General features: G+C 34.3%; 5 protein-coding genes and 2 pseudogenes across 6 annotated transcripts; 4 read left to right on the top strand and 3 right to left on the bottom strand.

Moving 5' to 3' along the window:
• Positions 1-16659: 16659 nt before the first annotated feature.
• LOC120131457 (dnaJ homolog subfamily B member 13-like) lies at positions 16660-18859 on the bottom strand. Its single transcript, XM_039148449.1, has 3 exons — positions 18379-18859; positions 17687-18108; positions 16660-17293 (listed from the first exon to the last, which is right to left on the bottom strand). The coding sequence occupies exons 1-3, from the start codon at positions 18541-18543 to the stop codon at positions 16843-16845; spliced, it is 1038 nt and encodes a 345-aa protein (XP_039004380.1). The 5' UTR covers positions 18544-18859; the 3' UTR covers positions 16660-16842.
• A 13780-nt stretch (positions 18860-32639) lies between these two features.
• Positions 32640-44832, top strand: LOC120131802 (annotated as a pseudogene).
• A 3475-nt stretch (positions 44833-48307) lies between these two features.
• On the top strand, positions 48308-48876 carry LOC120131485. The gene has a single exon (XM_039148472.1). It carries the CDS (start codon positions 48381-48383, stop codon positions 48846-48848), a length of 468 nt encoding a protein of 155 aa, XP_039004403.1. The 5' UTR covers positions 48308-48380; the 3' UTR covers positions 48849-48876.
• Positions 48877-53724: 4848 nt separating this feature from the next.
• Positions 53725-54553, top strand: LOC120131315 (protein E6-like). 2 transcript variants are annotated; one of them, XM_039148326.1, is made up of 2 exons: positions 53725-54141; positions 54238-54553. In XM_039148326.1, the coding sequence occupies exons 1-2, from the start codon at positions 53772-53774 to the stop codon at positions 54465-54467; spliced, it is 600 nt and encodes a 199-aa protein (XP_039004257.1). In that variant the 5' UTR covers positions 53725-53771; the 3' UTR covers positions 54468-54553. The 2 variants fall into 2 exon arrangements, with proteins under 2 accessions (XP_039004257.1, XP_039004256.1); XM_039148325.1 differs by having other exon boundaries at positions 53725-54551.
• Positions 54554-58656: 4103 nt separating this feature from the next.
• On the top strand, positions 58657-60324 carry LOC120131468. Its single transcript, XM_039148456.1, has 3 exons — positions 58657-58800; positions 59682-59846; positions 59918-60324. Exons 1-3 carry the CDS (start codon positions 58789-58791, stop codon positions 60182-60184), a joined length of 444 nt encoding a protein of 147 aa, XP_039004387.1. The 5' UTR covers positions 58657-58788; the 3' UTR covers positions 60185-60324.
• A 1411-nt stretch (positions 60325-61735) lies between these two features.
• On the bottom strand, positions 61736-64837 carry LOC120131400 (MACPF domain-containing protein NSL1-like). Its single transcript, XM_039148402.1, has 7 exons — positions 64552-64837; positions 63985-64223; positions 63674-63860; positions 63459-63545; positions 63169-63352; positions 62753-62919; positions 61736-62440 (listed from the first exon to the last, which is right to left on the bottom strand). Exons 1-7 carry the CDS (start codon positions 64819-64821, stop codon positions 61751-61753), a joined length of 1824 nt encoding a protein of 607 aa, XP_039004333.1. The 5' UTR covers positions 64822-64837; the 3' UTR covers positions 61736-61750.
• A 1329-nt stretch (positions 64838-66166) lies between these two features.
• Positions 66167-69017, bottom strand: LOC120131655 (annotated as a pseudogene).
• Positions 69018-72089: the final 3072 nt, after the last annotated feature.

The raw sequence follows: 72089 nt of genomic DNA, 5'->3' as shown, positions 1-72089 counted from the left end.
TTATAAATGAAATGCCCATGTTATGTGATATGAAGCTAGGGGTATAGTTGGCATGCCAAGAGTCGAGGGTTTACCTATGTTCTAAGGAACATATGGACAGTTTACCTAGGTTCTTCGGGACCTATGGACAGTTACCGAGGATCTTTATGACCTCTGGATAGTTACTAAGGATTTTTATGACCTCTGGATAGTTACCGAGGATCTTTATGACCTCTGGATAGGTCCTTCGGGACATTTATACGAGCTGTGGTGACAGCATAGTGGTGCACAACCTCAATAGACTCACGTATCTACAGTTCTCACATGTGTACCATGGGCTAATAAAGATAATATTATAAACTGGATATGATGATATGTTTGTTTCCTTATGAAATGTTATGTGTGATATATGATGGTACAAATGGTAATTATAAGATTATATGATAAAAAGAATCAATGATAGTGATAAGAATGAAGATGATGATATAGTTGCTTGTGTGTTTGATTTACGATAGGATATATATTTTACATGACATGATATATATATGGTATATGGTATACGTGAGTACCTGTTAAGGTATATGTGAATGAGTATAATTGATTTACATATGATATATAACAAGTCTATCAGATATTAATATGGACATAAAAGATCATAGGAACGGATATAAGAGATAGATGATAATGATGTATGTATGTATGTATTTGTTACATATAACAATATATGAGTTGTAAGAAATGATTACTAGTAAATGTTTGCATTATATGTTTATTGTCTCACTAAGTCATAGACTTAGCGTGTGATTGTTTCACACGTAGGTTACAGAAGTGAGAAGAGTAAAGAGCAATGTGGAGCAAGACAAGTCAGTTCTCCTTACCGAAGGTCAGATCAGAAGAAACATGAATAATATGTATGTTAACAACTAAAGTTTTAGTTGACATGTATTCAAAATAATGTATTGTATAAGCTCTGAATAGTTGTGTAAACGTTTTAAATAGGTTATATGTTATAAAAGTTTTAAATTATTCACTAATTTTGTACAAGCAAAAGTTTTGAAAAGTCAATGTGATACCTCGGACTCGGATTCGGGTCGGATTCGGGTTGGGGGTGTTACAATCAACCTCCATATACCTTTGTGATCGCTTGATTTCTTTTTTAGGTCTATTTTATGTAATAGACAGCGACAAATCATACTACTGTAGAGGAGTTCTATTCTCTGTGACTGTGTCAAATGTGAACCTTGTTTCAAATTGAATCTCCACATTCTTCTTTGCAATCTCTTATTCATGTGAATTTTTGGTAGTTTCATTAAGGGGTGATCCTTATAACATAGTAGATTAATCAAATATCACATTTATGCTAATAACTATCTTTATAGATTTGGGACATCGTAATTTATAGCCATTTACTCTCCATTTATATCCTATAAAGATACACCTTATGGATCTAAGTTCTAATTTATCATTGTTTACGTAAGCATACGCAGAACAACCAAATATCTTTAAATCAGAATAATTCGCAGGATTACCATACCACACCTTTTGTGGAGTCTCTTGTCAATGGCCATGGATAAAGACATGTTAATCAGAAAACATGCTAGCAAAGCTGCTTCAGCCCATAATGACTTCGATAGACCAACATTGGAGAGTATGCAATGAACCTTCTCCATTACTATTCTATTTATCCGCTCAGCAATGGCAATTTTTTTTGTGGCATATGATGAACCGTCAAGTGTCTCACAATCCCTTCTTTCCTGCACAGCTCATTAAATTCTTCAGAAAAAAAGTCCAAAACCATTATCAGTACGTAGATGTTTAACTTGTCTTATAGTCTGTTTCTCGATCATTGTCTTCTAATTCTTGAATATGGTCATTGCACCACTTTTCTACTTCAAAAAGAATGACCAAAACTTTCTAGAATAGTCAGCAATGATTGTCAACGTGTAGTTTTCATCTCCATGAGAGGATACTTTAGACGATACCCACAGATTAAAATGAACGTAGTCTAAAGTACATTTTGTATTGTGAATCCCTTTTGTAAAGCAAGTTCTCTTATATTTTCCAAACATGCAGTGTTCACAAAATTCTAACTTACAAATTTCTTGACCATCATGGAGACCTCTTCAACTCAACTCTAACAGGACAAGTTCGCTCATATGCCCCAGGCGTATATGCCAAAGCTTGATTACATCTTCTTCTACTAGTGCGGATGATGAAATAACAACATCATCCATAACCATAAACCCTCAAGAGAACGTATAACCTTTCATTCTTTTTCTCTGCCTTCATCACAACAAGTGAACCCTTGCTAACCTTCAAAACTCAACCTTCAGCAAAGTATTTATACCTTTTGTGTCGAGAGTACTTATTGAGATCAAATTATGCTTTAAATTTGAAACATGACGATCATCACTCAAGGTCCTGACAATACCATAATGCATCTTAACTTTGATTGTTAATTCATATAATCTTATCGATGCATTATTATCCATCAATACAATATCTGTTGACACAAGTTCATAAGTTACAGAGCAATCACGATTGGGACTATAATGCCCCATACAAGATCGAGGAGTCCAAGCCGGATAGCTAAGCGTACATTAGGTTTCAATCATATTAGATGGATCAGGATCCATATTACACACATTTCGCAGAAGCAAACAAATTAAAATCTCTTATTATTCTTTACACAATGTTTCTAATGTACAACATGCAATTGACTCAATTAAACATGCAAACATTACATTTAATATTAAGGTATTTTGGTTATTTCACATCGTATAATAAATCTATAAGTCAAGTCACCCAATTAATGTTCAACATGTAAACATTGTTATAAGGAAGCATCACAAAAATTTCATACTAATAGGACATCAGACAATCACTCAATCGATCATAAAAGATTATGGACCTTGGCATTACTTCTCGACAACCTCTAACCCACAACAACTTGAATTGAAACACCACAACCCCAGAATCAACACTTACAATTCAGAAATTTATTTCAAATAACTTCCAAGTTAACCCCGAAAACACATCAGAAAACACAACCCAAGCATGCCTCAAAAAAAGTACACAATTCCAAAAATCCTTGAACAACATAAACGACTCTCAAGATGAACAACACCATATAATGTCCCAAAACAATCATATATACCTTATAAACCTCTATATGTCAACAACTCATCCGTAAATTAGTCTTCAATAACACCTAAGATTCCCAAACCAAATCAACTAATTCTCGACCAGGTTGCCGATTCATAAACCTGACTTACTCTGTTTACAATAATCAACACACATGTGCATCACATTACTTCCCTCCTTAACCCGTAACAAGAATACCTCATACCAAAACAAGATATACCATACCTCCATGCATACAACCCTAAATGACACTTAACCCAATTCATAACCCAACGAAACTTACAATCTGAACTGAAATCCTTCCAACTCAGTTTACATCTCAGTCGAACAACAACAGATACCAGAACCATAACATTGCTCTTCAAGTGAAATTTAACCCCTTTAGTCGAAGAAAACAAACAAACTCTTCTGGAACCATTTACTGAAATCTCTTGACAATCCAAACGTCTTGTACAAGATATTTATTAACAACCAAACCAACAACCACGAAACCAAGATCAATCGAAGACCAACGTAATAACCCAAAATTCAAACGTATCAAACGATCACACCTCTGTCTACACATGAAACTATTCCATACCCCAGAAGATGATTCAAATAACCAATCAAAACTTAACACTCAAGAGCGTCTATATACACCTTACACTCTTTAACAACTAAACACCCATACCAAGACACTGACACGACTATAGTGGTGTTACCAGACTCAACTGAACCATTAAAGTAAATAATTAACACTTCTATACCACGAATATGAATTAAACCAAACCAATCAATTCAATCCGCATATATGACAAATCATATTGAACTATAATTTACATACCCAATTAGAATCCAGAAAATAGAGAATTACACATTTCAATGGAAGTAATAAGGGATTCACTCATCATATCACAAATCCAATAGCCCATCAATATTCAATTATAATCAAATTCAATGTGCAGAGTTTCATATGTGACAATCAGATCATATACATAATCAGAATCTCGAGTACGAGGAATTCAGGCACTCCACATACTAGAAATGTATAAATTCAAGGAAATACCTCAATTAAATCTTTCAAACATGTTTGCAAAAGGATTCAAGGTACAATTTATCAAAATTAATAGTCGAAGTGTGCATATAACCAAACCAGGAGTGAGAGGGCACTGAGTGATCAAGGGAAGACTTGTAGAAATATTTCAAAATATGTGGAAATGTGATTCCCGCTTTCTACCCAAACACACAATCACATACAAATCAATAACCAACACAAAATTTTTATAACTTGACTCTGATAGCAACAAATGTAACGCCCCATACCCAGTCCAAGAGCCTGAGCCGGATACCTGAGCGTACATTAGGTTCCAATCATGTTGGACAGATTAAGATCCACATTATGCATATTTCACGAAAGGAAACAAATTAAAATATCTTACTATTCTTCACACACAATATTTAATGTAACTAACATGCAATTGAATCTCAATAAATCATGCAAACATTACATTTAAACATTTAAGGGTATTTTGTTCATTTTACATCATATAATAAATCTACAAGTCAAATCACCCAATTAAGGTTACCACATGTTAAAATTGTCATAAGGAAACAGCGCGCAAAATTTTATACCAATCGGACATCAGACAATTACTCAATCGATCATACAAGATTAGGGACCTAAACTTACATATGCAAAACTTATGAACTAAACATTAACATGCAATTGAGGGTTCCATTATGTAATTAAGTGTGTTTAAGAAGTGATCACTCAAATCTCATCAAATTTCCAATTTAAGAGTTTAAGTAATTAAACAAATCAATTTCTAGGTTAAATTGAACGCACATAATCATTTAGGGATCAAATGAGAATTTAAGAACACTTCAGACATTTAATGAATACAATTTCATCTTTTTCCATTGAGAAAAACAGCGAAGGGGTCGATCATTTCTTGAAAGGGATTGATCATTTTTCATGAGGGATCATCCATTTTAAAAGGGATAGATCTCTTGCAAAACAAAACCTTTGGATCGATCCTTTATCCTAAATGATCTAACATGTATAAAATCGCCAAGATTCTAACATCTGACCTTGCTTAAGGATTTAGTACCTTGTCCCACTAAATCAATTGGTTGTTGGTAATATCACAATTTAAAAAAAAAGGTGGGGAGCTATTAGACAAGATTTGAGTGCTTTTACAATCTTTGAGGCATCCCATCAATTAATTTTATACACAATACAATCACATGAGATAGATCAAACAACATAAAAATAATTAAATATTACACATTAAGAAACAATATAAAATTAATTTGTGGTAACATTATAAACTTACAATACGTGGGAGGGGTGTGGGTTTGAACAGTAAACATAAGGGTGCAACACCAAATAACTTAACTACTACATTAAATATTCTTTCCCTTTAATCTAAGTGAAACAATAGTTTTTATACTAACAATATTCTGCACACCCTAGGACAGTCTACCATTCATCCATTTCCAATATTTTTTTTCTTCTTTTGGTTTTTATTTCATTATCAAGATGTTGATGACGCTCTATTTCTTTACAGATCATCAGAAAGTGATATATAGACAATTGTATTTTCTATGCAAATTGTTGCTGGATGATCTCACTGTCTATGCCATTTTTTTGTAATTACTCGTCTAAATAAAGTATTACTAAGGCGAAATAAAGAATTTGACATTGAAAGACTATAATTAAATTATAGAATCTTAATTTAACAACATTACAAAGAGCTTGCATCATCATAACTATTAGAGTCGTGGCAACCATGCATTAAAATAAAAATTTGTAGTGGTTAAATGAATGGGCCAATCTAATTTAAGTTCGATTTTGGTCTGATTAACTATGTCTGACAAGAGGTCATTGCCTTTTGTTGGAAAATAGTCAAAATTAGTGGGCATTTTTTCGGTGGATTTTGCTGGTAGAAGAAATGGGGGACACATGTGCATGGGTTTTTCAACAAAGGGGTATTTTATTAAAATTGAAAATGGGTTAATTACATTTTAGCCACTACACACTTTAGGATATTTACAAGATCAATCCTTAAACTTCAACTATAAATACCCTAGCCCATTTAGCTTCAAAATCATCCTAAAATCACTTCTTTCTCTCAATACTAGAGAGTTTCTTGTGAGTAGTGAGTGTTTAGTAAACAGCTATAAATTTTCTTTCTCAGTAAAAGATCTGCAGCAGTCCGGAGACGTAAGCACAATTGGGTGAACTTCGTTATCAATTTCGGGTATTATTTTTCAGCTTTTATTTCGTATTCTCACTAATCTGGTTATAGGGAAATTACTCGTACTCGGTTTATTTCCCAACAACTGGTAATCAGAGCTTTTGGTTTTGAATTTTGTCAATTTTTTTTGCGAGGTTACTATTTATGTGAATAGTGAATTTCATGAATAGTGAATTTTTGTCGGCGATATGAATTTGTCGACGGAGGTGTTCTAATACACGGTGGTTCGTAAGAATTATCAGAAACAATCCAAACGAAGCCAGATTCGAGTGGGAGCGATGGCTGCAGACGAAGGGAATGTGAAAATTGAAAAATTCAATGGTGCGGAATTTGGCTTTTGGAAGATGCAGATTGAAGTTTTTCTGTATCAAAAAAATTTATATCAACATCTCTCAGGAAAGCAACCAGAGGGCATGAAGAATGAAGACTGAGTTCTTCTCGACAGACAAGCCCTCAGAGTTATCCGACTGACGTTATCCCGCAATGTTGCTTTTAACATAGCAAAGGAAAAGACCACGGCGGGTCTTATGGCGGCTCTCTCTGTAACATCCCAAAATACGGGTTAGTGACTAAATTGTAAAACTTCAGATTTTGGTGATTTAAATTGGATATTTGAATAGTTCAATGATTGGTTCAGAAATATTTCCTAAAAGTTTATAGTAATTATCCAAAGAATTAAAGGGCAAAATGGTCATTTAGCATGAAAGATATTTTTCCCCCAATTATATGAATGAATCACGTGGGATGGGGGAAAGAGTTATCTGAAAACTCTTTCTTCTTCCTTTCTTCTTCTCCCAACCGTGGAAGCTAGGCAAAGGTAAGGGTTTTCTGATTTGTTGGTTATTTGTTAAATTAAAGGTTAGGTTTTGATCATTAGATGATAACTAAGCTTAAGGAAAGCTTAAGTTGTCTTATAATCAAAAGATGAAGAAGTTATAAGAGATTTAAGAAAACGAGTTTTTATATGAAATCATGGAAAATAGTTGATAAGTTGAATTTGAAGTTAAATTTGACTTGTCATCATGATAATTAAGGAATATGAAGTGTTAGAATTGTATTTAGAACATATTGAAATTTGAGTATGATTCTTGAATTTCATATGAAGGATAGGATTTTGAAGTTATAGATGATTTTCATGGATATAAGTTGGTTTAAGTAATGGTAGTTGAGTTTAATGACATGATAGGGGTTTAAAATAGAAGAATTAAGTGAAGAATTGATGATTTTCGGGGTTAAAGTACAATTTCTGGGTAGAGGGAACCGATACCCTATGAATGGGAATCGATTCCCCTCTTGGACGAAAATTTCCAGAATGTCCAGGGGGTATCGATTCCCCCTGGGGGGTATCGATTCCCCCTAAATGAAAAATGAAATTTGGTTCTTTAATCTGGCTTAAGTTGTTAACATCAAGTTTAAGGTTTAGGATTCTGATAGTTGTTTTGAAATGTTATATTTATGTAGATATTGAGTCTAAACAAGTTCCGGAATAATCAAAGGATTAGGATCAAATCAAAGAAAACAAGGCTAAGGTGAGTGCAATTTTAATTGTACTTATATTATTGAACAGACATTGATTTGCGATGAGCCAGTGATGGAGTTACTATGGTAAGAAGTGACTCCTAAAATGTTATTTAATTTGTGATTCTTATATGTGCATGAATACATGAAATGAGTATAGGTTATTATATATGTTACATGATATGCATAAATATAAGAGCATAAAACATAAGATATATGATATGATATACATGATTATATGCATATGTGATATATGCTATGAGATATGACCAATGTGAAATGAGATAAGTTATGTGAATATATGAAATGATATATGAATATGCAATACGTGATACATGCGATATGATATGAAATACATAGTTACACATACACGTGGTATGTGACAGAAAAGAAAGAACAAGTGATGAGAAAAGTATTCATCGTAAATGCCCATAGTATATGATACGAGAGCTATAAGTATAGTTGGCATGCCAAGAGTCGAGGGTATTGTAGTCCTTCGGGATGTAGTGGTCCTACGGGACATATATAGCAGTCCTTCGGGACGAATACTGAACAAATGTTCGGTGCCCCATGAGGGAATTTATACGAGCTGTGGTGACAACATTGGTGCACAACCTCAATGTACTCACATACCTCTATTCTCAATAATATACATGGGCAATACAATTGAAAGATAAATTAAAGTGAAAGTGATACAAGAAGGTAAGTTCCATGTGTGCATGACATGATTATATATATGTCATGAAATATATATATATATATATGCATATTGAAATGTCATGATCAAATGGTAAGAATGCATATTTATGAATCTATTGTTACATGTTTATTTATTGTCTCACTAAGTCTATGACTTAGCGTGTAAGTGATTTACACGTAGGTACCAAGAAACAAGAAGAGCAGTAATAGAAGTGGCAACGACAGTATCACTACTAGAAGATCAGATCAGAAGTAATCGACAAAGTATGTATTTTGTTGTGTATAGAGTGTTGGCATGTAATAAGTCGTTAATTATGAGCACTCTGATCGAGTTTGTATTTTGTAGTCTCTTCTATGTAAATTAAAGTATTTTGTTTTAAACAAAGTTTTTTTTTAAATTCCCAGGGATTTTCTTTAAGTGTCAAGGTTTTAAAAGTCAATGTGACACCTCGGACTCGTATTCGGGTTGGGTACGGGTTGGGGTGTTACACTCTCCAGTATGTATGAGAAGCCATTGGCCTCAAACAAAGTTCACTTGATGAGGCGATTATTCAATTTGCGGATGGCGGAAGGGGCATCAGTGGCTCAACACCTAAATAAACTCAACACAATCACAACCCAGTTGAGTTCAGTGCAAATTGAATTCGATGATGAAGTTGGAGCTTTAATTCTCTTATCATCTTTACCAGACAGTTGGAATGCTACTGTTACAATAGTCAGCAGCTCGTCGGAAAACATCAAATTAAAATTCGACGATGTTCGGGATCTGGTATTGAGAAAAGAAATTCGACGGAGAGAATCGGGTGAAGCATCAACCTCCTCAGCCTTGCACACGGAGTCTAGAGGGAGAACTTCAGAAAGAAATTCAATTTGTGGAAGATCGAAATCCAGAACGGAAAAGAAATATTATACCTGTTATAATTGTGGCAAGAAGAGTCACTTTAAAAGAGATTGCAGAGCACTGAAGAAAGATACTGGCGCACAGGAATCTGCCAACATTACAGAGGAAATAGGTGATGACATGATTTTAAGCGTCAACAGTCCAATTGAATCATGTATCTTGGATTCAGGGGCATCTTTCCACTCCACCCCATGCCAAGAAATCATGGAGAACTATGTCAGTGGTGATTTTGGGAAGGTTCATCTACCTGATGATGAAACCTTGAAGATCATCGGAAAAGGAGACATCCGACTAAAGCTGCCAAACCAGACCACCTGGAGGCTGACAGGAGTGAGACATATTCCTGGTCTCAAAAGAAATTTGATTTCTGTAGGACAGCTTGATGGAGAATGATATAGTATAACCTTTTCAGGTTGTGAATGGAAGATTAATAAATGAGCACTCGTCATTGCTCGTGGTAAGAAGCCTGGTACTTTCTATATAACCTCAAATTTAGAGAATATCATTGCAGCCGCAGATGCTGATGGAAAATCAAACCTATGGCACCAAAGGCTTGGCCATATGAGCGAGAAAGGGATGAAGAAACTTTTGTCAAAAGGGAAGCTGCCGGATCTAAAGAATGTAGATGTCGGACTATGTGAAATTGCATCTTTGGCAAATAAAAGAAAGTCAGTTTTACAAAGATTGGCAAGACTCCCAAGGCAGAAAAGTCAGAGTTGGTTCCTATTGATGTATGGGGATCATCTCCAGTTCCATCTCTTGCAGGCTCATTATATTATGTCACCTTCATCGATGATTCAACAAGAAAGGTGTGGGTTTATTTTCTGAAGAAGAAATCAGAAGTCTTTGATACATTCAGAAAATGGAAGGCCATGGTGGAAAATGAGACTGGTTTGAAAGTCAAGCAGTTGAGGTCTGACAATGGAGGAGAGTACAAAAACAGTAGATTCAGAGATTTCTGCGCAAACAATGGGATCAAGATGGAGACAACAATTCTCATGACACCGCAGCAGAATGACGTAGCAGAGTGCATGAACATAACTCTGAATAAATTTGCCAGAAGCATAAGGATACATGTCGGATTACCCAAATTGCTATGGCTGAAGATATCAATACTGCAGCTTACCTGATCAACCGTAGGCCCTCAGTTCCCTTGGATGGTGGAATACCGAAGGAAGCTTGGAGCAAGAAAGAAATAAACCTTTCACACTTAAGAGTGTTTGGTTGTATTTCTTATGTACACATAAATTCTGCTGAAAGAAGTAAAATTGATGTCAAGTCCAACAAATGTATTTTTGTTGGTTATGGTGGTGATGAGTTCAGTTACCGGTTTTGGGATTACGAAAATCGAAAGATCATCAGAATCAGAGATATCATTTTCAATGAAAATGTGATGTACAAAGACAAGGCAACCATAGAATCAAGTAGCTCCAATATCGAAGCTGAAACAAAGGAATTTGATGAGTTCGAGGAGATTTCTGGAAATAATGTTCAAATCAGTCCTGAAGCAGTTCAAGAAGAACCAAGTACACCGAAACTAAGACGCTCCTCAGAATTCATAAACCAACCCAGCGTTATTCGCCTTTTTTGCACTACTTGTTGCTGACTCACAATGGTGAACCAGAGTGCTATGATGAAGCAATGCAGGTGGAGGATTCAGTCAAGTGGGAGTCTTCCATGAAAGATGAGATGGAGTAGATTTTTTTATCGGATTAAAAATCGAAACCGGTTACACCAGTTACACCATCCGACCCTCCAAACCGGTTAGAATACGAACCGGTTTTTTTAAAATCCAGTTTTTTGGCTAGGTGAAAAAACCAGATCAGTTTTTATCCGATCCGAATCGGATTTAAATATGACTTTGTGCATCCCTAGTTGTAGCTGTAGAGCATCTACATCTTGAGCAGTTAGATGTGAAGACATCTTTCCTTCACGGTGATTTGGATGAAGAAATCTATATGAGGCAGTCAGAAGGCTTCATAGAGGCAAGCAAGAAAAACCTGGTATGCAGGTTGAAGAAGAGCTTGTATGGTTTAAAACAAGCTCCTAGACAGTGGTACAAGAAGTTCGATAGCTTCATGAGTAGCAGTGGTACCAGATGCCAATGAGATCATTGTTGCTACCTCAAGAGGTTCGACAACAGCTTCATTATTTTATTATTGTACATTAATGACATACTCGTTGCAGGCTCAGACATGCAAGAGATTATACACTTGATGCAAAAATTGTCAAAACAGTTTGCTATGAAGGATCTGGGAGTTGCAAAGCAAATTCTTGGGATGAGGATTAAGAGAGACACAAATTCGGGGACTTTGATGTTATCACAGGCTGAGTACATCAACAAAGTACTCTCGAGATTCAACATGCAAGATGCTAAACCAGTAAGTACACATTTAGGTGTTCATTTAAGACTCTTCAAAGAACAATCACCAAAGATGGAGGAAGAACGTGCACACATAGTGAAGGTGTCATATGCCTCAACAATTGGAAATCTGATGTATGCCATGGTTTGTACCATACCAGATATTTCTCAAGCAGTGGGAGCTATTAGTAGGTATATGAATAATCCGGGCAAAGTACACTGGGAAGCTGTCAAATGGATCCTTAGATATCTGTGGGGTACTACAAACAAAGCACTTTGTTTCAAAAGTGGAGATACGATACTGACAGGCTATGTAGATGTTGACTTAGCTGGAAATGTTGACATCAGAAGGAGCACTATTGGGTATGTCTATACTCTAGGAGGTACTGTACTGAGTTGGGTTTCTCAACTACAGAAGATAGTTGCTCTCTCCACAACTGAAGCAGAATATGTCGCTGTTATGGAAGCCAGCAAGGAGATGGTTTGGCTCCAAAGTTTCTTGGAAGAGTTAGGCAAGAAACAATAAAACAATGTCTTGTATTGCGACAGTCAAAGTGTTATTCATCTAGCAAAGAATCCGTCTTTTCATTCCAGGACGAAGCACATACAATTGAGATATCATTTTATCCGATCTCTTCTGGAAGATGGGATTTTGAAGCTTGAAAAGATTAGTGGAGCTCAAAATCCAGAGCTTCAAAATCCAGTAGACATGTTGACAAAGACGGTGGCCACAGACAAACTGAAGTTGTGTTCTGCTTCAGTTGGCATGCTAGAATAACAAGACTAGAAATGCTGCTGCATTGATCGAGGTGTGAAGACAAATTAAAATCAGTCTTCAAGTGGAAGATTGTTGGAAAATAGTCAAAATTAGTGGGCATTTTTTCGGTGGGTTTTGCTGACAGAAGAAATGGGGGGCACATGTGCATGGGTTTTTTAACAAAGGGGGGCATCGAATTCGGTGCCCCAATATTTTATTAAAATTAAAAATAGGTTAATTATATTTTAGCCACTGCACACTTTAGGGTATTTATAATATTAGTCCTTAAACTTCAACTATAAATACCCTAGCTTATTTAGCTTCAAAATCATCCCAAAATCATTTCTTTCTCTCAATACTAGAGAGTTTCTTGTGAGTAGTGAGTGTTTTGTAAACACCTGTAAATTTTCTCTCTTAGTAAAAGATCTGTAGCAATTCGGAGACGTAAGCACAATTGGCTGAACTCCGTTATCAATTTCGGATATTATTTTTCCGCTTTTATTTCGTATTCTCACTAATCTGATTATATGGAAATTACTCGTACTCGGTTTATTTCCCAACACCTTTGTCATCATCGAGTCTTTTAACAAGTAGATCACCAGAATTTGAGGGGAAAAGTTGAGGCAGCTAATCAATTTGGTACCAGAAAATTGCAGAAACCAGAGACGGAATCCCATTTCAAGGAAAAAAGGTTCATGCTTTCAATTATTAGATGCACACTTAGTTGTTTGCAAACAGGGTCAACTTAAGAAAGTTCGGCATAAAAAGACTAACTACTGAAGCCTTTTAAGCTTTCCCTCATCTCTCTCATGGTTGACTTAATTGTGAAGCAAAACCTTGTGTGTTACAAATAGACAGAATATTTCAGTTATAACCACAAACTTGTTTTTGCTTTAATTTTTTTCTTAATGAAGCAATAATCATGCATTAGCGAAAACAACAACACAGGATTAGACATTAATGTCTTCTCAAGTGGCTTTTTTTTTTCTTCATGAAATTTAGATGGAAACAGAAGTTAGAATGTAGGGACCATTTTGATTGCGTTATTATTTGTGCATCTTGATCACATAATTAGAAGCAACAGCCATTGTTGGGAATCATGATGTTTAACCCCCCTAGCTACAAACCAAAATATAAAGAATAAGAATCAAATTTCTTTTATAAATATGAATTCCAGTCATCTCGGAAATTAAAATCTAGTAATTTTAAAGTTCAAATCTCAATATCTGTAACTCTTATCGTTATAGTTTAAATATAACTTTGTGATAAAATAAAATAAAACTTAACATTATCTACCAAAAGGAAAATTAGGATATGAGGTGAAACCCCGAGGTTTTCTTACTGGCATGCTCATGTGAAGTAGGCGTGCATGGCATCTTCAGCTCATCATGTTATCAAAAGAGCCAAATGATCACATCATAAGCAAAGTATATTTGAGGTGGCAAGTGTGGCCTGGAGGTTGCTAAGTTAATGGTAACTATAATCTCAAAATTAGAGCTAAACTAAAGATAAGAATGATTACCAAATGGCCCGCACCAAAAGAGAAAAGCTTTTATTGATTTAATGGTAGTAATGATTAGACTAATTAATCCCGAATTCCCTGATTATAAAACATTATATGCAACTTCCAAGCTTTTGCTAGAAAGAAAAAGGCTTGCAGACAGCTACCTAACCATTTTGGACCAGATTCTGCATTTTAATCTCTCGAGGATTCCCCTTCTTAAAAGTATTCAATAACTTTGGCTGGGAATGGATAAATAAACATTAAAATATGAATGATATTTTAACAATTTGTAAACAAAATTGTTGGGACTAATTAGCTTCTCGGCCAACATTTTTTTTTTTTTTAAAAATCAATATATATATATATATATTGTTATCATTTCACATACCAACAGTAAAAATATGTTTTTATAATAATATCTATTTAAATGTCATTTAATATTTTTAAATGATTATAAATCTTAACTTTTAATCTATAAATTTTAAATATTAAATCTAAATCATAAATCTCAAATAAAATATATAATAATTTATATGTGAATTTTTTTTTCTCCATCACAACGTAATATAATTTTCCAGGTATACATCAGTATTCAGCCTTACATTGTACATTTCACTGTCAATCATTTTCAATTACATATAGTACTGGAAGAGCTAAAAAAAAATTAATCACGTTTTTTTAAAGCTTGTGATAGCAACATTGTAGATATCCAGTTATACACCCAAAATTGCTGGTATTTTTTTACCAAATTATTTAGGGTTTTATTCTTTAAAATAACTCACTAAAGTGAACAAGTTTGCACCTTTCCCTCTCATCCCTCATAGGATTAAGTTCAACACCCACACTACGTGTCGAACCAATCATGATACAACTCGATAGTCTGGTCACGAATTGTGTTGCGTTTAACTTTATATAAGGTTGTTGATCAAACTCTTCTTACCATGATCAAATTTATAAGTTTATATGTATTATATAACAAGTATCAATATTATAAGGAACCCAAGGCATGGCTTATTGTGGACTACATTTAGTGCAAAAACCAAAGACAAACATCTGGTAGTCCACTACATTTTTTTTAACTAGTACAAACAAAGTTGTAATAATCAAGATTGGATAAATAAATGAATAAACTAATACCCTTGTCTACTTAATCTTGACTAATACCGTATCCTCTGAAATCTAAAGCTGTAATTTTGAAGTTTCAAGGATCTTTCTTTTTACCATTAAATTAAACGATTAAAGACGTTGAAAAGTTTGTTCCAAACTAGGAGTTGGATAAACTTAATAAATTTGTAGTCAATCTTGAGCGCATCATCTAAACCTGACCTAATAGCCTAATCGAACAAACCTTACCTACTAATTACTTGTATGGCGTTCATCTACTTGCTTAGTGATAATAATTATAATGATGATGATCTGTGTGCTCTTTTGGTGCTTCTGTCCTCACCAAAAGAAGGGGATATTTTCTTTTTCTTTTTTTGAAATTAAGGGAATCTTAATTCTTAGCCAAGGTATATTGGGCTCGAACATAACTTTTCGGTCTCTAATGCAGCCTAATATGTCAAATGCTATTTAATTGGTCTTTCTTAGGATCATTTCAACTACAAATAGATAATTTTGTAAAACTTCTAGTTGGGCTTTATGGGTGGATGCTAGAAGACCTCACACATTCACCAATAATCATCAGAAAGTTATCAAGTACAAGACATGGCTCTATTATTCAATCTTAATCTCCCTTTTTTGTGCACACAGAGAGCGAGAGGCTAATGCATCATCTGAAAATAATATTAAAACAAACTAATTGGCAAATGGGAAAGTTCCGAGCAGACTTGTCTCTTTGGAATCATGATGAACCACAACACATACAACCCTGCATCTGGTTGGAGATGATGAAGTTTCATGCTTTCATGAATCTCTACAGCTTGTTGAAGCCATTCCTTTTAACGTAGTTCATGTAATAAGGTACTATAAGTTATCATGTTTGGGTTCACAACGTTTGCTAACCGTTGTCTCCAATAGTTCCATGGCTTCTGAAGAACGCCCATCCGCCATCCATTAAGGAATTGCAAGTAAACACATTTGGCTCCATATCGTTGTTTTTCATCTCTTCAAGCAGTTCCATAGTGATGACTATTTATTTATTATCTTTAAAATAGTTATGACCATAATTATATATTGACAACGAATAAAACGAAACCACACATTGAAAGATTAACCATTTGTACTGTTTTAAAGAAAATGCAATGAGATGCTAACTTCTTTTTAATGTGTGATGTATTATCAAATGGATAAATATGTTTACTCCCTCCATCAAGATCTCATCCTACCTACCATAACCACATTTGTTCTCCCTCTCAGTAGGGATGGAGTTGCGATATTCTCATGCTCTTCCACCATCACAGGCCTGCTGAAACTTTCGATTTTGCAAGTACAGGAACATTATTTATATGGTCCATGGGGGAAGGACTTTTAACAGATTTCTTTATTCTAATACGCTGCATGATTAAAATCCATAGTAGACAACATTATCGATAACATAGGTCATGAACACTTTGATTTCTCTTTTCAGCAATACAAAATTGACCAAATGCTTTATTCTTTTGAATCACAAAATGCATTACTTCAGAAATCACAAACTAATGGTAAATATTACAAATTACGTATCATAAGTAGTGGTGGAATGATCAGAAGCAGATATTCACAAGTTTCCACTGATTTCTTTTTCCGAAATGATGATCATCAGAGTCCACCCGACGGCCCCAATAACTTCTTGATTCCAGATTTCTGCTCGGCAGTTAACCTGGTTGGGAATTTAATATTGAACTTGATTCTCAGGTTACCTCTTTTCGAGGGGTCTTTTGGAATCGGCATGCCTTCATTTGGAACAACCTCCTCATAGTTTGGATGAATAACGGTGGTGATGGGGATGACCAAGCTTCTTCCATCAAGTGTTGTAAGGTGAACAGTGTAGCCGGTCAATGCTTCAGCCAATGATATCTTTTGGTTGACAACCAGGTCATTGCCGTCGCGTGTGAATGTAGTATGAGGTTTTTCATCAATTATGAATACAAGATCTGCAGGTATTGTATTCGGTTGTTCATTTCCTTTCTCAGGGAAGGTAATCTTTGTTCCCTTTTTCCAACCAGGCTTGATATCAATCGTCAGGATTTCCTGCACCGGCAATGTCTTCCTGCAACAATTAGCAAACATCAGCACCCATGAAGGTAGTAGTTGGCATTATTAAGCATGTTTAGATCATTCCTCCGTCTTGTATGGTCTAAGTAACCGAGTACTACTGGCATGGTTGAAAATGGATTCATTATCACATACCAAATGATCAGGTCAAACTCTTTCAGCTCCATTTTACTGCTTAATTATAGACTAAACCAGATAAATTAAGAGTAACTACATTTCAATACATCATTGAAGTTACCAATAGTTACTGAAAATATATATGGTTCTGTAAATAGATACTTCGTATTGCTTTAGAAGGACATGAACCAAAATCAATGAACATTCAGCCGTAAACTAATGAGAAGACCACGAAAAAAGATAAAAGCAGAAGTATAAAATGGAGACATACCCGCTTGCATCTGCAATTTCTCTAGAAATTTTCATCTTCTTTGTGGTTCCTTTATATAAATCTTCAAGGCTACAAGGCAACGTATTTTCGATAGGAGGAGCTTTACGAGGATTCTGACTCATTGACCTTCCTTCACCAAATGAACTGAATATGTCATCACCAAACATGCTGCTACCAAATGCTCTTGACCTACCTCTCATCCCACTGCCGCCCATCCCCCCAAAGGGGCTAGAAGACCCAAAAAACTCGGCAAAGATATCATTAGCATTTCTGGGGTTGAATCTGAACACATTTGGACCGTCTCCGGTTTGGAAAAATGTTGCTCCACCAGGTCCACCCGCATCTGGAGGTGGTACTTGGCCTTTTAAGCCTTCTTCACCATACTGATCATATATAGCTCTCTTCTGTGGGTCACTCAGAACCTGCAAACATAAAGGTTGGTCATTTTTTCTCCCATAGATTTAGACTTCTATACATGTAAAGATCAAAATTTGAATTGTTGGGCATTCTTATAATTTGAATTGAGTATATCCTATGTGCTTTTGGTACAGAGCCTCAGTAACCAAAGAGAAAGAACCAAACTTGATTGATGATCATCCTGATTATAAATAAAGCAACTCAATTTTTGGTTTGAGTTACGAGAATCGACATAATTAAAAAAAGAAGGGGGGGGGGTAAAGAGAGAAGCAAACCTCATATGCTTCAGAGATTTGCTTGAATTTGGCCTCAGCTTCCTTTTTGTTACTAGGGTTCTTATCAGGGTGCCACTTCATGGCAAGCTTCCTGTAAGCCTTCTTCAAATCCTCATCTTTTGCATTCTTGTCAACTTGCAGAATCTTATAATAATCAACACCCATCTTCTTCTTCTTCTTCTTCTTTCTCTACCTTTTACTTTTTTTCACAGATCTTCCTTCTTCTTTGCTCTAGTTTTGCCGCAATTTATTTTGTAAAAAAAATGAAAGAACGTTTGATCACATACAAGAAAGAGTCGGTGTTTGGAGGAGTTTAGGGCTGATTTTGAGGGGAAAAAGAAGAGAGGTCTGGAAGGCAAATGAAAATGAGGGGAAGAGTGTGGAAGTTTCCAGATAATGAGCCCAAGTAGCTACACGATTTCTCCCGATTTTGTGTTACTAATTTCTAAAGCAAACAAAACTTACCTCCCATCTCATTAGTTAGTTTTTACAGTTACTTACCAATAGTTGGACCTTTTCTTGGCCCTCCGCCATCGGCTAGTAAAAATTTGAAGGGTAAACTACTAATTTGGTCATCTTTCTATCTATTATTTATTTATTTTTGTTATGGTTAGTGAATTATTATTTTTTTAAATCATACATAATCAGGGGCGGACCCAGGGGGTTGCCAGGGGTAGCACGGGCAACCCCTCAAATTGTGAGGAACATTGACCAAATGTTATTATTTTAATATTTTTATATATATTTTTTATGATTTTTAGATAGAATCCTTATATTTCAGTTAAATTCTTATAGAAAAAAAATATACAACAAAATTGTCTACTTAGTGTTAATATTTTCTAATTTTTTTTTAATTAATACAAGTTCCACCTTTAATAATGTGCAACCCCTAAAAAAATTTATAAGAATTTTTTTGTGTAACCCCTGAATTTTTTGTCCTGGGTCCGCCCCTATACATAATATTATGTTTTGATAGTGTTTTGATTACTCGTCATTAAAAAAATTAACATTATTGCTAACATGATATTTTTAATTATTTTTAGTATTGACTTGATATTATCTTATGATAACATGTCAGTATTATCATTATTTTTAATAACTAAAATATAATATTATATATGATTTTTAAAAGTCAATGAGTGTTGGCACAAGTGGTTGAGATTTAAGAATTTGAGCTTGTAAGGCCAAGTTTGAATCCCACCACCGTCACTCTTGGTGGGTAATCTGTAAAGTCTTATGTAAATCCCAATTGAGTCTTAGGTATGCCCTGGCCTGGACTGGGGAGCCACCTAAACTTTTGTATATCAATATATATATATATATATGATTTTTAAAAACATAATAATTAGATGACCAAAACATAAACTACGTAAAAGGTAGGTGACAAAACATGGAGCTTGCTCAATTGAAAATCAATAGATAGTAATTTTAGGGTAAATTGTACAAATAGTTACTAAACTATTTTAAAATTATAAAATAATCGTTAAATTAATTTAACTATTATAAAATAATCATTGCATGTTATAAAATAATTATAAATCTCGATAAGTTTAAAAATAACTTCTTAACAATTCAATAAATTTAAAGGGTAAAGTACTAAAATGGTCTCCTGACTATGGGGCACTATTTTATTAAATTCATCGACTATTAAAAGTTACAAAATGATCACTTGACTAATAATTATAATTCACATTCATCCTTTCCTGTTAAAAAATTGGCAGTTGTCTAAGTTGGAAGTTAACATAGTGAGTGGGATATGATAGTCGTTTGAGATTTGGGGGGACATAATTTTTCATATCAGTCAGTAGATTAACGTTCAATTCAAAATGATGTCAATTTTTTAATAGAAAAGGACAAGTTTGGCACATATGAATAGACGAGTGACCATTTTGCAACTTTTAATAGTCGATGGACTCAACAAAGCAACAATCTATAGTCAAAAGACCGTTTTAGAACTTTTAATAGTTGAGGGACTTAATAAAGTAATACCCTATAGTCGAGGGACTCTTTGTGTACTTTACCCTAAATTTAATGATAATTTTATTATAATTTAATAAAATTTAATGATTATCTTATAACAGATTAAGAATCTAATGATAATTTTATAATTTATTAAATTTAAATAATAAAAATTAATTTCAACATAATTTAATAATTATTTATCTATTTAAGCATATTTTTTTAACAATGACAATGAATTTTATTAGTAAGGGAATGAATTAAATTGCAATGCATTAGAAAAAAAGAGATAAATTTAGAGATAATAGTCACCAAAATACTCGTACAAAAGTAAAAAATAAACCTAAAAATATGAAGAAAATCAAAAGCTTCAATTGATAATGATGACCAATATCAAAACCTAATAACCTTCATACAAACTCATTGTTTCTGTCGAATGAGACGCTTGACGAAGTGAAAAAGGAGTGGAGAGCGAACCAAATAATCTGACAGGCTACTTTGCTATACAATTCTGATTACATCAGTAAAAAAAGAGGGGATCTGAATATACGTTACCACCGACTAACCAATTAGAAAATAAATGTTGTGATAGTTTTTGTGCGAGAACCAAAACGACAACAAAAGTAAGCGAAAAGATATACCGAAAACCATGAGGATTGTGCCACAAGAACAGAGGAAACATGTGTCACAAGAAATAGAGAAAAATCATATCACAATGACAGAGATTCATATTTAAAATTAAAAAGATTCAAGAAAAAAAAACATAAAATAAATAAAATAAAAAATAAGAGAATTAATATTCTCTAGCGGTCGGCAATCAACATTAAAATTGGTGTTGTTGTCGGTTAAAAAAAGATAAAAAAGAAAGAAAAAGACGGTATACAAATATTAAAAGAAAATTAGGTTGAGAGAAAAGGAGAGCCTGAGGAAATAAGTTTTGACAAGAAATAGATGGAATTCAAACATACTTTTAATTTCTAAAATGATTTTTATCTATACAAAAATAATTTTTAAAATAAAATATAAACTACCAAAAATATCAATGTAACATAAAACTAGTTGATTAATCAAAATTTAAATATATAATTAATATATTTTTAATTTTAAGTTTAAATCTCAACTAATTAATTTTTACAAGATATTATCTATTTAGATTTTTCTTAACCTATAATAATGTATATGATCCTCTGACTATAGAGTGTTGCTTTGTTGAGTTTCTTGATTATTAAAAGTTACAAAATGGTTATTCGACTATTTATTATGTTTCAAACTCGTCTTTTCCTGTTAAAAAATTAGCGGTTATCTAAATTGGACTTAACATGATGAGTGACATATGATAGTCGTTTGAGATTTAGAATTATATTTTATCATATTACAGTTAATACATTAATGTTCAACTCAGATTGTCGTCAATTTTTTAAACAGAAAAAAGACGAGTTTGGAATATATGAATAGTCGAGTGACCATTTTATAACCTTTATTAATCGAGAAACTCAACAAAGCAACACTCTATAGTCGGAGAACCATTTTGTAACTTTAATAGTCAACGGACTTAATAAAAATAATACCCTATAGTCGATGAACCATTTGTGTACTATATCCTAAATTTAATGACCATTTTATCACAATTTAATAAAATTTAATGGTTATCTTATAACGTTAAGAATCTAATGATAATTTTATAATTTATTAAATTTCAATAATAAAAATTTATTTCAACATAATTTAATAATTATTTATATATTTAAGCATACTTTAATTTCTAACATGATTTTCATCCATACAAAAATAATTTTAAAGTAAAATATAAATTACCAAAAATATCAATGTAACATAAAATTTTGATTAATTAGTTGATTAATCAAAATTTTAATATATAATTACTATATTTTCAAGTTTAAGTTTAATTCTCACTATTTTTTACAAGATGTTATCTATTTAGATGTTATCTATTTAGATTTTCTCTTAACCTATAGTAATGTATACATATTGTGCAAACACAATTATTCAAATTCAATTTTTTTAAAAAAATAATATTTCATTTACACTAAATTTATCTAATGAATTCTATTTTTTAATATACATAGATGTAAAATTTCAAAAATATTTTGATTTTTGATTTTATTGTTTCAATTAAAAAATTTCAATTAATTGAAAATCTATCAAAATTATTACATATCTCGCTCTAATAAATATTGTACGAAGAGAAAATCGCCTCAGTGACCAAAAATGCCTTATAATATACGATTTTAACCAACTTTTTTTGGATTTGCCAAAATGACCAACAAAATCGCAATGCGAAATAAAAATCGCAACGCGATCTCCAGAATCGCAAATCAGTTCCCAGAATCGCAATGCGATAGTACAAATTCGCATTGCGATTTTCCAGAATCGCAACGCGAATATGAAAATCGCAACGCGAACATATAAATCGCAACGCGATTCTGACTATCGCAACGAGTATCCGTAAAATCGTAACGCGTATCCGTAAACCGCAACGAGAATACGTAAAATCGCAACGCGTATCCGTAAATCGCAACGAGAATACGTAAATCGCAACGCGTATCTTTAAATCGCAACGAGAATACGTAAATCACAATGCGTATCCGTAAATCGCAACGACAATACGTAAAATCGCAACGCGATTTTTAAAGCGCCATTAGAATCGCTACGCGTATTTTATTTTCAAATTCCAAACACGAATATTAATTATCGGAACACTGAACCGTCCACAGTATATCCCGTAATCGCAACTCATAACCTAAAACCTAAAATCACAACTCAGTCTCATCTCCATCTCTCACTCTCTACGGCGAAATCCATCCCCATCTCCGAAGATTTCCATCCCCATCTCCGGCGAGATCCCTCACAACCATTCACGGTCAGAAATCCCTCACAATCATTCAGAAATGGAAAATCAACCTCCGAGGTTTAGTTTTTTTTAATTATTTTTATTTTGAAATTTTTGCATTATTTTAGGTTTTTCATATTGAAATTGATGATAAGTTTACTGGTAATTTCAATAATAGATTAACCATTTCACTTAGATTTCTTATTAAATTCATTCGATTGCTGCCAATACTGCTAAACTGTTTAGTCTTTAACCCTGTGAAGTTAGTATTTGTCTTTGTTTTATCTTTTGGTTGAAGTAATGCAATCCATTAAAGTTTCAATTTGCAGAAGAAGAATAGTTTCTAAACTTAAAATCGCAACATGAAAATGAAAATCGCAACACGAAAATGACTATCGCAACGAGAGAAATGAAAATCGCAACGAGAATTGCGATTTTCATTTTGCGTTGCGATTCTCTCGTTGCGATTTTAATTTCGCGTTGCGATTCTCTCGTTGCGATAGTCATTTCCGCATTGCGATAGTCATTCTCTCGTTGCGATTTTCATTTCAACCAAAAGACAAAACAGTGTTGCAAATTTTAGTTTCAAGAATAAACTACTACTCTTTATGTTTATTGTTTTTGGTATATCTTCACAGTGTAGTTTTTGGTATATCTAACTTGGTATGTTTATTGTTTTTGTAGAAATTTTTTTCGGCTTCATTGACATTAAGGAATAAAGTTAGCCTAGCCACTACAATTGTTTCGAAGCTTTCATCTGCACAAAGAAAATTGTTTGAGGAAACCTGCTTCGGGCCATGGCTGAGAGTACAGCATCTGGGTGGAGATGCTAATTTGACCCATTTGTGGCTTCAGACCATGACTAGCGATCTACCCGACAGTATACAACGTGGTGAGGAAGAGATATGGTTTCATTTTCCACCGGCGTATACTTGTTTTGGGCGGAAGGAGTTCTGCTTAATCACTGGTCTACGATTCGGACATGATGATGTAGGCCGGTACACTCGTCATATCACCCGCCCATCATGGTTATCCCGGGTTTTTTCTGATGAGTCAATAGAGAAGCCGAACTTACACGTCGACGACCTGAAGAAATTGTTTAATAAGAAAGATGGGTTTACTCGGATGAATGACGTCGATGTTGTCCGAGTATGCCTTCTAGTACTTTTGTATGCCGGCTTTTTAGGCAGAGAGGCCAGACAACCTATTTCTCAGGAGCTAATATTATTGGTAGAGGACCTAAATGCATGGAATCTGTTTTCATGGGGTTCGTATATATGGAAAGCTACCTGGACTAAGTTGTCGTATGCCTTTGATGACCGCAAAAGTTTGCGTGGCGATGGGTCGAAATACACTTTATCAGGCTTTGTTTGGGCCTTTAAGGTAAGAATTTCTATATAATGTTTTCAAAATTATAATTAATTATTTAACAATTACTAATGTTTGTTATTATATTGTTTGTAGATTTGGATATTCGAGGCTTTACCCAGCATGCGGACATATGCATTAAAAACTTCAAATGATATTCCTAGGGCTATTTCCAGGAAGAGGAAACGTCTGTTGGATTGGGAAGACTTAATACCATATACGACAATAAATAATGTAAGTTAACACAAATACTATCATATATAAACAAGTTATTAATAGTAGACGTTTAACTTTGTTTGAGTTTTTATATTTTTAGGAGGCCAACACTCCATTACAGAGACTGACACCCACGGAGGCTGAGCTTGCCACTGATTGGTGGCAAGCTAGTCAACATTTTTTTGATGGCACGAATGATAAGCAGCCTCCACTTCCTCCACTTCGAGAGCATCACCTCACCCAGAGCAATCACCTGATCGACCCGACTATACACCTCTACAACGAGAGCCATCACCTATTCCGTCACATCATCGAGCCTCTTCTCCACCATCACCTCATGATAGGCGACCGACAAAGATGCCACGACTTCTATCTCCCTGTTCTCCACCTCCACGGGATGAGTCAAAGGAGTTACGTGATGAGGTCAATGCCTTACGTGAGGAGATTGGTACTCTACGCGATAACGATGGTGTATAGCATGTGGAGGTGTCTACTTTACGTGGTGAGGTTGCCGCTCTACGTGAGATGGTAGTATTGTTGCAGAATGAGGTGATTTGTCTTTGTTTTGTCTTTTGGTTGAAAGTAAATTTGTTCTGTTGCTGCCAATTCTGCTAAACTGTGTATTCTTTAACACTGTGAAGTTAGTATTTGTCTTTGGTTTGTCTTTTTGTTGAAAGTAAATTTGTTCGGTTGCTGCCAATTCTGCTAAACTGTGTATTCTTTAATACTCTGAAGTTAGTATTTGTCTTTGTTTTGTCTTTTGGTTGAAGTAATGCAATCCATTCAAGTTTCAATTTGCATAAGAAGAAATAGTTTACTTTCGCAACACGAAACTTAAAATCGCAACGTGAAAAATGACTATCGCAACGCGAAATGAATCGCAACGAGAGAATCGTAACGAGAAATGAAAATCGCAACGCAAAACCAAAATCGCAACGACAAAATCGCAACGTGAAACCAAAATCGCAACGCGAAACTATAATCGCGTTGTGATTTTCATTTCGCATTGTGATTCTCTCTTGCGATAGTCAAATTCGTATTGCGATAGTCAAATTCGCATTGCGATAGTCATTTTCGCATTGCGATAGTCATTTTCGTATTGCGATAGTCATTTTCGCGTTGCGATTTTAAGTTTCAGATTCTATTCTTCTTCTGCAAATTGAAACTTGAATGAATTGCATTACTTCAACCAAAAGACAAATACTAACTTCACAGTGTTGAAAATTTAAGTTTCAAAAATAAACTACTACTCTTTATGTTGTCATTGAACCTGCACTAAACCTATATGTTGTCCTTTTAAATGTTTATATAAGTGCTTACTTCTGGAATGTTATCTGATGCATTTTGTGAACAATGATATAATAATGACTTTGGTGAATACCGTGCAAGTTTGAAATATATTTGTCTTTGTTCTCACTATTTAATATCATGTCTGTTTATTTACTGATTTATGTATTAATTTATTTTTAGCGGCCCGCTAAGGTGGATGCTCTACGTCGAGTTTTTCTTGCAAGACGGAGTTCACGCATCAGACGGCGTGCATGTGCCATTACGTCTCTGTTCACCCCAATAGTGCGAAGAATCCGTAAGAAAAAGCCCGACTCACCTGTCATCGTTCAAGAGGCCTCCCCTATCGTTCAAGAGGCCCCTATCATCCCTCAAGAGTCCCCTCCCACCGTTCAAGATGCCACTGTCATCGTTGAAGAGGTCCCTCCCAACATTCTAGAGCCCGATTCACACGGCGTAATATATCGAATTATTGAGAAGCCCCCTCACGTGCCGGACATGATGGATGACTGTTGGCTTTCGTATAAGTTACCGGCCAGTACCATTCCGGCAGATGAAGTGGAGAGGAAACAACTACCGGAAACAATTCTGGATAATACCCTTTGGGCTAAGACCGCAGTTGATTTTTATCTACATGAGCGGAGCCAAGGGTGTTACGCTGACATATACAAACTCAACGATGATATGCATTTGTTGATTGAACGGTCTTGGTGGGGTGTATTATTAGGGGTTGAAGACAACGACTATTTCGATGGGGGGTAAGTCTTATATTTCTTATATTTCAGTTTGATTAATTTTTTTTTAAATTTATGTAATTCACTAATATATGTCTTTTTTTGTAAAACAACATATTGATGCATGGGTGAAACGTCTTCTAATTGTAAGGAAATTGAAGAAAAATATTAAAAAACCGCGATATACAATTATGCCGACGTCTTTTCACGTAGTTCACTTGAAGAATCAACGACAGGAATCATATGTGTTGGCTAATAGACAAGCTAAACTTTATCCTACATGGTGGGAGGTCGATAAGGTTAGTGTATTTGTTTAAATATTTTAAAGGTGTTCATAAATAAGTGCGCAATTTGAATTATTACATTTCGATACAGGTGTTTATCCTTGTTTTGGACCGTACTCATTGGCTTCTCGTCGAGTTTCAGCTCCCATCCCTAAAGACAATAGTATATGACAGCATGATAAATTACATATCATTGTCTGATTTGAGAGATATGATTAAGGGATGGAGCTCTCATTTGGCTAAATTCTTGGATGCAATTGATTATTGGACTAAGTCTGGAAACAAGAAGCCAAAGAAGTTCAATGTTACAGTTATCATAGACGAGACCGCACCACAACAAACGAAGGAAGCCAGAGGGGATTGTGGTCCTCTCGTATGCATGTGCTTGGAGCGTTTGACGACAGGAAATACACATTTTCTACCTTCCACCGATAGAGATAGAGGTGTAGTAGGCTTGTGGTTTCGGCATTTTATGGCTAGAGCGATATATGTGAGACGCTGCCTACCTGCATCCGCGTTATGAAAGTGTCCATAAATAATTTGTAAGTCAAATGCAAGTGTTGTTAAACATATTTACTCTTTTTGGTTTGAAAATGTTTGGTTAAGTAGCTAGAATTCAATAATTTGCTATTTGTAGGTTTTAGATGTGTAGAAAGTGTTGTTGATTCAATGTTTGGTTTCTGCAGGTTAATCCTGAAGTGAGCTGCGTGAAATGGATGTATGGGTGCAAAAGTTGATTTCATTATTATTTTTTGATTGTTTAATTGATTTGTAAAAGATGATTTGTAAATGTTGATTTGTTTAATTGATGTGTACATAATATTTGTGCTTGTTTAATTGATTGAAATGTAATAGTTGATTTGTTGATTTCAATCTGCATTATGTTGAATGCAAAATAGACTATCGCAACGCGGAAATGACTATCGCAACGAGAGAATCGCAATTTCGCGTTACGATTTTCATTTTCGCATTACGATTCACTCGTTGCGGTTTTCATTTCGCATTGCGATTCTCTCGTTGCGATAGTCATTTCCGTGTTGCGATAGTCAATTCCGCATTGCGATAGTCATTTTCGTGTTGCGATAGTCATATTCGCGTTGCGATTTCCGCGTTACGATAGTCAAATGAATGTCTAATAAGTGATAACAACTGAACTTATCATAGCAATGTTCAAACTCAAGTTACTAATACATGCCTAACTGAAAATGTTAAAAGTTCACACATAATATACACATAATACAACGTTTGCATTTAAAAATCACCTAAGTTAACAGTCCCAAAAGGTGAAGCCGGTTGTGATTGGGATTTTGATCGCAACGAGAGAATCGCAATGCGAAATGAAAATCGCAACGAGTGAATCGCAATGTGAAAATGAAAATTCTGTGTTGCGATAGTCATATTCGCGTTGCGATTTCCGCTTTGCGATAGTCAAATGAATGTCTAATAAGTGATAACAACTGAACTTATCATAGCAATGTTCAAACTCAAGTTACTAATACATGCCTAACTGAAAATGTTAAAAGTTCACACATAATATACACATAATACAGCGTTTGCATTTAAAAATCACCTAAGTTAACAGTCCCAAAAGGTGAAGCCAGTTGTGATTGGGATTTTGATGAGGATTCATATTTTGGTAGAGGAAAAGATGATTGTGATGGCACTGGTGATCCACATGTCAACCTTGTATAACCACTTTCCTTGCACCGACTACATGTCGATCTCTTCTTCTCTTCACCCTTAGACGGTATACGATCATGACTTTTTGGTCGGCCAGGTAGCCTTCTGTCCATGGCTGGTGGCAAAACTGTTTGTAAGTCATCTGGTATGTCTCACTCAGAAGGATGTGGAATAGCGTATGCGCTTGAATCATCTTGGTTTAGATGAAGAGAAACATTTATAACATGGCCACACGGATAACCAGATGTTTGTCATTTCATACAACTACACGTCTTTGCATTTAGATTGACAATCCCATTTAAGTTATTATCCAGTACTTCATACAAAGTGTTTGAACATGGTTCAACTCTCCATGATGTTGACTTCACAACACGTTTCGTTATCTTTTTTTCTGTCCATGGTGTAACACGATGTTCCAATGTTCCTGTAAATTTAAATAAATAATACTTAGTAAAATATATGATAAGTTACGAATTTAAAGAAATAATACCTGCATGGTTTCTTTTCTTGTAGTACCACTGTTGAATAGAGGCTCAAAAAAACTCCATTAACATAGTAATGGGTAATTTCCGGGAATGACGACTTAGAGCGTTGATTGATTCTGCACTATTATACGTCATGAAACCATATCTTGCTCCAAGTTGATGTACTCTTGACCATCTTTCAAACCCGACATCTTCTAGTGTTTGAGCACACTGAGGCAAAACACGTCTTAAACAGTTTATATGCTTATTAAAATCCACTTCCCGATAAGCTTTTACAGCCTTCCAATATGTCCATTTGTGATTTTTTATACCAGCAGACCTTGATTTTAGATTTCTATACAAATGAACACCACAAAGTCCATGAAAAGTATATGGGAAACACCTTCTAACAGCGTTGTCAATTGAGTTTGCCCTATCGGATATGATTGTCAGATTGCTAATAGGACCTATGCAATCCCTAAGATGCCCCATAAACCATGTCCATGAATCAGAGGTTTCAGATTTGCCAACCCCGTAAGCTATTGGCAGTATCCCATTGTTAGCATCCATGGCTACTGCTAATAAGTTTACTCCAAGATATCGACCTTTTAAATGTGCTCCATCAACTATAATAACTGGGCGCATGCAATTAATAAATGAACGAATCTACAAAATCATATACACAAGAAATATAATCATTTAAATGTGAAATGCATGTAACTAACAAAAATGAGTCAACAAAATTATATTGATTTACTAACCGCAGCACCAATGGCGATAAACAGCAACTCAAAGCGTCCATCTTTATCTGTTTTGATATGAGTTACCGACCCATGATTTTTCAGCTTTAAATTGTGACAATAAGCCGGCAGTTAGGCAAACGATGCTTCTGGCGACCCCCTCAACAATTCCAAGGCATAACATTTGGCTCTCCAAGCTTGAGAATATGAGATACTAATCTTGAACCGAGCATTCATGTCAGTCATAATTTCATGTCCCCGATATACCTTACCATTAAAAAACATTAACTCAGCCAGAAAACCAACCAACACCTTTTTGTTTGCCTGTCTATGGTGAGGAAAAACTTGGGTTCTTGAACATGTATGTTTATCAATAAAAGTCCTAACTTGAAACATTTCACAATCTTTTATCCTCTTTGCAATCATACGCCACATACAGTTTTTGTCAATCATACACCTTGTTTCGAAACGATCTTTGCTTGATTTGTTACCTTTTAGTTGATAGCCATCTTCCATACATTTCGTATACAAAGCTATCTTCAAGTCTTCCTTTGTATCAAAACAATCATCTTTCTTGATACGAATAATTTTTCTGTAACAATCAACTGCTATCTTTACCAACTCTTCTCCCGATATCTGAAGTAATTCTAGCATATTCCAGTTATACTCCCGTGGCATTTTCTTCGGGGACTTTTCTTTGGGGATTTCTTCTTATTCTTATTCTTCTTCAGTGTTATATAAATTACAGAATGGATGTTCAACATGTTCATTTACAGTCGTAACTTCCTCCTCATTATCATCAACAACATCTTCCTCGGCAACGGCTGTTTCATCATCAAAATTCGGGTATTGACCAATATCAAAATCATTACACGCAGGGTCTGTTTCTTCTTCTGAAAAATCATCAAAATCCGAGTATTGACCAAGATCAGTCCGGGTATTGACCAAGATCAAATTTCGAATACTGACTAGTACTCACAATTTTTTCTGTTGGCTCATCATCGTCTAACTGGTCAATACGAAAACCGGAATTTGGTGCTGAAAGTTGATTGGGATTTGGATTAGGGAAAGGTTGTGGGTTTTGAGATTGTGTTTGGTATTGGAAATGTGGTGAAATAATATTTGCTTGGTGATGAAATTGTGGTGGAACCATTAAATTTTGAGCATCATAAACTGGGGTTGAAAAACTTAGTTGATTACTACCCGCTACTGACCCAACTTCACTACTTCTAGGTTCAACAACATACAATGTAACATCATCACTTGAAACACTAATGTAAGCAATGAATCGTTCAACATCTTCATTGTCGGTTAACAAATAAACTTTACCATTTCTCTGATAAGATAACCTAAATCCACTTAGGGGCTCTAAATTCAATTTATTTGCAACACGTAACATTAGAGTTTCATAAGTTAACTTTTTTAATGACAGTTTTAGTTGAAGATTCATGGGTAAAGGCATATATTGTAAAACACCATGAACATTCTCCCATGACCCTCCAAAACACAAATCTATCCAAACATGATCAACATTAGATGATTTTATTATTGTAAATTAATTTACTAAACAAACGAGCTGCGAAACTAAAACCTGTTGTCGGATGGGAAAGATGTCGTTGGATATAGAAACGGATGTCGCCGGAGAGAGTGATAGATGGAGATGGAATGAGTTGCGATTTATGGATTCAGGTTATGAGTTGTTGCTGCTACGTAGTTATATACCCAAAACATTTGTGTTGCGAAATTAAAACCTGTTGCGAATTCAGAAATCGAGTTGCGAATTTGAAATTCAGTATTGCGATAGTCAGAATCTTGTTGCGATTTACAGATTCGCATTGCGATTTACGTAATCGCATTGCGAATCTGGAAACTGATTTGCGATACCGGAGATCGCGTTGCGAATTATCGATCGCGTTGCGATTTACGGATTGTCGTTGCGATTTTACGTATTGTCGTTGCGATTTACGGATACGCATTGCGATTTACGTATTCTCGTTGCGATTTACAGATACGCGTTGTGATTTACGTATTCTCGTTGCGATTTACGGATACGCGTTGCGATTTTACGTATTGTCGTTGCGATTTACGGATACGTGTTGCGATTTTACGGATATTCGTTGCGATAGTCAGAATCGCGTTGCGATTTATATGTTCGCGTTGCGATTTTCATATTCGTGTTGCGATTCTGGAAAATCGCAATGCGAATTTGTACTATCGTATTGCGATTCTTCATAATCGCGTTGCGATTCTGGGAACTGATTTACGATTCTGGAGATCGCGTTGCGATTTTTATTTCGCATTGCGATTTTATTGGTCATTTTGACAAATCCAAAAAAAATTGGTTAAAATCGTATATTATAAGACATTTTTGATCACTGAGACGATTTTCTCTTGTACAAATGATAGCCATTTTATGACATGGATCAACAAAATTTTGATAAAAAATGGAAAAGTGATCCGCAGTAGACGTGATATTTCCGATCCCGGCGACAGTTTGACTGGCCTAGCCACTTAAATTGGCACAAATTTAAAATAGATGTCACAGTTATTAACCCACCTCGATCTCGCTCGCTTCTTACCATCTGACTACATTTTACGAACCTCCTAATAAAATCCACATTTTTTTTGTTAATCTTCTTCGGTAAATGTAAACCTGCAAAATCTCAGTTGTCAGTCCAATGGCTACCCTCTCCTGGATTTCTTCTACCCTCCTTCCGAACATATTATTTTCTTTCTTTCCATGTCCGTTCCCTTCTCAAAACGTATCTTCCCTCCCAGTTCTCCATTTTCTTCCTAATCGAAACACTCTTTCACTCACTTTCTCCGCCGCTAGACACCCTCCCTCCACATCTGAAACCAATTCATCCACTTCAGTAACTGTCGAAACTTTCGCGCCTGAAAATAACGACAATTCAACCGCTTTCGTCATTCGCGCGCGTAACAGAATCGGTCTCCTCCAAGTCATCACGCGCGTCTTCAATGTCCTCGATCTACGCATCGACAAAGCCGCCGTAGATTTCGAAGGAGACTATTTTATCAAAACGTTCTTCGTAACTGATTCTCGCGGCAACGAGATCCACGATCAGAAGGGCTTGGAGAGTATCAAGAAGGCCTCGGCCGAGGCACTCGACGTTGAAGTTGACGATGACGCCGCTGTTTCTGTTGATCCGGCTGCTAGAGGGATCATGGCTAGGAAGCCTCGGTTGGAATTTGGGAATGGGAAAGGCAAAGCTGGGAGGATGTTTGGATTGATGGATGTCTTTTTGCAGAACGACCCGGTAACTTTACAAAAAGAAATTTTAGATCATGTACACGGTGGCTAAATTGCGATTTAGTTTCGATGATTTTGAAGCTTATCAAGTAAGATTAAAAGCTTCGTTGGTGGGTTGAGAACGAATTTTGACTTTTTTTTTTTTTTGGCGGGGATGTATGGTATAACTTGATTTTGATTGTTTAACAGCCTTTAGCTCATAGTGTAAGAGATCGGCTGATTGAACGTTGGCATGATACTCAGATACATTTCTACAGAAAGAACCCGAAAAGACTATACTTTCTTTCGCTCGAATTTCTTATGGGTATATTTTCCTACCTTTATGAGCTTTATAATTTTATCGTATTTAAAGTTATCGATAAGTTTAAGAGCTCTCTAAAAGTTTGGTTATGGATTCTATTACTCTCCTTGTAACTATAATTTATCAAATCTAGAGGGTCAAACTGCGGTTCCTATTACAACTAGAACCAATTCTTGAATGCATATTCTATACTGGATTGTCTTCATTGCTTTAAATATCATTCATGCTAAACAACTTGCATGCAATTTATAATTTCAGGCCGTTCGTTGTCAAATAGTGACATCAACCTTGGAATTCGTGATCAATTTGCCAATGCTTTAAACCAGCTTGGTTTTGAGTTTGAAGTTTTAGCTGAACAGGTTAACTTGACATTTGATTTTTTGTACTCCTTTATTGTCCTAATCTTAGATTATTATTACTCAGCGGATCATGACAAGGAAAAGTAATTTTTCAATTGCGAGTAGAATCGAACACGTAAGGTATTTATATCGGAGATCATGTTGTGTGGTAATGGAAGATTTGAAATTAGGCAAATCCAATGGTTGGCCATATTCTATGGAGGGAGTACCCATGTAAGACATTTATCACGAGTACCCATGTCCGACACTTGGATAAGAAGATATATAGAAAGAAGCTAGAGAAATATGTGTCGGCTTTAATGAGTGACCTAAAAGTAAATTCTTAATCAAGTGGGAAGGATTTTTTTTCTTATGTTGGTGTGTATATATATTTGTATACTCAGATAATTTTGCATTTACACTATAGCTTATTCATCCTGATATTCTAAGGAAGGAGATGCTTGCCTGGGTAATGGAGACCTTGCTCGTCTTTCAGCATGCCAAATGGATTCTCTAGCAACTTTGGACTATCCTACTGTAGGGTGTGTGTGCCTTCATTCTATATTTTGCTTGTAAGATTTTGGAGGTATTTCAAGTTAGAAGTAATACATCTGAGCCTTCAATTAAGTAAGCTGTACTGAATAATTATCCATACTGGATTTGGAACCAAATGGTTTATGGGCTGTGAAGCTGACTTGCATATCTTCTAACTAGTATTAGCTTTTACAATAATCTATGCTAGTTTTCCTTTCCCAAGATCAATTAAGGAATTCTTGCATCAATTGAGCGTTTGCTTTTACCATAATCTAACTCTACGGAATTATGCATCTTCTTTTTGCAGCTATGGATTACGCTACCAGTATGGGTTGTTCCGTCAAGTCATATTGGATTGCTTTCAACATGAGCAACCTGATTATTGGTTGAATTTTGGAAATCCTTGGGAGATAGAGCGGGTTCATATAACTTATCCAGTAAAGGTTTGTATATACTCGGATGATTTTAATTATATAGAGTAATATTGGATGTTTGACATTATCTTTATGTTCTTTTTCTATTCTGTTTTGTTTGATAAACTTCTTTCCACTATGTTTTTGGATGGAAAAGTTCTATGGGACTGTCACAGACGAAGTTTTGAATAAGGAGAAAATTAAAGTTTGGGTTCCTGGAGAAATGGTAAGGCAATAATTCTTTTTTACAAATTGAAGCCTACACTTTTGCATAAAATTCTTTATCTTTTGGTTGTACTAATGGGTGGTGCATAGTTTAAATGAGTGATCAACGGGATTCCTTTGGTTAAGTGAACATGTCGGTATTCTTTTAGCTTAGAAATATGTCTTCATGGTCGTAGGTTGAAGCTGTGGCATATGACAATCCAATACCTGGTTATGGAACAAGGAATACCATTGTTTTTCGCCTTTGGGCTGCCAAACCAAGTGATCAACATAATATGGTAATTTTGAAAAGGTCCATTTAGTAGTTGTATGCATGAATTCTATGTCTATGTTTGCTTCCATTTAGATGGGATTACCTAAGGTCATAAACTATGAATATCTGGCCATAAACTCTATTTATTTTCTTTAGGTTTACTGGAAATGCTATAGTTGGAAAGACCTTACAAGTGCCATTTAGTTGCTTAAAACATAGTCATATGCTCAACGACGTGGTTTTTCCTGTTTGAATTCTCTTCTATACCCCGCCCATTAAGCTCTGCTCAATAAGCCTCTTCCCCCCCCCCCCCCCGATTTGGCCCAAGTGTTTTGAAACATGCTTAATCCAACTGAAGTGATATCAGTTATTTTCCGATTCAGCTTACTTATTATTTTATTTTCTCTAGACTTTTAGATTTCACTATTTTCATTTTGGAGAATTAGCTTTTGGTGAGAGCTCTCGCTTATGTCAGTAAGATTTTAGCATCCATCCTTTTTCTTTTATAGCCTTTGACGTGGGTATTTGATTACAGTTCTAGAAAAAATTGTTGGTTAAGAATTTTGTATATTTCAGATATTGTGTCTTTTAGTTTTGGAGACTTCAATTTTGTAAGGGGTTGTATTGGAAATTATTAAGATTTCTGATTTTTAGTTTTGTATGATTTTCTTTCCCGTATATGCTTGTGGATTCTTGTGAGTATGTGGCCTTCTTATGTCTTAAATCCTCGGATTTGGAGCATGGCTGCAGGATTCTTATAATACTGGGGATTATGTTGATGCTGTGGTCAATAGACAGAAAGCAGAAAGTATTAGTAGCATACTGTACCCCGATGATCGTTCTTATCAGGTTTGCTTGCTTTTGCATAAATTTATCAGTTACATCAAGATTAGATTCTATCTTTTCTATCAAACTTTTCATGCCACATCTTCTAAAGCTTTAACTGCAATTGTTTGATTTATGGGAAATTAGAGGTACTTAGTTGGAGATTATTCATGTTGCTTTCATTGAAAACTTGGTTGAAATGTCAAGTGGTTGAGTGGTTGACTGAATATGTTTCTTTATCGTCTTTATGTAGAGCTACATTCATACTGCTTTGTGGTGGCTTCTTTCAGGGTAAAGAATTGCGGTTGAAACAGCAATATTTCTTTGTCTCTGCATCAGTACAAGACATCATCAGAAGATTCAAAGATACTCATAGAAATTTCGATCCGTTTCCAGAGAAGGTTCTTAGCTGCATGATTCATGTATCTATTAGTGCATAAGCAAATGTAGGAACACCTCAAATAGGATAAGTTGCTACTGGTCTGATCACGTGGTGAGATGACATGGTCCAGTTTTACCCTCCTGAATCTTGACTAATGTAGCTATTCTCAAGGTTTACATAGGTTCTCAATGTCATTTACTTAATAAATGGTTGTGCTTTGAGATGATGGAACTATTGAGAGTTGAGTGTGGAAGCTTTCTATATACTGAGAAGATTTTTCTTTTCACTTCAATATTCATCATTAGTCAAGTGCTGCGCTGATGCTTGACTCCTTTTCTGTCAACTTCAATTGCATTTTATATAGGTTGCATTGCAGCTGAATGACACTCATCTATCTCTCGCAATAGCTGAGGTAATGAGAGTGCTTTTGGATGAAGAGCATTTAGGCTGGAAAAGAGCATGGGACATCATATGCAAAATATTTTCATTCACAACTCATACCACATCACCTGAAGCACCGGGGAAAATCCCTGTGGATCTACTGGGCAGTTTTCTTTCTCGACATTTGCAGGTGTATTTTGCTTGAATTTTGCAATGTACTTCTGCTTAAATAAAACTAACCTTTTTCGTTGAAAAACTTTATGTGGTTGAAAGCCTAATTAGTTCTAAGAGACAAGCTTCGTTAAATAATTCTTTCATATATATCTGATGTCATATGGTACAACTTCAACTTAATAATTTTCTTAATTATGACATCATGCATCCAATGTACAAAAGCATGCATGTGGTTCGTTGTTATTTTCAACACAACATTTCCTATATTATCCACTTATTTAGTTTGTAATATATTTAATTTGACTGGATGTCAAATTGTTTCTACCGTTTTACAAAATTGCTCTTTTCAGATTATATATGACATAAACTTCCAATTTGTGGAAGAGTTAAAGAAGATGATTGGTTTAGATTATGATCGGCTGACCAGGATGTCAATTGTTGAGGAAGGTGCTGTGAAGGTATATCTTAAATTTTATAGATTTAGTTTCTGTTGTGTTGGTGGATTGCTAGAATGTATGAAAATTGAACTTCATAACCATCCCTTTTTTTCAGAATATTCGGATGGCAAACCTATCAATTATTTGTTCTCATATTGTGAATGGTGTCTCTAGATTTCATTCCGAGTTGTTAAGAACAAAATTATTCAAGGTAAAACTTAAATTTGTTCTTACCTGCTTAAACATTGCCTTGCCTTGGATTGTAATAAGTTTGAAATAGAACTCAAGAACATCTTTAATTAGTTGGTCTAATTGTTGTCTGTTAAATCTTTGCAGGATTTCTATGAGCTGTGGCCACAAAAGTTTCACTACAAGACAAATGGAGTAACCCAGGTTAAATTAAGTGCAGTCTTCTGTACATTATTTATTGATGGGCCAAGTTGCTTACCTACCATAATTAAATTCTAGAATTGTTGCTTTGTTTCTATGGTGCATGTTGCCCTTATAACTTGAAGTACATGAATAATTTAAATTCATCTGCTGTGTAGTGATTTTGATCTGTTAACATTTGATTTCTCAGCGTCGCTGGATTATTGTCAGCAATCCTAGTTTATGTGCTCTTATATCAAAATGGCTTGGAACAGAAGCTTGGATTCGTGATATTGACCTTTTAATAGGCTTGAGAGACTATGCAACTGATGCTGAATTGCATCTTGAATGGAAGATGGTACTTTCTTAGTTAACATTCTTCAGCTTTCGAAGGAAAAAACACATCGTTGGCCAAACCAATCGTTTAATGCTAATTATTATCTCATAGGTTAAAAAGGTCAACAAAATAAGGGCTGCTGAGTACATTGAAGCAATGAGTGGATTGAAGGTTGTGAAGAAAGCTATTGTCTGTCCCTAAATTTCTTTTTCACGTCTTTAAGGAGCTCTATAATGGTCTAACGTTGGTGTGTGCATTATCGGCAATGGGCAGGTCAGCTTGGATGCAATGTTTGATGTGCAGGCAAAGCGGATGCATGAATATAAGCGGCAGTTGCTTAATATACTTGGCATTATCCATAGATATGACTGCATCAAGGTTAAACACCATCTTTGGCTGAAAGAGCCATGAAAAATATGTGGAGTTTATAAAATGCCTGCTTTTTTAAGTGCCTTGTTGAATTGTCCTTGGGTTTTAAGTTATTACCATCTTGTGGCTTCATGCTTGCAAGATCAACGATTCCTTATTCTGATTTCATATGTCTTGAATCTGATAGTTATTGATTAACCATTTCCTTAATCATAGTCATTTGTGTTTGCACAAAGATGTTTATGTTATAAAAGTTGTATATATTTTCGAACATTTTAACATAAAAGAATGAGTCAGAGGTACCTTACTATTGCCATTCTCATTTTTGGTGCAGCATATGGATAAGGATGATAGGAAAAAAGTTGTACCACGGGTCTGCATACTTGGAGGAAAAGCTGCTCCAGGTTATGAAATGGCAAAGAAGATTATTGAACTCTGTCATGTTGTAGCTGAAAAGATCAACAATGATAAAGATATTGGAGATCTTTTAAAGTTGGTATGCCAGTATTATTTTTTCCTGAAATGTTTGTTGAATGGAACTCTGAAACGTGTATTATTTACTTAGAAGGTTGAATAATTACCCTTGAACAGAAATAATTAGCAACCTTGATGATGAATTAAAGCTGCAAGGACCTGTATAACTGTCTTTTAATAATTAATCTGTCTTCTTGAGTCATTAACTATATCTGCAGGTCTTTATACCTGATTACAATGTTTCTGTTGCTGAGTTGGTAATACGAGGGGCTGATCTTTCTCAACATCTAAGGTAGTATGCATAAGTTTTGCACATTAGAAGGTATTAACAATTTTGTTAGCGGCTATAGTATCATTTTCTGATTGGGATTCTACTTGTTTCTGTATAGTCAACTATTTGCCTCTTTATATATATTTCACTCTAAAGATGGTTATCTCCATTTTACCAAAAAATTGGGTCGAAAATCATATCCTTTTAGCACTAACAGCCCGTTTGGTTCAAGGATTTCTTCATTCCTGGGAGGAATTTTTTTTCCCGGATTAAGATGCCCATGTTTGGATAGACCATATTCCCAAGTGAGGGTAAAAACTAAATACCAACAGTGATTTTTTTGTTCTGTTTAACTGGGAATCCAAATACCATGTCTCCCTTAGGTATTTGTTTATTCCCGTCCTCTGTTGGCTAAAATACCCTTCTCCCCGTTAACTTGGTTCTGGCTGAAACAAAATTTCTTCTTCAATTTGGCAAGAGTTGCGAAGATCTGTCCATTATTTCTCCAACGGACTTCTTCTGTGGTGCTCTAGCTCTATCTGCTAATTTGTTGCTAGGTTTGTCTCTCTCTCTCCCTATTTGTAGTTTTTGTTCCTCCCCAGTAGTACTATTAAATCCACGTGTTTCTATTATTCAAAGGTTACTCCTCCATCTTTGTCTTCTCAGTTTTGTCTTGTCTAGCACTCGATCTTGAACTGGGCTTTGATGGGTCTTTGGTTTCGAGTTTAGTTATTTCGTTTGATTCATCGACTTGATGGTTGAATTTGAAAATTGGGTTTTCATGGTCTAGGGAAACAATTGTTCGCTTCTTTTCATGGTCTAGAGAAACAAAGGTTTTGGGTTATTTTGAATTATTTTCATTAAACGTAACTAATCATTTTTCTCAGTGGTTCTTTTGAGTTATTTTCCTAGTATCATGTCCTATCCTTCCATTATTTAGTGGTTTTTTTGGGGGGTAAATGGAGATCTTGATACATCATCTGGATGGAATTTAGGAGGTTGATAAGTCTTGGTTGAGCCCCGTTCTCTCCATTGTTGCATTTACATAATAACTTGGTTTCTGATAATTGTCTGTTAGAAAGCAAAGTTAATTCTTGGGTAAAAACTGTAGTTGCAATTCTTGTTCAAGAGTTACACGGTTCCCTCGCTACAATGACCCATTGAAGGTATGAAGCTGTAATACTTCGTTCTACCATTATCTTCTTTTTTTCTTTTCCTTGTGTATGGGGTTCAAGTATCAATTGTTGAATTTTCTCCATTTCTTTTTGCAGCTTGTAGAAACAAGAAAGTGGCGTTGTGGAGAGTGGGCCAATTGCTTCACATTGTACTGTCGTGCTTTTGGCTTTGACTCTCGTCTGGTTAGTCATTTATATGTCAATTCAATCTCCAAATCCAACTGACTAAAACACAACTCTTTCTATCGTTAAAAAGAATGTGTTTAAGCTAATTTATAATAAGAAAGAATTTTTTTCCGACTGCTGTACTTGCAATATATATGGACTTGGAATTGTTATTCTTTCGATCTGAAGCTTTTGATGACATGATATCTGTAATATCTAGTCCACTAAATAGAAAGATTTGGAAATTCAGTGAAGATAAACCTTTTATTTGATATTAGGACAATGTTTGACCTGGATTATTTTGATTCTGTATTGTCTGCCAAACAAAGAAAATGTTCAAGATAGATTTAAAGAATTTTGAAATGGTATGTTTGTTTATGTATAATATTTTGATGTCTTTGACATTGTAAATGAAACCCATTTTTAGCTTTATAACTGAGTGGTTCACTGGTTCATTTGCTGATAATTGTATAAATTGAAGTTATTGATTTTGCAATATATGAAATCAATATTTATGGTGGCACGAAATGTATCTAGAATTGTGTACTTTAACAGCAAATGCGTGCATAGTTGCATACATTTTAATTAGCTCTAGCTGTTTAAAGATGACATTCCATGGGACTTCGGATAATTTGCTTGCTTGAGATGATGTTTTATTTGCACCAACTCTTTATTTTCAGGTCCTTGATTTTACAGACCATGTTTGGACAGAGTGCTATTCAGAAGCCCTAGGAAGGTAAAAAAAACCCAAATTGATGCATTTTAATCTTCAATTGGGAAGGATCCCTATTATGTAGCGAAGAGGCTAAACTATGTGGTCATTTCACGAACTAATTATTCATTCATTTTTGTACAGGTGGATGCATCTTGATCCTTGTGAAGCAATCTATGATATACCGCTATTATATGAAAAAGGGTACTCTAATTTGTGTTATTATCCATTTTTTCAGGAAAAAAAATCTTTTTTTTTGTTTTGATACTACAGTTATAGTAAATGCTTCTTTTCTACAAGTGGAAAAAGAAATTAAATTATGTAATTGTTATTACAGAAGATGGAGTTTATGATGTCACTAAACGTTACACACAGAATTGGAATGAAGTAATTATGATAAAAAAAAATAGCACTTTATTGCCTCTAATGCTTATTTCTTCTTATTCTTAGTATTGTTTATTTATGCATTGTTATGAAGAAACATGATTCCCTTCCCCAAACTCATCTTTTTGTTCATTACCATTTTTTCAAGTTTTGTCTCGACGAACATTACCAGAGAGTCCTCTCTGGTGTCTGCTCTCACTTCAATGACCAAAAGAATGCCGAAGTAACTTTACATCTCAAATTCTTTCAGTATTGGAAGACCGTGACAGAATTGGAAGGGAAGCTCTAGACAGAGATTTATTTTCTACTGATGATGCTCTGATCTCTTACCTGGGAGGCAAAGTGGGGATAAGCAATGGCGCATTGCAAGATCAGAATTTGGGACTGACTCTATGAGTTCATCTGTTTGTGAAGTTCGCATATGAAGAGACAAACACGTCACAAAAATCTATAATGCTTTTTCTTCTATACTTTATAAGTTTGTTGAAGAATATGTAATTGCTTCAAAAGGTGTTGAAGTTCTCAAGATTCTTAGAGCAACCGTTGTAGATCTCAAGAAATTACCGTATAAAAAAATGAGAGCTTCTTTAAAGTCAAACTCAATTGTTGGCACATCATTGTTGCATCGATTGTTGCCCTCTTTTAAGGAATTTCTTAATGCTCTTTCACTGAAGAGTTTTTTGTGTATATAATATAGCCCAACATATATGATTAAGTTTAGAATGTCATGGCTATTATCTTTTGTAAGTCTGAACATTGTTGTTGCTTTTGATGGTTAATGTTATACTTATTTTTGTTCTGTAAGCTAAACAAAGAACGTAAGCTTATCTCTTATCCTTCAGTTTGCACTTGTACTTTTCATTTTGACTTTAGAACATTGTTGTTGCTTCCCATTGTTTCTCATAAATGTTGCATCGTAATGGGTATCCAGAATACCACATGTTTTGTGTTCATCTAGCCCTGTCTACAAAATAGAATGAATATGTTGTGTTGTAATAAAAAGGGTCTTGCAAAGTCAATAGGTTGTTGCTCGATATTGGATGCTGAGTTATGGGGTATTTATGAAAGTTTGAAACTTCCATGGGAAATTTAACTCCATACTTGTAAGATATTTTTGTTCAACATTAGAATAACTAAGTGGACAAGAGAAGACTAGCCCTTAATTATGTTCCGAACACCTATTTACTTCTCAATTTAATTCTTTATACCGGGTTGATCCTTATTCCATGTAAGCCTAGTTTAAATTATTTTACTATATTGGGATAGCAGGGCATTCGTAAAAAAGAGATTAATTGTTACCTCGGCAATGTTAAAAATAAAATTGGGAATGGTTGCTAATGCCCTGCTCCAAACATGGACAAAAGATTCAACAGTCAAATTTTCGAATAGAACTTCAATCTTCGGGAATTCCAAATCCACTATGCGACACCACAAACTAGAGCAAATTTTAAACAACAATGAAGACCACTCTAGGAGAGAATAATAATAACAACCTCAATCAAGAACTTCAAAATAAAATGCTGAAATTATTGAATGAATAAATATAAATTTTAGCTTTTATTCTGATTTTAAAAAATGTTTAAATTATAAAATTTAGCTTTTGTTATCTTTAGGAGTAAAATGGTTCATCTATTAAAATTTTCATATGCTTATTTAGTTAAATCATGATGTAAAAATTTTAATATATTTTTAGATAATTAATGTAAAAAATAATATTATTTATAATTAAAATAATACATGATATATTTACTCTTTTATTCTACCCATTTATCTTTTAAATTTTATAAAAAAAATATATATAAATTTTATTAAAAAGTATATAAATTTAAAATAATAAAGTAATATATTTTTATGCTTTTTTATATGAATATTTTAATTTAAATATTTAGAATTCTACTTGATAACACATATAGCACAAGGACAATTTGGTAAAATATATATTCTAGTAATCTTATATTCTTTCAACCAAACACTGTAATCATACATTCCTGCCAAACAAACCAAACACAATAATGTAACATTCACAGTAATCATATTCCCTGGTAATCTTACATTCCCACTAGTAATCTTATATTCCGTGAACCAAACACACCCTAATTGTCATTAAACTTATGTAATGAATGACATTTCTTATATTAAAAAAGCAAAGCTAGATTGGATGTCAAAAGTAAAGACAAGCAGCTCAAAAACAGGACTGTAGAATGAAATAATATAATATCCTAGTGATTGGCTGGGGTAGAATTACTCTCTCCACCTGCCGAGCCCCTTTTTCCAGAAATACTTTAATGTAAATAAATCAGCTTCCACTCAATTTCTGATACACGCTTCTTTGACCTAAGGTGTTTCCTGATTCTAATCCAGCACGGCAGGACATGAGGCATCGGGAACCAGCAGCATGAATTTTTTTGATGAATGGATGTTTACTTTTAGCCACATCAGATGGTTCTACAATTGAAATGATTGAAGTAGGTCAGGAAAACATGGTAAGTGATAAATCACCAGCGATACAAACATAATCAACAATAGGATTAGATATCTGATCAGATTTCTTTGAGTTTCTGTTTGGTTCAAAAGTGCATGAAGTTTCTGCATTGCGGGAGAAAGGACCCGCTCTTAAAGTTCCTCTTCAATTTTTGCGTGTTGTAAGGTATCATACTCGATCATTTCTGTGTAGTTTATGGATTTATCAATACTTTACATCTTAGTTTCTCAGTAAAGGAAATACATCTCTGGTTTTCTCATACAGAGTATGATTGATGTATGTAGGATGATCCGAGACGGTCATTTTGGATTAAAACAGTATTTCAAATCTTTGTGCGACAAAATAGAGGGTGGGAATGACTATTTTCTACTAGGTGCCGATTTTGCAAGCTATTTAGAGGCCCAGGTAAATAGTTGGTTTTGCAAGATGTGTTGGAAAAGGGTTTTGCGTTTTAATTGTGAAGAGTATGTTGAAATGAACAGGCAGCCGCTAATGAAGCGTTTGTTGATGAAGAGAGATGGACTAGAATGAGTATACTTAGTGCAGCTGTCTCTGGGAGATTTAGCAGTGATAGGGCTATCCAAGAGCATGGTTTTTAAAATCGGACCGATCAGTGAACCGACCGTACTACCGGTTCACTGGTTTAACCGGTCGAACCGGTGAAAGAACCGGACGACGTCATAATTATTTAAAAAATTAAATAAAATACCAAAAACATTTAATAAAAAACAGTTTTTTATATCACAAGTCATATTCAAAGCAAGTCATAACATATATAAGTTAAAAATTATAAAATCAAGTGAAACAAAATGATTCAAATTAACCACAACATAATATTTAAGGTAAAACATATTAAATAATAAATATAATTATAATAAAAAAAATTTGGGGCTGAAAAAAATCATAACAAACGATGTCGTTTGGTTTAATTTTTTTTAAAAAAATAATCATATATGGCTAAGAAACATAGAAGAGCATCCCAAAAGTCTAAAGAGTAAAATTATGAGAACAAAACAATCCTACATGGCTAAGAAACATAGAAGAGCATCTCAACTGACTGTTATAAATAATAGAGGTAATTTGACATTCAAAAATCATAGTCTTTTGTTGAGCACAGAGCGAACTATAATTTCGCTTCAATCGACCTTAAATTTCAGGCTTCAATCGAGCTTCTAATTTTTTTTTTGAGTTCGAGCCTTTTTGAGTTCAAGTTTCAATATTATATTTCGAGTTCGAGTTGAACTTGATAATTTTTAGCTCGTGAGTTTTTTAGTCGAGTTGAGCTTACTTTTAAAGTTTTCGAGTTCGAGTCAAGCTCAGCAATACTCGAGTTCGACTTTGATCGTTTAACAAATGACGTCTTTTGATTTAATTTTTTTTTAAAAATAAAAAAATAGAACCGACGGTTCACGCCAGTTTTCAGCCGGTTCTATCGGTTTTCAGTCGGTTCACACCGGTTTTACCGGTTCTATTGGTTCATTGCAAAACATTTAGGTTGAACTGGTTCACGGTTCAGTCCGATTCGAACGGTTTACAACCGATTCAGCGGTTCCTTACGATTCACTAGTAGCGGTTTAACCGGGATAGAAAGAACTAGACCAGGCAGCGGTTCCCGGTTGAACCGGTCGGTCCAATTTTCAAAACATTGTCCAAGAGTACGCTGAAAACACTTGGGTGGCGTTTGGTTGGATGGAATCCCTTGGATTTTGTGGGAATTGGAATCCAATTCTACCACTTTCCCATGTTTGATTCAAGTTTTTCAAGGGAATTGGAATCCCTGATGGAATTCAATTCTATTAAAGGAGGGAAAGTGAATTCCATCCAAAAATAGATAGAATTCAATTCCCTTGTTGGAGGGAATTGAAATTTGACCATACTACCCTCATCAATCCTTTAATAACTTATTTATATATTGAATAAAAATATTTTTTTATTATTTCGGATCGGGTCGGGTGAAACTTTATTTTGGTCGGGTCGGATCGGGTTTTTTTAAGTGTGATATTTGGGTCGGGTCGGGTCGAGTTCGGGTTTAGAGTGAAAAAAACCGGACCGACCCGAAAATATATATAATTCAGGTCGGATCGGATTAAGTCACTGTTTTTATTAAATAAAAATATTTTTTTATTATTTCAGGTCAGGTCGGGTTGAATTTCTAATTCATATATTCGGGTCGGATGAAACTTTATTTTGTTTATGTCGGGTCGGGTTTTTAAAGTATGATATTCGGGTCGAGTCGGGTCGGGTTTTTTAAGTGTGATATTTGGGTCGGGTCGGGTCGGGTTCGGGTTTAGGGTGAAAAAAACCGGACCGACCCGAAAATATATATAATTCGGGTCGGGTCGGATTAAGTCATTGTTTTTATTAAATAAAAATACTTTTTTTATTATTTCGGATCGGGTCGAATTTTTAATTCATATATTCGGGTCGGGTCGGATGAAATTTTATTTTGTTCGGGTCGGGTTTTTTAAGTGTGATATTCGGGTCGAGTCGGGTCGGGTTTTTTAAGTGTGATATTCGGGTTGGGTCGGGTTTAGGGTGAAAAAAATCGGATCGACCCGAAAATATATATAATTCGGGTCGGGTCGGATTAAGTCATTGTTTTTATTAAATAAAAATATTTTTTTATTATTTCGGGTCTGGTCGGGTCGGATTTCTAATTTATATATTCGGGTCAGGTCGGATGAAACTTTATTTTGTTTGGGTCGGGTCGGTTTTTTAAGTGTGATATTCGGGTCGAGTCGGGTCGGGTTTTTTTAAGTGTGATATTCGGGTCAGGTCGGGTTCGGGTTTAGGGTGAAAAAAACCGGACCGACCCGAAAAATATATATAATTTTACTTTATATATTTAGGAATAATTACAATAATACCCCTCTATATATAATTTTTTTCAATTAAGTCAATGTTTTTATTGAATAAAAATAATTTTATTATTATTTTGAGTCGTGTCGAGTTTCTAATTCATATATTGAATAAAAATAGTTTTAGTATATTTTTTTGTAACTAATTAGAATACTCTGATTGGAATGTACCGAAATATTGCTCTATCTTTTGGTAACTTATTAATATATTTTGATTGCGATGATTTTAACTTATAATGTTTATTAGTATGATTTTTATAATTTATTGAAATGAATAATCAATTAATAAAATGAAAATTTAATATTTTTAATTTTTTATAATATATTACTACATGTAAGTTGTAAAATAAACTAAAATAAAATAAAAAAACAAGAAGCGCAATTATGTCATTTGACATGTATGAGAACCAAACAGAATATAGAATTAGATTCTAATTCCATTTTCTGCCAACCAAACAGAATATAGAATTGGATTTCAATTCCTACATATTCCAATTCCTATAAATTCTAATTCATTTACTGATTTTAATTCTTTCGTAAACATTTTAGCGAACCAAACATCACATTGGGGGAATTCAACCTTGCAGATGCTCCTTTTGATTTTAGAATGCCCTCGCAACGTCACGTGTGGGATTGGTTGGTTGGTTTTATATATAAAATAAAATATTATGAGTATTATTTATTTAAAAAAAAATTATTTTAGAATGCCCATTGCAAACAATTTTGATTGCGGAGGAGGACGAATTATGGGTAGGTATGTCGTACGTAGTCTAATATACTATTGAGAAAAAATATTACTGGAAATGTTATTTATTTTTTAATATTTAAAGTAAAGTGTTATCTAAAATATTATTTATTTTATCAGAAATGTTAATTTTGTTAACTAATTTTGATAAAAAATAATGTTTTAAATAACGTTTAATATTAATATTTTTAATAAAAAAATAATATTTAAGTAACGTCTAATATTAATATTTATGATAAAAAAATAATATTTTAAATAATATTTTATAAAAAAAATATTTAAAATAATAATATTTCTAATATCATCTTTTCTTCAACTATATATTAAACTGACGCACGAGAATTCCACGAATTATACAATTTCTGGCTACGTAAAATTGTGACGTGAATTCATTCGGTCTTTCTGTGGTCAGGCATCGAGAAATGGAATCAAAGTGGCGATAAGACTATTCCTTAACTAAGGTCTTGCTAAAAGCCCTTCAAATTTGTCACCTTCCCAAGGGTTAACCTAACCCATTACCCGTTGCCCATTGCCATCATCAAAGATGGAAGAATCGACATTGGAGCAAAAGCTCCATGCTTTAACCCACATCCTGACATGCCCCACAATCTCACCACCTCTCCAATCTCAGCTCTTCATCTCCACACAAATCCCATGCTTCCTCAACTGGGATTTCCCTCCAATTCTGTGCAATAAACCCAATTCACATGCCTTCCCTTCCCTACACCTCCAATGGGGATTCTCTCTTTTCCTCAAAAGGGTCTCAAGATTGGGTCTTCCCGAAACTTCCTGGAGGTCCAAGTGCCCTTACACCCAGCCCCCACCGTTGATTCTGGCCAAGGGAGTGGATGAAGCTCAGTGGGGTGATGCCCAGAAGACGGAGTATCTTAGGAAGAGGCTAAGAAGGAAACGCCTTGGAAGCGATATCAACCCTTTGATTCCCATTTTGATTCCTGATGCATTATTGTTCTCCCTGCTCTTGTTTAATCCATTTCCTCTTAAAGATGATTGACTAATTTCGTGTAATAATAACCACTAGATTCTTATGTTTATCGCTTTTGTTGGATCATCTTCAAGTGCAGTATTGTTTAGCGTGCAAAATCTGGATTATCGGCAGTAAACTTTGCTTAATCTATATCCAGGCCCAGGGTATACTTCCATGGCCCACCACCTGCCCAAATCCCCAACTATAATTTCGCCCATTATTTATTTACACTCTATTCGGATTCTAGACTAAGATTGTTTAATTTCTTGTTTATTTTTATATGCCCCTGCTTTATATCAATATTCAATATAATTATTTTAAAGCTTAATATAAAAATAAGTGCTTAAATTATACCTAAAATCAGTTTTTGGTGTTTAAATACTTTTTTATTAAAAATAAATATCTAATATTTTATTCGTTACACTTGTAGTTGCATACGATTAAAAAAAACTCGTCAAGTATAATTTTAACTATAAACACTTAAAAGTATAACAAAAAAACAATAGACATCTAATTTTAACGAAAAATTCTTTATATACAAAAAAATTAATTTAAATATAATTTTAACACTTATTTTTATATTAAATCTTATTATAAATATATCTTTAAAAAATTCTCTTAATTTATGTAAATATATTGGCGTCAATCAGGTTTGAATTTAGATAGCATGCTATTTCTACAGCTTCTACTTCACTAAACTAATAATCACTTAACATTCACTTCACTAAATTAACAATCCTTCTCCCTCTCCCTCTCATTTTCTTGTCTTTAGAGTTTGTACCATTTTTTTAAAGATCAGGTTAACTTTTTTTTTTTGGTTTAATCGGTGACGACATTGATTCTGATGCTAGTTATCGTCTAACGATTCTCTTTTATTTTTATTTCTTTTTTATTTTTTTAATAAAAATAATTCTACATTTGTGGCACGTTTTATTCTGTCTTTGTGATATGTTTTTCCTTTTTTTTCTCTATTGTTTGGTCGTTCTTTTATTTATGTTTTCTCAAGGTGAGAGTTGACGACATCACGACTAATCAAGATAATGCTTATTTGTAATCATGTTGATCATCCTTTCTATGGACCATCATATTGAAACTGGATGCACGATTTTGCATTCGTTGATAGTTTCTTATGATGCTCAGCTCTAATTTGCGGTTTTCGGCGATCTGTCAATATCTTAATATCATTTTGTGGTTTGTTTGTCAATATAGTCAGATTTGCTCGTATATATTTTTTGTTTGAGTCTGTTGGTTGGGCTTTTAACCTTTTCTATGTACAATCCTTATATGATCTAAAGTGACTAGTTTCAATGTTGTAGGAAAATGTCCAAATTATGTATTTAGTTTAGGATGATAATTATAAATCCTTATTGTAATTTTAGATATTTTAACTTTTAATAATACTAGTGTATTCTATTAAAAAAAATTGTTTGTATTTTTAATGATTTTGGAGCTTGGAAACTTTTTTTTCCTTTCAAAATTCGCCGGATTGAACGTCTTTGTACTGCTAAAAGCTTCTACACCGTTAATCAAGCAACTCATCTTCACTTAATAAAGGGAAATAAAGAGGGGGGAAAAGAAAGCAGAAATAAGAGCCTAAATTCAACCTTGATATTCTTAATATTGTCTTGATTGTGTTTATTTTGCTATTGATTTAGGCTGGAGCAGTTGATGCTTAATTTTCAAGACATGAACCACAAGGTTCAGTTGAGAATGAAGTAATAATTCCCTTTGATTTTCCTTTGTTATTGGCGCCAATCATATTGTTAAAGCATTTGGGGACCAACATTCAATTACCATAAAGACTATGCATGATGATGTTCCCAATTTCCCACTCTATTATTATCATATATCTATGGAAACCAAAAAAAAAAAGTTTAATTGAATTGGTTTAAACTATTACTCTTAAAACAAGATGAAGAAACGTATTTGGGTTAGAGACGTAGACTTTTTGTGAGACTGTCTCCTCCATCTCATATTTGGACGCAGATGGATACATTTACCTTGAGAATTTCTTTTCCATTATACCATTTTTTTATTTGCTAAGGGTAGGCTTTCTTGACGATGCTTTTATTTTTCCATTGATTCCAGTTCTAGGAACATACATCTTTTTTATAATTAATAAAAAGAAAACAAAGAGTTTACTCTTTTTTTTTCAGTGTTGAAGATAAAAGCAGGTAAAAGATGATGATATCGTACTTGGTGAAGATTTATATCAGATTTGATCAATTACTTAACGATCTAATTACGAATTACCATTTATTTTATAAAAATTGAAAAATCGGTGTAAACTTGTTAGAATTTAATCATCACTTTATAAAATTGTGAAGTTGGTTCATTTGTTGGAAAACACATGAACTGTTTTTCTGTTTTTGCTAATACATTGTTTAATTGACACTAATTTCGTGCATCTGAATTACCGAATTACTGATTTTCAAGTCAAGAATCTAATGCTTAGATTTAATAATAGGATAAATTACTCTCTTACTTATAAATCTTTATTCCCTCTTATTTCACTCACCGCACTTTCAATTTTTTCAACTTGCTCACTGAACTTTAGACATTGAACTTTTTTAGTCACTTGACCGTTTACTTAGTAACAGATGCATGACGTGGATTTTTTTATTAATATTTTTATGCCAACTAGGATTTAAAAAAATAAAAATAAAATTACTAAATTTTAATCCCCATCTCCAAACCCATCGACCGTTCAAAATGATCTTCACCCGACGTCGATCACAACCCAACTCCAAAAAGTGGATATTCTTAGTTGATCTAGTCTCCAACGAGAAAAGCTCTGGAGCGGGAAAGATGATTTTAATGTTAGCCATTAATATTCTCTGGTGGTCTGTGCTTGAACAAGTTTCACATATCTCGACATCATCCATAGCAAGGCCACCATATTTTCCTTTGATTTCTGACATCGGTGCTCCGTTGAATCTCAATATCTCCTATGATAAGCTTGTTGATCATGGGTACAAGTGGTAGAAGTTGTTGAAATAGAGAGAAGAGTATTGAGAAACAATGGCTTGAGTTTTTCATTGATTAAGAGTGGATATATATACATAAGATGGGGCATATATAAATAGGAAACTAGCCTAGAGTTAGGGATTACAACTAATTACAAGGCACATAAATAGGAGACTAGCCTAAAGTTAGGGGATTACAACTAATCACAAGGATATTATAATTGATTACAATAATTTAAAATTTAAATAAAATCTGTTATAATTAATTCTCTAATATGCCCTCTCATGATGGAGCTCCGGAGGAGACACCAATCTTGACCTTTAAATCTTGGAATCGGCTTCGTGGAAGTAGTTTGGTAAGAGAGTCGGCAAGTTGATATGCTGAGGAAACATGAGTAACAGGAAGAGCACCTGATTGAACTTGACCCCGAATAAAGTGATAGTCAAGTGCCACATGTTTCATGCGCGAATGAAAGACTGGATTAGAACAGAGATAGGTGGCACCAACATTGTCGCAGTAGATAACAGGCTGTGTAGGAAGAGTGATGCCAAGTTCTGTGAGAATGGAACAAATCCAATTGAGTTCAGAAGTAGTAGCGACAACTGATCGATACTCAGCTTCCGTGGAGGATCGAGCAACTGTACGTTGTTTCTTGGATGACCAAGAAATAAGATGACGACCAAGATAGACAATATAAACACTCGTTGAGGTATAGTCATCTTTGTTTCCACCCCAATCAGCATCTGAGAATGCATGAAGGGAAAGTGGATTTGCCTTGTGAAGAAATAATCCATGAGTTAATGTGCCACATAGATATCGAAGCAGTCATTTTGCAGCATTCCAATGTTCAGACGTCGGGCAATGCATGAATTGAGAAAGCTTGTTAACAGTATATGCTATGTCTGGGAGAATGAGGCAAAGATACTGTTTTATACTACTTTCTATCATCCACTATGTCAAACCTGTTTTATTGGCTACGAGTATACGCCTTATATTATATCCCAAAGAAATCTGCCTAGCTTTGGCTTTAATGATACGAAATACTCCAAGAATTTCATGCAAATGATTATCAAAATACTTCATTAGTTGCACCAAACTATACGCAAATATATTTAGTTGGGTCATTAATTTTTTTTTTATTCTTTCCATTCATGGATTTTGTACCTATTAAAAATATTTTTTTCATTTCCCTCTAATTCCGTTTTCATCCCCTTTAAACAAAATTAAAATTAATTTCAAAATTTGTAAAAGAAAATATTGCTGCAAGCAATATAAATTTTAGAGAAAATGTGCACACTCGAGAGAAATAGCCAAACCACGTTATATCTGTTAATTCTATATGCGTTTGATCGAGTCGAGACGAGTTGAGTTAAAAAGGTTCAAATTATTCAAATTGACGAGTATTATTTTACAATTCTAAGTTCATTTGAAATTTTTTCGAGTCGAGTTTATAAAATTCGAGTGAGTCGAGTTGAATTGGTTTTTCGAGTTTCTGTTTAAATTTAATCGTAAATATTTATAATATTATAATATTATTTGATTCTAATTTAAATGGCTTTCTATAACCATATATAATACAAATATATTTCTTCGTATTTTTTCATATGTAATATACGTATATCATACAAAGTCGAAAGATTCGACTCAAACTTAAAAATTAATCCACTAATTATTAAAAATTTTGAATTATTCGAGTTGTATTTTACAATTCGATTTAAACTTGAGTTTATAAAATTACTATTCAAAATCAATTTGATTTTAAATCGAATCTTTGGTCACCCCTGCTGTTCACTACGCGTGGGGGTGGGGGGATGAATCGGAAAAAAAGTAGTTTGTGCTGCAAAGGGACCGCAATCATGAACATTCACCACTCCATCCCCTCGTCCCAATTGCCCTTTCTTCTTTCCTATATAAACACTTTATATCATCGCAATTTCTCGTCACACAAATAAGTAAAGCAAAAGCAAAGCGTTAGCTATTGCCATGGCTTCCTCACTAAAACTCATATCTTTCCTCTTCCTCTTTGCCCTCTTCTGCGTGCAAATCCATGCCAGGGAATTCTTCAGCAAAATCCCAACAGTTAACATCAATGAGAAAGAGACAACAACAGCAACAAGAGAGAAAGAGCATGGGACCGAGACCACCCAAACCTCAGAAGAGCAACAGCCAAGGTTTATCCCCGAAACCGAAAATGGTTATGGCCTTTACGGGCACGGAACAGGCACAGATCAGCCAAGTTTCACCACCAAAGAAACTTACGAACCGTATGCCACCCCTGTTAAATACCATCCCGATGAACCCTACAACAGCATTCCCGAATCCAGCTCCAACAACAAAAACACCTACTACTACAACAAGAACGCCTACGAGTCCACCGAGCACCAAAATTTGGGCCAGGCCAGATTCATCGACAAAGGATGGAGCACCCAGGAGAACCAGAACAACAACTACAACCGCAACAATGGTGAGAAGCAAGGCATGAGCGACACCAGGTACTTGGAGAATGGAAAGTACTACTACGATGTTAAGAGTGAGAGCAACTATTATCCGAACCAGTTCGAGAACATAAGGGGAGTTGCTTCGAGGAACGAGTTCGATGAGAACCCTTACACCAACATGGGAAGATACAACCAGAACCAAGAGGAGTTTGAGGACACCGAGGAAGAGTTCCACCCCTGATCAGCTGTTGTATACCACTCTGCAATTGACGTTATTTTTGAAGAACATCAAGCAAAACAAGCACCGGATTTGATTAGATATTAAGAACGGTAATTAATTGGCAAAATCAATGAAGATGATACAATTTTATTTATTGAATCTTGTGGTGTATTGTCTTTTTCTGGTTATAGTCTTCTTTGCTTTGAAATGCTCAAGGTTTGATTATGTTCCCCCCCAAAAAAAACTTTTTTAACTTTATCAAACAATTTATTGAATAAAAACGAAACTATATTTTTAATACTAGCTTGACAATTCTTTTTGCCTTCCATAATAACATTATATTCCATGCATGCACAAATCATAATGATAATAATCTTCAGCCTTGACAGCCTTAATTAAACTAGGATTCAAAAGCTTAAACTTTCATGATACTACGTATAATATAATGTGATGTTAATCTCATGATCTTGTCTTCTAATGGATGATCCATCTCCCGCTTCACCAAACCAAGCATATACAATTAATTAAAAAGTAAAATTTGAACAAGTTAGCGCGGTCTTCTTGTTGAAACATCATTGGAATGATGAGTAGTTGGTATGTTTCATACAGCTAGCTATCTTAGTGTCTCTATTTTCAACAGCCTTAAAACCAAGGAAAGTGTCTATCCAACTAGTCGAGTACCACTTCCATGTGATGATAACATGGCCCCCTCCTCCTCCCATCACTATCTTTACAAGTGATAATATTATGCTTTGAAGATAAACGGTTGAGTGATTAATCACTGTTTCCACTAATAGCCTAGGTGAATGCAAATCCACTCAACATCACAGATAAATGCGAGTGACTTGGTCTATTCTCTAATATTATTTTTAGCGATTTTTAATTAAAACTTGGGTTAATATAAAATGGATCTAAATAGTTTACCTAATATTTTATTTACTCGTAAAAAGTTGGGAAAAGGAGAGGGGAAAATCATACATTTCAATTAGACGGTCATCTCCGTGAATGACGAATAGAATTGTACTTTTCTCTCTTTTGTCCTACTTTATTAGTATAGTCAAGCTTTAGCCTTAGGGATCATCTGTCCTTTTGACTTATAATATATGCATATGAACTCGGTGCAATATCCAAAGATTTACAACTGGTGAGGTCTGTATCGTATCTTACGTCGGTGTGGGATGTTCATAATAGTATAGATAATTGATAGAGTTGGGTTCACAACTTCACATCCTTAACATAATGAAGATATTGAAAAGAACTTAAAGTTGAAGGCGAAACTAACTAAAAGGAGCCAGGGGTACCCTGCCTGGCGTGGGTACAGTGTCTCCATTGACATGGAACCCCCATTTCAAGCAAGAAGGAATTTATTTACCCCTATATGACTATAGATATAATTGTGGGAGTAATCATGTTGCCGGGGATCCAATGGTTAAAATTAAAAGAACGGGTCATTTGGAGAGACGTTAATAACTGCAGTTCTATAGTTTTAACCAACATGGCCTTTTAAGTTTTTTTCACCCCAAAATAGTTTTAGTGTTCTAATACAAGTATTAACAAAATTTTAGTAAAAAATACCATCAGAGAATGACGCAACAGATGATAGAAAGGAGACGGGTATTAAAGTTATGATATGCTTATTATTTTTCTATTATGATATAAAAGATAATTTAAAATTTTGTAATGATATATTGATATACATAAAATATTATTCCCAAAATTATTGCTTTGAGAAGCCCACATTTCTTTAAGTAATGTCAGAAAGCGAAGCGAATAGTTTACCAAACAAGTTTCTTTGACGGGGGATTATTGTTAAAATTAAACTAATTGGAAAAATATAAAGAAGGGCCCAAATGGCCAGGCTCTAGACCCAGTAGTCCACCAGGACCATGAATCATCTTTTTGGGCTTGTAAATAATTCTCACCACGCCCGATACGAACTCTTCTGGCAAGTGCATATATTGGGATTCTATTTATAAAAGCTTTTAATATATTAATCATTTTTTTAGAAAAATAGAAATCTCTATTAATTAATATTTTCTGTAAATTATCATATGCATCATCCACCTATGAAATTCTTTACGTTTTTCTTTTCAAAGGTAACATTCATGACGTATTATTGTTTTTATAAGAAATGATTTCAATTAAAGTCAATAAGGCATATTCAATTCCACATTTGTAGTTTTTTCATTTAAATAGTTTAATTTATTATTTTATTCTTATTTATGTTAGAATTATTTTAGACGAGTTAAATTTTAATTAGTTGAGAGTCAAGTTTGATTTAAACTGCATCCCGAAGTAAAAAATAAATAAAGTTAAGGGTATTGTAATTGACATTTTAAGTAGTCTTATGTTTACTTGGTTGTGAGATTTTAGGTAAAATAAAGAAGAGAACCTAAGGGAAAGAATTACGGTGCAACAATAGATTTATGCTTTGTTTAGCATAGATTCGGGATTAATTCGTTTTTATGTTTATCTTTTAGCTGTTTTTATTTATACATGCATTGCATTTTATCTATATTTTTAATTTTCTGACTGCCGGAGGTCTTCCACGGAAGCTACTCTCAACCTGGCGCTGGGGGCAGCCTACTACCTTACCTCCCCCTTACCCCATTGCATATGGGAATTGGGTTTTGTTGTTGTTGTTGTTGTTGTTTTAGCTGTTTTATTATACATTTTAAGAAGGCCTAACCTAGCTTACATTGTTATCCCACTTTAATTAAATTTAGTTTTTAGGGTAAAATTTCAGTGCATTTGGACTTAATTTACTTTTCACATCTTCAAAGGAGCACCACGTGTCCTTTTGTCCCTTCTGGTTATAGAAACCTTCGAAACCGATGATTTACTTCTTATTACAGATGCGTATATGAAGACTTTTCAACTATGTATTTTTTTATTTATATATACATGCATTGTATTTTATCTTTATTTTAAATTATCCGAATGCCGGAGGTCTTCCACGGAAGCTGCTCTCAACCTGGCATTGGAGCAGCCTACTACCCTACCTACTCTTACCCTATTGCATATTGGAATAGGGTTTTGTTGTTGTTGATATAGAAACCTTCAACACTTCGCGGCGGCAGCGGCGGGAGTTTCGGCTTGCTAAATAACATAATTTATATTCTAAACGTTTCGTCTCGAAACGCAAAAAGAGCAGCACGTAAAACGGTTTCAGTTTCCCATGCAATTTGTTCATCACACTCCATAACCCCATTCTCCTAAACATCATTAATACAGTCATCGTGTACCATTAAAAAATTCAAGCATAATGAAGTACTTAAAGGAAAATTAGTGGAGTTTGAATTCGTTTCAGAGCCCATATCAATGTCTGAAAATATAAACGCAACTGCTCAATCAATGCCTTAAAAAATTGGTTGACAAGGAAGAATCACTTCAAAAATGGTTTTGGTTCCTTTTGAAATGCAGTTTTTCTTATTCAGGAAAAATTGAAGAGACTAATATATATCGAACTGAAAATGGGTGAGAGTTGTGAATAGACAGGACAACAAGAATCCCATTTCCTTTTTGTTTTCTAGCTTTGTTTAATCAGTATGATTACTCCATTTATGTGAAATCATGGCATACTGAAACAACCCTTTTCTTTACTATTGAAAGGAAAGAAAGTTAATATTAAGAAAATGAAAACCTCCAAAAGGAAATACTCTAGAATAGGGGCCTAAGAGGCTAACAGCACTTATCTGCTTGCTGTCTTCAAGATTCTGAATACTCGTTTTGTTTCAGTGATCATTTATCAGAAAAACAGGGTTGAGTTCACATCTTTCTTTAACTCCCCTGATATGAGGTGTCCTGTTTCTTTAATGCTTAGGGATGTATTGTTAGCAAAATACTATTCATGATAAGATTTGTCATATTAAGAAATTATTTAAAATATATTTTCCTGTGAGTACTTATTAGTTCCTAATAGTATGCGACAAAATATTACGTACCCCTTCGCGGGTCCATAGATAAAAGAGGATTTTCTTTTCTTTTTTGAAATATGGCGGTAAGGTGATGGTTAAAATGTTGTTATTAATGAGTAAACAGGAGTGATTATCTGACCTAATTAAGATAATGAAGTAGGGAATTGTTTATATTAATCATCTATCTCATGAGATTTGCAAAAGCTGAAACTCAACTTCCCTGGGACCCATTCATTAATTGTTCTTTGTTTAAGGAAGAATCTCTTAGATGAACCAATCCAAGATAGGCGCTGTTATTGACCATCTCTTGTACTTTTAGCAGTCAGGGATTTTGTATTCCGAGTTGCAATTATATTTTGTGACCCTCATCTTCATTCATTCTCTGCCATTTTCATTCTTTATCTTGCTATTGGAGAGCTCAACCCATGGCAGCTGAGGTAATAATCATTCTACATCTTGTTGGTTGTTTTTATGTTGATCATGCATGTGCAAATATTTTTTCAATGATTTATGTTCTGATTGTTTTCATCGCCAGGTAATTAAGAATGGGTTTCTGGGTTTTAGTTGAATTCCTTTTTTCGCCTCCTTGGTTTCTTGCTTATTTCTTCTGCGGTTGGACATATAAATTGTTTTTTTTTCCATGATTTTTTTTCTTATTCTGGTTCATGGGATTTTAGAGAGAACCGAGATTGAGGTATGCTTAAAATTTTGATGTCCAAGTAGGATTTCAATCACGACTTTATGTCTGTGCCTTTCTGATTCCACCGACAGTCTCCCAAAAGGAAAATATAATATGTCTATGTCTATGTATGTATACATGAAAGTAGAGAGTTGTAACGGTGTCGTTTCAAAAGAAATACATGGTCGCCGCTGCTTACAATTTAATCCATGTTTTCGATGTTTTTACAACATCAAACTCCGGACCTTGTGATTACCAGTAACGCAATCACAAGTTAGAACTGCTAATTAGATGTAAGAGAAATTTTCACTGGATCTTAACTAGTAAGTTTGTTTGCAAAGGAAAATCCCAGATGAACAGCCTCTGTTTAATCAGAATGGAACCGGGGGTTTGGCTTGTGTTTGAAGATGAAACTGACAGGTGGGTGTGACGAGGAAATTAGAGAGACAAATGTCAAAAAAAGTGTGTTTTAAACTTTTTAATTTGTGTCATCCATTCCTCACCTGGCTTTTGCCACATTTCTTTTGTTCAATCTCTTTCAATTTTACGCCCTTTTGCTACAAAAACTAAGATCTTGCCCCATGATAGATGAATTCAAATGGTTTGCTATTATGATATTGAACCGATTAGGTTTCGCAGAATCAGGAGACGTCCAATGGGTGGCCACTTGGATTACAGATAATGACGATGCGGCTTGGGTTACAAGGAAGACACCAAGTTGCTGCTCCCGCTGTGGAACCAAACACTTTGCACATTCCCTCAAGCAGTTTCTCCTCGTTCTCCTCTTCCAACCTTGACACCGAGGTAATTCCTCGATCGAATGCAATCCTTGCAATGATATATATATAAACATTTGCTATTTCTTGCATGGCCAGTCTTCAGCATCATTTTTCCAAGACAGCAGTGTATCTCTGGGGAAGCTAATCGGGCTGGGGGGAGGTGAGAGAAGACCGTTGTATTTACAGAACACAATCAGTACCCATCAAACTAATAGGCGGCTACCGGTAAGAGGTGCCTGCAACTGCAAGGATGTATCCACAAGACACGATGCAGATACGTCTCATGGAATTTGCATTCCTCTCGTACTAGGCGCTCTACTTAAGTTATCTAGAAACAGGATTAAGTCGAAGCAATTGGATTGATTTCAGTCTTCGTTTACCAAATTCTTTTCTCCTTGGTATCCGTAAATTAGACATTAACATTGTTTGTAAGCTTCCAACAGCACTGTCAAATTAACGTCCAGTTTGAGAAATTGGAAATTGGTGCGCTATTTTCATTTTAATATCATAAAGTTTGACATTGATTTCAAGCATATACTTGAAAGACAGGTGCCAGCTACTGCACACCATGAACCAAGATAGATCCTGAATCCCGGTTCCGTAAAGGGGTCAGTGGTCAAGGTGACGCTTGTATCCGCAAGACAGCCAGCCTCGAAGAACCCTAACATATCAATCTTTGCATTACGAAAAATTACAGTGTCACCTGGTGTCATCAAGTCAACTGCAAAATGATTCAAGAATCATCCTGGAGTTTAGACCACGTAACTTGAAGATGTTAGCAATGAATGTATCAAATGCGTAACCTCTTTAATGTGAAAACCAAAAGATGCAGTGAAAACGAGTTCACAATTTTTGCTATTGTGAGCATGTGACAATCAAGGATTTGAACCGCAATTAAGCGTCTGTTGTTTGATAGACTGATAGACTAAAAACAATCTCTGAAAAATAAATTTTAGAAACAAAATTACTTTTCCTGGAAAACAAATTTTAAAAATTATTTTTTGGATATTTGAATTATGTTATGTAAATCATTTTTCCATTATTGGATAAATTTTCAGATTCTGTTTTTTTTATAAAAACATATTATAAATTTTATTATTTTATTACCTTATTTTTTAAAAAAATTAATCGATTGTTATAAAATTATATTTGAAAAAAAATTAAATATAAAATTACAATGTGTTACCTTGACTGACCAACTAAAAAATAATTAATAATACATAATTTAAACAACAATATAGTCTAAGTGAATGTTCAATGAGGATGAGCTAGAAAATGGTGTGTTGCTTACATTTGCTAACAAACAGGATCTTCCATATCCAATGCATGCTGCTGAAATAACTGATATCCATTCACTTGGCTCACGGTATTTCTGGACTCACGGTGCAGGTTTCTTCCATCGGTCTTCTTCTTAGTTTATGGTTCTTCGGAATTTCTGGACTCATGGTTGTTTGATTTTCTGATGTCTGGTTTCTTTGTTCGTTTACATATGACATTTTGTTGGTTTTCGGACATATATGTTAGACAAGACTACGGTTAAAGGAGGATTTGTTTTTCATTCGTTCACTTCGGATATTCTTCAAGTTTTTATCCTCTGTGTGATGCTTAGAAAAATCGGAGTGATCTATCCCTATATGTCGTTGGCTCACTTATTCACGCTCTTATTTAACATATGTTAATAGTCGATCACTCATATATTTTATTTTTGATAAACATATATTTATCTATAAATATATTTATCTTATATACATACTGGCAATATATTGTTGGTGTTTTATTTGGTCAATATATTACCTTTAAAAAAAGTATTTTCAAATAAACGGTGTACCAGTACATGGTTACATTTTACTTACAGAGCCGTACAAATAATGCCAACTTTTCACACATCAACATCATACTTTCTTCCCGTACAAATAATGCGAACTTTTCTCACATCAACATCATACTTTCTTCCGACATTATCGTTACCAATGTATACTTTGCTCTGATTGATATTCTGCCACCTTCTACACAAAGTTTGGCTCCGGTAACCACCCAATATCCAGGTGTGTCCTCAGGTCCTCTAACAATCTCCTTCGTGTCTACGAAGTTGGTCATTCTGGGTGCTTTGGGTGGTGAGGGTGGACCTCCTGGAAAAACTGCTGAATTTATCTCCACTTTACTCGACTTCACGCTTTGATTCAGTCCTGAACTGAACCTTCTGCTGATCAGCAGCGAGAAGATCCCCGATTTTCGTGACTGTGTTGAGGGTCCGTCCCATTCCGATCTACGGATCCTAGCAGAGGTCACCATGGAGAACCCAAGCCTCAAGAACAGAACTTTCCTCATCCCGACAACCTTTACCTCGAACCAAGCTTTGGTCACAATAGGAGCCATGTCATCAAAGTGGGATCCACTGTAGTGTTGGGGGGCGGTGCATACATGTGAGAAAATGCTCCACTCGACGGGCTCCAAGTACCCACGTTCTGGCTCATCAATTGACTCGTAGCTTAGATCATCTGAGAGCTGGAGAGTTGTAGGGAGAGTTGAGAGATGCTGAAGATGGATTGCTAGTTGGTCACTCTTCTTACCCTCCAAGTATAGGCGTATTCCTGTCACGGGTCGGTTTCCAGTATCAACCTGCAATTAGCAGATTTGCAAGTCGGGAATTAATCGGATGAGAATCGGGTACATTTTAACCATCACAATTATCCTGCAACATCATGAAGGCAATATTTTCTAAATAAGATGTGAAGATGGTTCCACATACTGGATAGCTTTGCTTTTAACATACTATATATGACCTCATTTTATTGTTACATTGGTAAAAAAGGGAAAGCATTCAATTCGTATTACGAGTTCATGGAGCAATCACTTTATCAGCATGTTCAGAAGCTTGGACGACAGATAATGAAACAAGAAGTCAAATAACAATGTAAACATCAATTATACCCTTGCGGTATTAACATAAAGCTTAGGTCCCATAAAAGTGAACTGAAGTGATGGGGATGCTTGTTTTCTGCGCTTGAGACTGAGAGGCAGATCGCCGTATACGGGAGCCCATTGTCGAGGTAATTGAAATTCTAGAAATACATGGAGTTCCTCTATCTGTGGTTTATCTGCATGATATCATCAATCATTAAGGTGCTCTAATATGATTTCTGAAGACAATGATCTTTCATATACACAAACAATCACTCAAAATGAAACAACTAGGCAATAAGCGTCTGCAAAACTTTAATATTTTACTGTCCTTTTTTAATTTATTATAAATCCTCCAGGAGCAGAAATCACTCGTACACAATGCCATCAAGACATTTATCCTTGGAAAAGACCAAACCGAGAGTTTAACAATTATGCAAACTCACATCGTAGGTACAAGTTCACTGCATGGCTTAAAAATCCGTTTCCTCGAGCATCGCTCAATAGAGAAGTAATAGGCACAAAGGCCATTGATATGACATTTGGTGACTGCGATATTGTCGATAGCCACTGGCTATGGCTTTGACCAAAATCAATGCCTCCCCTTCGAATATAGATATTCATAGTGTCCTGCAAAACACAAAAAAGTAGAAAAATCAAATGGAATCACCTCTACCGAAAGCATTTGCTTCTTTACATGTGCAATTCCTGAACAGCGGTTAAAATAGAAACTTACATTATTCTTTGAGCAAGTAACAACAGGTGGCCTAGTTGAGCCAGCGAGCACCCCTTGAAGTTCCCATGGTATATAAGGTTTGAATTCCTAAAGCAAAAAGAAAAGAAAAATGGCATTTCCGAAACCTTGTTAACGATACTCTTTCATGAAGAATAATGATTAGTGTCAAGTAATAAGCATGCACAAATTATTCAGATTTTAAAGATGAAATGTACCTTTGGTTTTTCCGAGAATTGAGGAGTTGCTATATTTTCTGAAAATCTCTCATCAGCTAACTGCTTTAAAGTTTTACTCACTTCGTTGGGCTGAAGCTTTGAATTTTGTAATTGTTTTACATGTATAACATCTTTACCTCCCATTTTAACCCCAACAACAACGTGAGTACCGTATTTTTCGATGAACCTGGGAAAACCCAGAATTGGCACTGATTTAGTACAAAATATCATTCACCCACAGTTGAGGCCAATGAGAGCACTGAAGTTATAAGTACAATTGCTTTGCTCAAGTTCTTTTATAACCGACTTACTCAGCAAAGGCAGCAGGGTCCCATGTAGTAGGCACCTCTTGTTTCACACGCTCGGACAATGTTATGTTTGTTTTTTCCAACTCAACATTGTACAGTGTTATGAACCAACCATCAAAAGCAAGATTTTTTGCGGCAGTAGCATCCTTCTGCCAGCAGCCCTTGAAATCAAACATGGCATTGAATAAGCCCGAAGGAATCTTGCCGGAAAATGATAGATCCTGGTTGAATTTTTCTGACATCTACCACAAAATGAACCCCAAGTTAAAATTCAAAGAAAGGAACACATAAATCATGCAAAACCTAAAGAAAAAAGAACCCGGACCCCGGGCTTATTTATTGCTTGGCATTTTGCAATTCTTTATAGTAAAAGGTCACAGGACAAGTTCAAAACAACTTACAAAGAACAAAGATATGCAAGAACCAGCAAAAAGACATAAACAGGAAGAAAGGATGATAACTGCTCTTTTGAAAACTTTGGTCAAATAGAACACCAAACACAAACCAAAATTAGTAAACGAAACGTAAAACTTGCCTAAAATTCTCAAATGCATATAGCCAAAAACTTACCTGACTAAAAGACAGAACATCGGAATGAAACCTGGTACGCTCGCCTTTATCATATTTAATTGAATTGGGCACATTTTTCACAACAACCCCACCAGGAAAAACCAGGTCCCGGCTCGCTGCAGAGTCCAGTTCGATCAATCCCGAACCGGAAGGTCCCGGCAGGCAACCCGAAAGCCTGATATCCTTGGACAAGTCGTACCCGTATCCGATAACAGAAACGGCCTTTTCAGCCGCCGATTGCTGGTCCATTTGATAGAGATTACTGGCCATGGATTCCTGATGAGACGGTAGCCGGAGTTAGTGAAACTGAGTCTGTATTTAGCTTAGCCCACTGTCGATGAAGACGATGACCCGTTGAAGTGGTCTTTGGTCCAAAATTATTTATTTTTCTTCATTTGAAAAGAAAAATTTTACTGGTGTATGAGAAAAACGAGTTATGAAAGTGATACCGGAAAGTTACGACATTTGACTTCAGAGATCATACAGAGGGTTAATGTAAACTAGGAGACTTGCTGGTGCGGACTCAAAGTCTGAAACCGTCTACATGCTTGCCACGTGGAGACGTGTTTGGAATACTAATTTGGCTTTTTAAACTTTAATAAATTAAAAAATAGTCAGCCAATAGTGAAGTCAAATGAAAAGAGCAATTTTGTGTACCCTAGCAACGTATGGACTTGACTTGAGGGTGGTTCTTATGTCATGTTTAAATTAACGAGGTAAGCCATTTTAATGCAGTTCAAAATTTCAAACTGAGAAACATTGATTTTTGTTGGATGTCAACTGTGAAGACCCATCAAATGTAGAAAACACAGCAATTTAACGTTTTATTTGGATCATCTGACAACTTTTCTGCCGTCAGAATTTGGAATGTAGCAGTCATTCTCGTTAATTGTTTCCATGAATCAAGATTTGGGTTTAATTATACCACAATCCCTGTCTCTTTTCTAACTTTTAAAATATTTAGGGTAAAGTACAAAATCGTCACTAAACTAATCTAAAATGATTTTTTAGTCGTGAAGTTTTAGAAGATACAGCATGATCATTAAACTTACCAAAATATTGTACCATGATCATTGCATGTTATAAGATAATGATAACTTTTAATAAGTGTGAAGACTAATTTATAAAAATTTGATAAGTTTAATGATCATTTTATAATAATTTGATAAAATTTAATGAATATTTTATAATCATTTAAAAAACTTAATGGCTGTTTTATAATTTTTAAAATTTAAATAAAAAAACATTTTAATATTATTTAATGACCAATTATATACTTTATTCTGAAATTTAATTCTTTCATTTTTTATCTTCATAAAATTAAAGACTAACATAACACAAATAATAAACTTCTGTTATATCTAAATATGTAACACCTTAGGTTTGATTTCAAAGGTCTTGTAAAGTATAGCTATTGGAAAAACAAATAAACTTTTAGGAATATTCAATTTTGTGCTAGTAATTGTATGTTTTGTTAGAGTTGAGTAAAAAAAATTGAAAAGTGTTGATATAATAAATTGGAAGTAAAAATCAGTTTAGATGTAAAAATTAAAGTAGTCTAAATTCTAAGCTCAGCATCTTAATTATGCATCGTTTCAGGTTCTACATACTCGAATCAATAAAACATATAGTATCTGCTTATACAAATTTATCAAATGTTTTTACCATACTTCGCTCGAATAAGCTTTGATAAAGGAACATCCTCAACCAGACAACAATAGACACGTCAAAAAAAACCTGGGTATAACTCAGAAAACAACTCAAATGTCTTCGAGCTACTGCATGAACATGTCAAACCACTCTTTCCTGCGACAAATATTGAACTTCATGCTCATATCATTTAAACCCAAGGAGCAGCCCATGTCAATATGCGAGCTAAAAGATCAGCCACCAAGCCAATTACAAATTCAAAAGAAGTCTCCGGAGATTAGACGAATTAAGTATTAGCTTCCTTAGTTGTTCTTGATTCCAAGAAGCTTCATGGCCAACTCCCAGGTGACGATTGAAGCTGCATTAGCTGGAAAAGCCCTCGCAATAGTAGGACCAAGCCCTGCATAGCATCCTCTGAGTCCAGCCCTCCGGTAAATCTACAAGGCAAGGAAACAATTAGAACGTCATCCTTTTCTTTTAATATCGTTTTGATCTTCATATAAAGCCTCCACCATTCTGCTATCCATCTTCTTGTGCCACAAAAGGTGGATTCTGACACCATAATATACAGGGAGGGAATCAGATTGTCTCACCGAATTTAAAACTTGAAAAGGATTTGTTGAATAGCTTCTATATGGAGCAGTCTGGATAATGATTTTTGCCACATCCAAAGGTAAAACAGTTGACCAGAACTAGAAAGAAAAGAATAAAACTAGATTAAACAGACCATATTGTAACTAAACTGAAAAAACAAAATGCAAGGATGTCAGAACACTTACAGCTACACCACCCAGACCACCACTCAAAATTCCAATTTCCATATCAACCAAACTACTATGGTCAGATGAACCAGTTTTCAGCTGTAAGTGCATATAATAACGGACATATTCATACACTAAAAAAGACTGCATTTCCAACAGATTCCCTTAAAAATGTTGCAGATCCACCACGAAAGGCACCTGTAACCTGAAAGGTGTTCCATTAGTTTAATTTCATGTATGAATTAAGTTGCCAAAAAGCAGAGTATTTCTCACCCCGTCACTTTTTGTGGTTTTTAGTGCACAATCAATGGAACTGCTGTAGCCACTACACTTTGGAACCAATGAGTCAGTGCCTTGAATTTGCATCCTACACTGGAGAAGCCCATTGTCACAAGCATACTTTTGGGGAAAAGAGAATAATGATCAATTATCATAGAGCAAGTAATTTCAGAACATAAAAACTAATTCATACCTTCACTAGCTCCGATGGACATAGAACAAGACTGATAATAGCTCCACCAAAAGCAGCAGAAGGAATTATTACTTGGGGCTGTGGCCTGCTACTCTGAACTCCTCCCTTCATTAGCAAAAAAATAAAAAAAATAATTAGAAACATTACAATGTGTTGGAAACATGTTATTAAGGAAACAGGTATATCGCCTCCAATTCTCTTTATAACAAACCAGCAGTAACTTTTTGTTTGCGAATAAATGCCAAAAAGAAGCGAACTTTCAAAAGCCATTCCATCAAAATATGGTGTTGCCCCTGTATAAAGTCCTCTGACCTGCAGAGGCTAACCATGAGTTCTCCAGCAAAATCAAATATGTCAAATGTAAGGGAAACGGTAATAATCATTTATAAAATATGGTAAGATTTATGGATTGTTATAGGATTATACTGTCGCAACAATTGAACTGGTGATTCACATTCCACAAACTACCTTGTATGTGCTTTAGGATCCTCTCCACTTATATAGTGACCAATACCATGGTTTTAGAATCACAGCTGTAGATACTGAGGAAGTCTTAAGAGTTTTTTTATTTTTTACCCCTTTGGACATATACAACTTGCAAGAAATTCTCTCTATCTTCACAAATTCCTGGATAACTTCATTAAATTTGTCCAGTATTTCCATTATCAACAATTTTTAGATTTTAGGAAAATAGCATACATGATCCGGTGTAGGAATTAACATGAAAGAAAATAAGCTTCTCTGCACAAAATGTTGAAATCTGAGAGAGTTGAACATTTATATCTTTATATCCTACTGATTCATTTTGCACTTTGAACAGCAAGCAACCATATAAAAAAAATAAACTGGAGGTATTCAAGTTCAAAAAGTTATAAAAAGAAAAACATGATCTCTTTCCACCGCAGTATTTCTTTAGATATTCAATAATGATCTAATTCTCACCAAAGAACAAATCTACGAACAGGGTTCTAGATAGGGAAAGGAAAATAAACAAGGATCAAGAAGCATACCCCTTAAGATGCAAGAATCCTAGCAGTGCAATGCAAGCCATTCCTATATGTAATCCCATGCACTGTAGTATTGTGTTTCTGCAACTTAACCTGACCAAGCCACAGTAAATAATAAAAGAAATTTAGTGATTGTAGCATTGCCAAGAAAACCAGGAAGCAAGGAAATGAAGCTTAGGTTAAAAGAATCTAATTAACATTTACATGTTCCCAAAGAGGAACTTTTCCGATCTTGAAATTCGATTATTGACCCACATTCCTGGAAATGCTAACCACCTGGTTAAATTGTTAATTGTTACAAGTTAACAAATATAATTCTTGAAATTCTGTCGGGCCCATACTAAAAGAGCTTTAATTTTTGAAATAAAAAGCAACAGAATCAGCAATAACTTATACCTTCACAGTATCCAAGGGGTGACCGATGATAACGGTGGCGACACCAGCGAACAAGCCAGCCACGTACTGTTTGTAACCGGAAGGTTTTAAACTCTCTTCCATCGGTGTTTTGATAAATCTCTTGAACCCTTTGTTAGTATCAAAGTAAAAGGAAATAGGAGATTTGGTCATCTCCGCGTCACACTGTAGAGTGAGAGGTAGTGGGAATTTCCCCGCAAATTCTCAAGCTTTTTTGGGTTGGGTAATCTCCGCCTTTTTACTAAAATATCACCCTTAAAATATATTTTATAAATTAACACCATTCCATATTTATGACTTGTTATTTTTGACGTAGAAAATTTTGACGTACGACAGTCTTAATATATAGTTAAGGAAAGATGTTATCAGAAATGTTATTATTATTTTTAATATTTTTGATAAAAATTTATCTAAAATATTATTTTTTTATCTAAAATATTAATATTTTTTAATATTTCCTGTAAAGTGTTCAATATTAATATTTTCAGTAGAAAAATAATATTTTAGGTAGTGATTTACCAGATATGTTAACAAACCCAGTAAAGCGCCCAATAATAATATTTTAGATAGAAATAATAATGTTTTATGTAATTTTTATAAAAAATGTTAAAAAAATAATAACATTTTCGATAACGATTTTCCTTAATTGTATATTATGCTACCGCATGTAAGACTTCCCTTTTGACATACCTTAAAATTGTTTAAAGAATGTGTTATTGAAGTACCTTAAAATCGAAATTCATTAGCAAGTCAGTCTTAATATTTTAGATATTTTTTCATTATTTATTGATGTAAAATATGTGCTATTGAAGTACCTTAAAATCGAAATTCATTAGCAAGTCAGTCTTAATATTTTAGATATTTTTTCATTATTTATTGATGTAAAATTAGTTTATTTATGATTAACGGGTTATTTTTATCCTTATAATAGACTAAATTTATTATTTTTAGTCATATGATATTTTCGCATCAATTTAGATCTCGAAGTTATTTAATTGTATCAATATTTAAGTATCAATATTTAAAATATTACATTGTTGTTTAAGAATTTAAGTCAGGAGTTAAGGTTTAAGATTTAGGATTTTAAGTTAGATTTAAAGTTTAGGTTTTAGGGTTTTTTGTTATAAAAAAATTAGGTCACAAGTGACTCGTCCAGTTCAGGGCAGATAATCTTAAGACTCAATAGGAATTTACATATTGTCCACCAAGAGTGACAGTGGTAAGATTCGACCTTGGCCTTACAATCTCAAATTTATGAATTCTAACCACTTGTGTCAACACTCATTGTCATGCTTTCGGGTTTAAGATGACATAATTAAATAATTTCGAGAGTCAAATTAATGCAATAACAAAAATAATTAATTAAATCTACCACAAAGTAGTCTTTAAATTTTTATTTATTGATTAATAATCAATTTATTAATGTTAACAAAAGTGTTCGACAATTTTTTTCTGGGACATAAGTGATCGATTTGTTTTATTGATCAATTGTTTTTTCTTTCTTTCTGTATTTTATAAGCCTTTTAGATCAATAAGTTGAAATCGTACCAAACTAGAATTTTAATTTATCTCAACAAACATTTTAAAGCTATAATTGTTATAATTTATTAATTAGTGCTATCAACGTTAACATGTCCCATTTTTTTAAAAGAATTATGAGTATTTTTCACTATTTATTTAACGCACGAATTAAATTACTTCAATTAAATAAATGATTGTTTTTTAAAAATGACTTCGAACATCAACTACTGTAAATTATTTGAATGGTTATTGTCAAATAGTTAAAAGTCTCTAAAACGTATACTACTATTTATAATCATCATATATTAATGAAAAACTATTCATTTAATACTTTGGTAAATTACACCGTTCCTCACTGTACTATACTCTCTCACCTATTTTCCTCGCCCAACTTTCAATTTTCTATTTTGTTCACTGAACTTTACATATTGAATTATTTTGCTCTCTCTGCTATTAACTTTTTAACGGTGTTATGACGTGGCACAAGAATCAAAATGACATTGTTTTGAAAAACTCAAATATATTCTAAAATGACGTCGTTTTGGTGAGTAAAATATGAGTTAGAGTAAAGTTTTATGACTCATGGTGTAATTTACCCTTTTTCCTTCTATTCTCCATTTTCTCTCCACCACGTCATTTTCATTCAGGCCAATGTCAACCGTCGTAGATGGTGGTCGTTTGGTCCCAAAATGGGATGAGTCGGTTAGTCTCGACCCCTGAGTCTGAATTTAGCGGTTGTTTTATCAGAAAATGTCCTAAAACCTGTGAATTTGGACTGAAACGTTTTGGTTTTCTCACTTTCAATCTCAAATTCAAGGACTTCAAAGCAACTCCAGACAAAATGGAGGTCAGATTCAAACTCACAACGTCGAGACGAAGCGACCCATCCCATTTTGGGACCAAACGACCACCATCTACGGCGGTTAACAGTGGCAGACAATGACATTCGACCACCTTCTATTTTTATTTTATTTTTTTAATTATTTTATATTAAATAATAATAAAAAATGCTACGTCATCAATCGTTAGAGAGAAAACGAGAAAGTGAGCAAAATGATTCAATTTGTAAAGTTCAACGAACAAAATATAAAAATTGAAAGTTGGGTGACAAAAATAGGAGAAAGAATATAGTACATTGAGAAATAGTGTAATTTACCCTTAATAATTTAAAAAAATATAATTTTATAAAATCAAATGAAATTATTAAAATATCTTCAAAATTTTGGATTTAAGACTTTAATAATGTGACATTCTAAAAGCGTTTTTAGCTAAAAAAAATCCATTTTAACCGTGAAATCAAAAATAAAAAGGTAAATAAGGAAAAAAATTATAGTTAAAACAATGATTTTAAATCAACCGCAAAACTAGGTTTTCTAGGTTTTTCATTTTTAACTTTGCGTTTAGAATCAAATTATAATTTTACCCTTACTAATGTATAGGTTTCACTCAATTATATATTTACATTTTATTTTAAAAATTTTAAACTAACATCCTTAAAAAAATTTATTTTAATTATTTAAAAATAAATAAAGTTCATGATTTATATATTAAAATATTAATAGTGAGTTATTATAAAATATAATTTTATTATAATTTTTATTTATATATTTTTATTATAATTTAAATTGATATATTTCATATATAATAATAATTTCTTTTGAATTTATTTATAGTATATATTTTATATTTTTGAATGGTTAAAAGGATAAATAT

The sequence above is a fragment of the Hibiscus syriacus genome, unplaced genomic scaffold (genome assembly GCF_006381635.1).
Source record: "Hibiscus syriacus cultivar Baekdansim isolate YM2019G1 unplaced genomic scaffold, ASM638163v2 tig00110556_pilon, whole genome shotgun sequence".
Classification (NCBI taxonomy): Eukaryota; Viridiplantae; Streptophyta; class Magnoliopsida; order Malvales; family Malvaceae; genus Hibiscus; species Hibiscus syriacus.
The sequence above is the reverse complement of the archived record's forward strand: the minus strand, read 5'-3'. Positions and strand labels throughout refer to the sequence as shown.

Excerpts from the sequence above, each read along its gene's own strand:
- LOC120131457 (XM_039148449.1), bottom strand. The coding sequence starts at position 18,543 with ATGGGTGTTGATTATTATAAGATTCTGCAAGTTGACAAGAATGCAAAA. Across the intron at positions 18,109-18,378 it reads AAATCTCTGAAGCATATGAG|GTTCTGAGTGACCCACAGAA; the intron begins GTTTGCTTCTCT and ends TTATGTTTGCAG. Across the intron at positions 17,294-17,686 it reads GAAATTGCAGATGCAAGCGG|GAAGACATTGCCGGTGCAGG; the intron begins GTATGTCTCCAT and ends TAATTGTTGCAG.
- LOC120131468 (XM_039148456.1), top strand. Across the intron at positions 59,847-59,917 it reads CTTCCAACCTTGACACCGAG|TCTTCAGCATCATTTTTCCA; the intron begins GTAATTCCTCGA and ends TTGCATGGCCAG.
- LOC120131315 (XM_039148325.1), top strand. The coding sequence starts at position 53,772 with ATGGCTTCCTCACTAAAACTCATATCTTTCCTCTTCCTCTTTGCCCTC.
- LOC120131485 (XM_039148472.1), top strand. The coding sequence starts at position 48,381 with ATGGAAGAATCGACATTGGAGCAAAAGCTCCATGCTTTAACCCACATC.
- LOC120131400 (XM_039148402.1), bottom strand. The coding sequence starts at position 64,821 with ATGGCCAGTAATCTCTATCAAATGGACCAGCAATCGGCGGCTGAAAAG. Across the intron at positions 63,861-63,984 it reads GACCCTGCTGCCTTTGCTGA|GTTCATCGAAAAATACGGTA; the intron begins GTAAGTCGGTTA and ends GGGTTTTCCCAG. Across the intron at positions 63,353-63,458 it reads TTACTTGCTCAAAGAATAAT|GACACTATGAATATCTATAT; the intron begins GTAAGTTTCTAT and ends TGTGTTTTGCAG.